We start from the raw sequence: 53,650 nt of genomic DNA, 5'->3' as shown, positions 1-53,650 counted from the left end.
ATGTTGAGAATGGCTCCACAAGAAAGAAAAGAATAGTTTATCTAATTCTTTACAATAGCTGTCATCAGGATTTGGAATTGCCATAAAAATATGATTTAATAGAGGCAAGACCAGAGTTTTGATAACAGTAATTTTTCCTATTGGTGTCAAATGTCTTTTCTCCCATTGATTTAAGATTGATTTTATTCTGCTTAGCTTTGGCTGATAATTTAGTTTTGACATGTTCTGTAATTCTACATCAAAATTAATTCCAAGTAGAGTAAACTTACAAGTCCCCCAATTCAAGTGAAAGTCTTTAGAAAGGGTATCCTGACTATATTTTTTTGATCCAATCCATACTGTATTGGTTTTTGAAAAATTAACTTTTAGTCCTGACATTTCAGAGAAGTGTCGCAATACTTTTATTGTTTCTAGAAGAGATTCCTTGCTACCATCAAGTATAATTGATGTATCATCGGCTAGTTGTGAAATTTTCTTTTCATTGTTTTTATAGTTATACCTTTAATACTTTTATTTTCTCTTATTTGTATAGCTAAAATTTCTGCGCAAAGAAGAAAAATATAAGGTGATAAAGGATCACCTTGTCTACATCCTCTTTGAATGTTCAAAGATGCCGAGAGAGTGCCACCTTGGTTAACAGTAGATATGATGTTATGATAGAATAATTTCACCCATTCATGAATATCAGGTCCAAACTTAAAATAAGTTAAGGTCTTTTGTATAAAATTCCATGAGAGGGTATCGAAGGCTTTCTCAAAGTCAATAAGTAATAAAAGACCTGGGATTTCTTCTTCTTCAGTATACTGCATAATATCATAAATTAGTCGAGTATTTTCTCCTATATACCTATTAGAAATGAAGCCAGTTTGATCAGGATTGATAAGTTTATCCAAGTAAATCTTTAATCTATTTGCAATGGTACCAGAAGCTATTTTATATATAGTGTTCAGAAGTGTAATTGGACGCCAGTTTTTAAGATAGTGTCTTGGTTTGTCTCCTTTAGGTAAAAGTGTAATAATTCCATGTCTCTATGTTATTGACAGAGTGCCATTTTCATATGCATAGTTGATAGACCTTACAACAAATGTACCAAGGTATTTCCAAAAAACCTTAAAAAACTCAGCTGAGAACCCATCAGAGCCTGGTGATTTATTTGCTTTCATTTTACTTAGTGTTGTAGAAGCCTCCTTCAATGTAATTTTACCTTCTAAAAGCATAGATTCCTCTCTGGATAACTTGGGAATATCCTCATAGTTTAATTCCGAATTTAAGTCAACTATGTTTATTTCCTGGTTAGGTATTGAATATAAATTGTCATAAAATTGCTTTGTTTCATCCAATATTTCAAAATTAAAATTAAACTTTAATAAATATACAGCACTACCAGCCGTGAGACATTTGGCCTGAATTGAATAGTTGACCTTGCCCTAATATGCTGAATAAACCCAGTAGCTATGTCGAAGCTTGGGTGACTGCCCTGTAATCCCCCATAGGCTGCTTAGCTAGCTGGATTAACAAGAGTGATACAAATTTGAATATTTATTAATCGTAATCAGAAACAGGGTGCAAATTGACATATATGGCGGAAAGGGTCGCGTGCAATTTTTTGTGGGGAACTGGGGAGGCGGCCAGTTTGACTACCAACGTAGGGGCAACACAGGGGGCCCTATGTGGACATAGGTGCCTGGACCTGAACGGGTGGTCACGTTCTAAGGGGGAAGAGATCTCTGCGCATCTCAGCTGTCTCCTGCGTGCTACCTGGTTTAAAGAGCAAGTACAGAGCAAACTGTGGACCCTCCTACAGTTTCCAACATGCACCAGCCTGTAGCATTCCCTAGGAGGTGGATGTGAGCACAGGCACCAGAACGGTGGATATATATAGCGTGTTAGATCTTATGTACCCCCCCCCCCTTCCAATGAATGAAAGATATATACATAAGTCACATATTAAATGAATTGAATGTCAAAATCTTGTTAGAGTATCAGTGACGTGTTGAACAACCTCACTGTTGTATTTAGGACCCAGGTGATCTCTGGCGGGTGTGAGCGATTGCCCCTGGAATATTTCGCCCACATGCGTTGGTACTCCAGAAGAGTAGAGGAAGCCTCTCTCTCTCTCTCTCTCTCTCTCTCTCTCTCTCTCTCTCTCTCTCGTAGAGTAAAATAAAAAATATTCGCATATGAATATCAAGATTTCTCACATATAAATCAAAATTTCCGTCCGCATATAGATATCAAGATTATCGAATACAAATCAAGATTTCCGCATATGAATAACAATATCATTAGATCAAAAGTTCAACATCTGACAAAAAAATCTAAAGTCACACGGTTTTCACGAGACCACCCCTTCAAAACTAAATATGATATATATTGAAACTAACCGATTCGCAAGTAAAACATACGAGTATAAATAACACTCTGTATACCTTTTCTACTGTTTATTCAGAAATGAAAGTGAACATTAAAACGTTAAAATGTAATATTATTTGGAAGTTTTTATCTCTCACTTCAACTCACCGTGGTTATTATTATTATTCATTTATAAAGCGCAAAACTACATATACTTTCTATGCGCTGGTTGTTGTTTTTTTTCCACTAGAGCGTGATCGATGTAGATCGATGACAGAAACGTACGGGAGTTTTTAACCCCCCCCCTCCCCCTTCCGTGTTTGGCATTAATAAAAAGTATTAAAGAGAGCAATGATTATTAAACATAGAGACTTGAACAAGTCTATATATATCCTAGAAAAAACCAAAACTGATTTTTTTTACTGTGTTCAAATTTTTCAGAGGTCATATTCATAAGAATTGCAAGCGTTATTTCATGGGATGGTTACCTGTAAAATGCGAAACGAAATCGAAAGGAAACGAAATCTACCGAAGCAAAACGAAACCTACCGAAACGGGTACCCTTATTTCATACGACATGCCTGCTGTTGTAGGCACGGTGAAATAAATACAGTACGTATACTTTGGAGTATTTCTAAGAATTCATAATTTTTATGAATGTACACTATACACGTACAAAGATTTATTTTCAATTTTTAAACATTAAATCATGCATGTGCTTTAGTTATGATATTACAACTTGGAGATAATGAATTTGTTTAAAATGTGACGTTGCTTTCGTGATTATATTTTGCCACAATTTATGACGTTATAAGTGTAACGTAAAGTGACACCAGTACCGTGCGCTTAGTGTTAGCGTTTTTAGAACCCGAGAAAAATCGGACGGGAGTTTCCCAGTTAATGAAAGTTTTATTCAGAGATTTGACGCGTTTAGTGCGGACATTTGGAAATGGCGAGTTCATAATTTTATTCCTACCCCATCATACGTGAAGATCGGACAACATTGATTAATTAAAAGCGTTGGGCAGGGATATGCTATAAAGAAATGTTTCAATGTGTCCTGCTGCAAATGTCTCTGAAAACAATTCCAGAACCCCTGGAAAAAATTGAGCAGGAGTTGCTTATACTTGAGAGAGAGAGAGAGAGAGAGAGAGAGAGAGAGAGAGAGAGAGATTTGATCATGTTTACAAATGAATGCCGGTATTGGAGAACAGTAAACTAACAATACATGTATTCTAGCAAAGTTGAACCTCACCTCAATGAGTGTTTGAAACTCGCTGTAAAATTAGCTAGACATGCAGGGCTGACTGCTTGTAAAAAATTGTTAGCCCTGCCAAAGACCTACTTGCTCTGCATATTTTAAAATTACTTTTACATGTGTTGCTACATGTATCTATCTTCTAATGAAGTACGATGGACCTAATTCGTATCTAGTACATGTACATTATATTGTATTAAAGTTTTTATCTACGGTAGGATATGCAGTAATATGTACTAAATTGACGAGGTCTGTCCATTTAGTTACAGGTACAATAATGAAGTTGATTCATCTAAATTTTATTTAGCAGAAATTTTATCACGTCCGATCGGGCGACTATACCAAGAAATTTATTCGCCCGTGGTAAATTACATGCGTCTCGGGCGGTCGGGCGCACGGTTATTTCAAACACTGAACGGGCTCAAGCCTCCAAATGTATAAAGAAGAAGAATGTGAAGTTGGTCGAAAATTAGAAAAAATAGCTGACGTTTCAAGTGAATCTGCAATACAAGTTAAAATAATTATAATTTTAAACCGCGTTCATGTTTTCGAGGGGTTATTTGGCTTGGGAAAGTGATCATTTCTATGTGTTTGTGAGGTTGTTTTTTGTTTTTTTTTTTTAGATAAATATATTGTAAAATAGAAACGATTTTAGTTGTATTTCTGGTTAGAATATTAAGACATGATTAAACTACATGTATATGAAATTGAAAAGTTAACCCTAATGGGTTTCAAAAATAAAATTACACTATTACATGTAGGCTATATTAGTTTATTCATCGTTAATGCGAGCATGCGATCGCAAAAGAAGAAAAGAATTTCAATTATTAGCCGCGCAACACAATTTAGATTAGCACAATATATGTACACATTTATATATATGAAGAAATTTTGTGATATACATTTTGTAAACAATTGATCATTTGTCCATACATATTTGATTTCCCCTTCAAAACCAGGAGTCAATAACGTTGTTTTGAGTTCTTTTTGAAGTGATGCATGAAAAGTGAATGAATAACGTTGTTGAATGACGTTGCGAATATTTGTAACGTTATTTGTTAAAAAATGTTGCTTTGATGGTTTTTATCAAACTTTGACATCTTTTTCTTTAAAAAACGAACTCGAATACCCCATAAATTTTTTTCATAAATATTTTTCAAATTATTTTTGTTTTGCTTTGATATAGATATTATCAAGATGAACAACACCAAATTATGTCTATTTTAAGTTGAATTATGCAATGAATAAAGTCAATACTATTATTTTCTATATAATTCAATGGAAAACAGTGTCGCCACCGTTAAAACAATTGTATGTTGAAGACGTAATTACCAAAAAACTGCTGTTGAATGAAAAACAATTTTCACAGAGTAGTATATACATTGTCAAGATACATCGGTCAAATTTTCAGATGGGGTTTTCGAGTGAGAAAAAAAGGTCTGTAAACCCGCGACCTACGTTAAATAGCAACATATAGATCGATAACTGTGTTATTTCTGCACCGATTTTGATGCGGTTTTTTACGCTCGACTCGGTAAAGAAAATTCTTTTTAAACACAATTAAATACGATTTCATTCATAGGCCCTTTTTTCAAAAAGTGAAATATATATATTTAAAGTGATAAACAAAAGTTTTTGTAATAAATCAGTTAAAATATGTCTTGTGTGTTAATTTTTTAGTAGTATTATAGACTACCTATGCAGATACAGTGATTTCAATCAGCGCCGGGTCGCTTTAGTGCAGACAGATCTCAGGTAGATTAAATTAATAACCCCACGTAGTTTGGGCCTTCAGAAAATCGATAATAATGCAATATGTATATAAGATGGATGTTTGACATTTAAAGATAGCATTATCGTCTCCATATCGTATACATCGAGTAGAAATCTCACGTGTTCTCATTGAACACGTGGTTGCCTATTGAGTTAACTTACGCGTATTCATTTTGAGCTTTTCACACCATATTGATTGATTGATGTTTTCCGCCACACTCAACAATTTTTCAGTTATATGGTGGCGCCCAGTTTTTATTGGTGGAAGAGAGAACCCAGATATAATGTACCTGGGAAGAGACCACCGACCTTCCGAAAGTAAACTGGGAAACTTTCCCACTTACCGGTGCGAGCGGGATTCGAACCCGCGCCGACAGAGGTGAGAGGCCGTATGATTTTGAGCGCGATGCTCTAACAACATAGATTACAGCCACCCACCCTCAGCTTCTGCATTGACATTTTTTTGTTCCTTAAAAGATTTAAATTTATATTACAAATTATGCGTATCGTTGTAAATATCAAGTTCTATATCAAGACAACGAGGCTGATATCACGTGGTCTATATACTTTAAATACGATGATGGATTTACGGAGTGGCGTAGCCACCCTTCCTCCTATTTTTTTTTTTTTTTAATTTAAGGTAACTTTTGGTCTCTTGTTTAGAAATAATCTAAACGATAAAAGAAGCAATAATTGTATACACTCTCGAAAAAGTAAACGACAAAATGTTTTGATTTATTGAATTACCTTTATTGGGATAATTTACATTTTTTCCCCGAACCCTTAAAATTTGTATCATTTTATTAATTTCACCTTGTTAAATTGACAGACATAAGCAAATATGACTATTACATCTATAACATATTTCAAGCCCTATACATGTTTTAAAATCCAGAAGGTTTCAGGGACTTTGTTCGAATCCCGGCTGCGAAAGCCCTACATTGTAAGTCGTTAAAACAGGTAGTGACAGTTCCATCGCCAAACGCTCGGCATCTGGTGTGAATGTCACCGGTCCTCGGATATGACCTTAAATACGGATGCCCTGTGTCACAGTAGGTGTGACACGCTAAACAACCCTCACTGCTCATTGGCGGTAAGCTGCGAGCAAAGACCTAAATTTGAAGTCCTTCTCTGGTCTTGGTGACTTCTCCATATCACAGGTGCTTGGGTCCAGGACCCCCCCCCCCCCCCCGAATAAGCTAGAAGAGTTATTATAACACTACTGTTATAATAATCAGTGATGGTATTTTTCTAAAAGGGCTTATTTTGAATTATTTTGGATTTATGAGTATGCATGACGTTGTTGACATGTATTAGAAATATTTTCAACCAATTAAATCAACTCATGTAGCTTATTCGGATGGGGTGGGGTGGGTCCTGAACCCAAGCACCTGTGTTCCATTCTTCATGACCACGCAGCAAGTGACAGCCTGGCGAGAATTCAGTCGTCATCGAAAGCACGGGGTTTGACTTCCCTAGTAGTCTAGTCAATCTAGCAAATCACCTCAAAGTAATTGCAACAGAAACAAACTCGACAGAATTTAATAAACAAAAGCGTGATTAACAACATACAAAAAATCGGACAAAATCGGACAATGGGAAATATTTAAAATTTAGACTTAAATATTTTAGTAAACCATCGATATTTTGTGGTGTTTACGGCACGCCGTACACGTAAAGGGGAGTAACTTAACTGTGAAAGTCATCGGAATAAAGTTATACACAACGATCTAAAGTGCATGTAATAAAAAACGCGATTAAACAGCTTAACAGTTGTATTAAAAAGGTGATTTTAAGACCTTCTATATACATACAATATTGTTCAGCATCTCATATTCTTTGCCGACTTCCATTCCCGGGGAACTTTCGCGAATAAAGCTTCAAAATATTTTGTTTGACCCTCTACTGAATTAATTTTAATTATAAAACACAATATTTACTTTAGAAGTTATGAATAATCAATTATAAATGAAATCTTAAAGAATTAGTGTCAATTTACAAGGGGGAATTACGGTTGTTAAAAAAGAAAGTATGGAAAGCCATTCGGGTTAAAAGTTTCAGTTATTTTGTATCTTCATCATTTGAGCAAGCGTTTTGTATTAAAAACTTTTATAAAACTAAGTAAGTAAAGTATTTTTGCTTTTCTTTTTCAAATTCAGGTTTGGGGAGTCATTCATGGGTAATAATAATGATAATAAAACATTGATAATATAAATAATAAAAATCAATGTAAGTAAACACTTGCGCATAGTATCATGATTTGATGTAAAATCGAGTAGTTACTCTTTTTAATTAGTCTTGGGCTCACGACCTGCGGAACCATATCTCCTAGCAGCATGCGAACAGCGCGCTAGACCGCCCGGCCATCTATTCAAGACAACACTTGTTTTCGATGACGATGGAATTCTCGCCACGTTGGCACACGATACAGTTATTTATCGTAAATTTTAGAGGATCATACAAAATGCATATTGTGTTTGAAATGTCTATATATAAAGCACAGAAATAGCAACGAACTCTGAAATAAACATAACTGCCCTAAGGGACGAAATCAATGTCGGATGAAAATTTAAATTCAGTTAGTTAGGGGGAGGGGAATAAAAACTCCCGCAAGTTTCTGTCATCCGACATCGATTACAATTTAGTGGAAAAAGGAAAAAGACAAGCGACTGTTGAATACCACATAATATTTAAAACATATTAATGAACATTTAATAGATTTAATGTACACTTAGGAGGAAAAAGCGCCCCAACATATAAGTTCCACCTACGTACAAAGTCAGTATAGATGCTAAGAACAGGGTCAGATATTTAAAACGCCGTTTTGGGATAAGTACAATCGGTATGAAACAGGTCAGACAGCATTTGACCCAATGATAGGCTATATTGGCAAACTAGATTGTTATAGCGACCATAGAATTTGCAAAATGCTGATTTTAAACGAGATTGTTAAAACCCCTGCACCATCAACTTGTTTGTCAGTAGCCTGCCTGGATTTAAAAAACTGATCATACGCAAAACAAGTTCTTAAGTATCGAATCAGTTGAGAGGTTGGCAAACACGGACACCTGGATATACCATAAGTGGGATCAGGTGCCTAGGAGGAGTAAGCATAAGAGTTTTTATGAAGTTTAGGAATCCAGAATAGGTACGGTAACTCATATTCATCCTACCCATTGACTGGGATACTAAATGTGTCGAAAACTGAAGCATGGTGTTAAGAATTTCCTCTTTTGAGAGGGCAGTTGGAGTATAAGTACGATTACCAAAAATGGAATTAATGCCAGGTTAGTTTAAAAAACAGTTGTATTACTTAGTCTAACAAACAAAGACAATGTTGTTACAACATTTGCCAGCTGGAACCAAAACATCAATTGATTGACTGATTGAATATTGCTTAACGTCCCTCTCGAGAATATATTACTCATATGGAGACGTCACCATTGCCGGTAAAGGTCTGCAAAATTTAGGCCTATTCTCGCCGCTTATGGCCATTGAGCAGGGAGAAATCTTTATCTTGTCACATCTTCTGCGACACGGGACCTCTTTTTTTCCGGTTTCATTCGAAGGACCGCCCCATTTAATCGCCATTTACGGCAAGCAAGGGGTACTGGGGATCTATTCTAACCCGGATCCCCACGGGACCAAAACATCAATAGTACCATTGGAAATCGTAAAGAAAGGTGAAGACAACGAACAGTGATCATTGGTTAATCAAATGGCATCGCGATGCTCTCTTGAGATATCTGTATCAGGCATCGGTTCATATAAGTTATGACTCAGCTTACACTAGTTCTAGATATGTTGTGAACTTCCCCGATAACTGACTACAAGCTACCAGTTGCGTGGAATCTTAATGATACTTAATCATACAACAGGTCTATGTCGTATACCTCCAACATGTTGTACAAATGGATTATTAACGACTATGAAAGTATATACTTACTGACGATAGCATTATCATTTAAGTAATCTAGAGAGTTTTTGATGTCTCTAAATACCCGTTTATAGATTTTATCAGTTCTCCGCATCAATATAATGGCTGCCGCCTTGTTAACAAACTTAAGATGATTTATGCTGTCCTAAAGTTAGGACGAATTTATAGCGAGGCCTTAGATTTAAGAAGGTTTAAAGAAACTAACTTAAGACTAAGCTGTGTCCTAAGACATAGCTATAGACAAGACATACTTAGGATATAGTATACATCACTGTAGATTGATCACTGTTCGTTATCTTCACCTTGCTTATACCCTAATCATGAACACACCTGTTAGTTGAGATTTTCATATTCGGTTTCAAATTGCATTTAAAGCCATCTTATATTGGAGTTATAAATGTTTAAGAGTTCGAAAATTTACAGTTTCAGAAATAAAGTATTCTAAATTCTTCTTTGAAGATTGAAATTATTGAAACAAAAACCCACAAAGTAAAAATGAAAAAAAAAAAGTTGTTTCAATACTCTGAATTGAATTAATGTTAAAAATTCAGCATTTCAAATGGACACGACTAACAGAATACTCATTTTTATATCGCGCCTTTCTGTTACATGCCAGACGGAATATATATGCAATTCAATAAAAAGTTCATTGTGAATATTAAACTCACAAATGGCCGACATAGGCAATCCGAGCATTCTATTAATCATGTTTGATGAGGAATTAGGACATTGGGCATGGGACATCGGAAACATCTTCTCTTTCTGGATCCCAATCCCAATTGTTATAAGAAAATAAAGCTTGAGTTACCGCTAATTAATTTTACAAAAGGTGTACCGTGATATTTGACAAAATTTTCCTCGGGATTCAATATGGCTGTGACTGCTATATTTCTGATATTCAATATTTAATTCAGGTAATTATTGACTCGTAATTTAAAGAAATGCTGAGAAATTATCTTTGCAGGAAATGAAAGGTGTCGATAAGCGGGTAGTTAATCGCTATCAACACATTCACGGTGTAAAGGCATAACGGAAACTTTCCGATGATTTTCCAAAACAAAAATGGAGTCCTCGACGAATGAGGACTCTTGCCGAAAAAGGAAGGGGTAAGCTTATTCAACTCGACTTGCACGGAATACTAGTGGTATTACCCGACAGTCGGGAGGCATTGTTTATCGTCGTGCAATTGATATTTTCGCCTATGCACATTGTCATTTGATCAAACATAAAATGAAGATATTTGACTTAAATTGGTGATATAACGATAAGATATTATCATAGATATTTTCTTGTGAATGCAAGAAAATGTGCAATTCTAATGGATTTCAAAATTGTGCAGTACAAAAACCAACCTTTGTTTCTTTCTTTAAGCAACGGCCCCTTCAGACTGTGTGGTACTGGACCTTTTCAGACTTTTTTTGCTATACATGATATTTCTTATTGAACATTGAACTTTGTAACGAACACACATACACACACTACACACACAATCATGGAAGGAGGGAGGGTTTCACCGTGCTATTTTGACAATGACAATTATTTGTTATTTTGTTATGCAAATAAAAGATTTATTAGGTGTCATGTATTGTGTATTCGACAGTCAGTCGACTGTTATCCGGATTTATATTGTTTATGTTGTTGGTTCTAAAAGTAGAATAAAGCAGTTTGAGTTCTGGTTATTATGGCGTCTGCTTGACGAACACGACATGGTGTCAGAATGTGAAAAAAATCACGTCTACGATAAGCCATCGAAAGTTATTTCGTGAATATTCTTTGACATAAACACTCAAAGAAAACAGATGGAGTCTCTTACTGGTGCTACTATCTTACAGCAGGGTAGACCCATCGCGTACGCCTCAAGAGCACTCACAGCGGCCCAAAGGAACTACGCACAAATAGAGAAGGAAGCCTTAGCAGTGGTATTTGGATGTCATAAGTTTCACCATTACATCTATGGAAGACAGATAACTGTGGAATCAGATCATAAACCATTGGAGTCAATATTTCGTAAACCGCTCTTAGCAGCTCCTATGCGTTTACAAAGACTACTTCTTGCAGTCCAGAAATATGACTTAAAGATAGAATACAAACCTGGGAAACTCATGTTTATCGCTGATGCTTTGAGTCGCCACTACCTAGATGAAACTACAGAAGAACTGGTACCCGAAGTTGATGTCAATAGCATCACGCTTAACCAACATCTACCAATGTCGAAAGACCGCTATACCGAATTTCAACAAGAAACACTACGTGATTCTACTTTGCAACAGCTTCTACACACAGTATTGTCAGGTTGGCCTGAAGCCAAGCAAAACTTGCAATCGACTCTTATTCCGTATTGGTCATTTCGTGATGAGATATCACATGTGGATGGACTACTGTTCAAAGGCAGTAAACTCTTGATTCCGAAGTCGATGCAACAGAAAATGTTGGACTTGGTGCATGAATCACATCTCGGAATAGTGAAATGCAAGAGCCGAGCGCGAGAGTGTATGTACTGGCCAGGTATGGCAGCACAGATTGAGGACAAAGTTTCAAAGTGTCATATTTGTGCAGAAGTACAGAATTCAAATCCTAAGGAACCAATGATATGTACAGAGTTGCCGGACCGTCCATGGTCCAAGATCGCGTCCGACATATTTGCATACCAGCAAAATCATTACATAATTGCGGTCGATTACTACTCTAAGTGGCCGGAGATCAAGATTCTAAAGGACTTGTCATCATGTCAAGTTGTGAACTCGCTCAAAAGCATGTATTCAAAATATGGAATCCCGGATGAACTAGTATCCGACAATGGTCCGCAGTATACAAGCAAGGAGTTCAAGGATTTCACAAAGGAATATGGATTCACCCACACCACATCAAGTCCGTTGTATCCAAAATCAAATGGACAAGCGGAGAGGATGGTACAAACCGTCAAACGGATTCTCAAGAAAAACAAAGATCCGTACATAGCACTAATGGATTACCGTAACACGGAAATTCAAGGACTAGGAAAATCACCAGCACAGATGTTTCTAGGACGTCGTCTGAAAACAAAATTACCGACAACGGCAAAACTTTTGCGTTCCATGAACAATGACACTCATGAGAAATTGAAATCTAGACAGCTAAACTTTAAAAGATTTCACGACAGGAATGCAACCAAGAATCTACCAGATCTGCAAGCAGGAGACCGTGTAATGTTGAAAGTACAAAATTCGTGGAAACATGCCAACATCGAGTCAAAACATCACCAACCGAAATCGTTTATCGTGTCATGTGAAGGAAAGCAATACCGTCGCAACCGAAGCAGTATGAAACAAACAAAATCGATTAAAGAAACATCCGAAGTCGAAGGATTTGACTTTCAGCTTCCCGACAGTGTTTCTCAACAGATTCCAGGAACTACTCGTCCGAACAGCGACAATGCTAGTGAACATCCGAACTGTGACCGCGAAACCGAACAAGCTCGATGTACCCGTCCAAAACAAACTCTATCGTTTCCAACTCCACCGCAAGAACTGAACAAAACGCGATCGGGACGTACTATCAAAGCTCCTGGCAAATACGCAGACTATGTTATGCAGACAGTTTAATGTGAATTATCATTTCTTGTGAAACGGGCATAATTGTCATGGACATTCTTAAATGTCATGTAGTTCATTTGCAGCTTTCTTGTATGTGTTAAGTGACTTATTGATTCAGAACTTTTTCATTACTTGTATTGAGTTTACTTGATTTCTTTGAATTTGAAAAGAGAGGATGTCATGTATTGTGTATTCGACAGTCAGTCGACTGTTATCCGGATTTATATTGTTTATGTTGTTGGTTCTAAAAGTAGAATAAAGCAGTTTGAGTTCCGGTTATTATGGCGTCTGCTTGACGAACACGACATTAGGTATCCCCCCCCCCCTCACTGCTAACAGTAGTAGTGAATGAAAAGAACACATAGCGAAATATGAGCATTAACAGTAAAACACTACGCTCGTCCTCAATTTATTTTGGGTTGAGTCATGCACAAGTCTACACAACACTCCAACGCCCCCGAACACCCCTACCCCGAATTAGGATTTTAAAGATCGTACAAAACTCTTCGGTTTGTGGTTGTTCTCTTCTTTGTCAAGATATTCAAATTGAAGTTGAGAAGAGATTCCATTTTTTGTGCCAATTGTCCGAAATGAAATGATGATGCGATACATTTAATACGTTTGTAGGTGTCCGTCTCTCTCTCTCTCTCTCTCTCTCTCTCTCTCTCTCTCTCTCTCCACAAAAACTCTGTAGTCCTGAGACATGTCCTGTGTAGATCAAAAATATTCATAACACCCTGATCTTTTGGGCAGTAAATAACAATGACCATAGATGAGCTCCGCCCATATCCAGTGATTCGTAGGGTATTTTGTTGTAGGGGGGCTTAAAATTGGGTCTTTAAATACCTTTATGTTCCACCCGGTGTATCGTAATTCCGGTAAGCGTGCCCAAACTTGTCTAGACAAGTAAGTACATGTTCATCTACCACACTACACGTAATATATAGCCTTGTTGTGCCTAGAATAACGTTTATGATTAACTTAACGTGCCATTTTCAAGTTGATATGCATTATTATGAACCTGGAGTATAAGCAAAGCAGACAAAGAAACCACGTGTTAATGAGAAATTTGAAATTTAAACGGTCATACGCTATATTTAGGTGATTTAATGCAATCTGTACATGTTCTTTTTCATTATTTGTGATAATTTTGTTTTTCTTTCTAATTTTGATATAGGGTGTTTTAAGTGAACAAGATTGAAATAGATATATCGCTTCTCTTTAAAAACACTGCATGACATAGTAATGACTCTTATTGCTTTTGTTGACGATAAAATTTAAATAACTTGATATTTTGGGTGTTTGTTTAAAGGCCAAGGTTTTCAACCTTGGTTTTCCTCAGGTAAGTTATGTCACCGTTGTAAGGCTCCTGATTTGATTTTCCCCTCCAGTTGTTCCATGAAGTCTCTTTCAAATTTGATCTTTTATGCAACTGTTTCCAATGATATATATATTTATCACTTATTACATGCACTGTATTACTGACAATAATCTTTATTGTCTTCATCTTACACATTGCAAAGCTGTTTAATTTCTATTGAAATCCGCCGTGCATTGTCATCATTTTCTATTTCTCTTCCTCTCCTTTCAGTGCGGTACATATCACGAAGACATTCTGCATGCGTTATCATTATGCAGGTATTTATGGTGTTGTGGCTTTATATTTAACGCTTTGGGGAGTGGAGCTTTAAGAATGACAACAGTACATACACACTGTGAACATGATATCATCCAAGGCTCACTTTTCGCAAAACGTTTCTTTTATAGAAATGAGACTTAGATTTATCTAAAAAAGAAGAAAAGTTCTCACGGTTTACAGTTGTCAAAGGATGAAGGCTGGATATGAATCGCTAAGCAGCGATATTTGATGTGTCGCTGTATTGTTTGCATCATTATTTCTACATATCTACTTTCATAAGCTACTTCTCATCCGACTTGTCAGTCTCGCTAGGCTGTAATACCATTAGACTTAGAATCTGATAATATTTGTTTATAATGCTTTTCATTTATGCTTGCTATGCATACTCGCATTTTCATAGTGTTTTTGCAAGAAGTTTGGACATAGATGTGAATATGTAAACATGAATGTATAAAGCAGCAATTTGAAAGTGTTAAATTTGAATAATCAATCATTTGATTTTGATATTGCACTAAAATAGAGTTGATGACGCTATACTTGGTTTATATGATAGTCGATATGAACGGTAACAACACCGCGTCCAGACGCTTTCATGACAAACCTTAGTACCAAAAGTCACGGTCTGTACGTGTTGTACATGTACAATGGTTTGGTAATGTCAATCGAAAGACAAACTATATGATAGGGTTATTGACCCAACTAAATGTAGTGTCAATATTCACTTTTATAAGTTAAACTATATTTCAGCTGTTTTGTGTTGATAGTTTATTCAGTTTATCGTTAAGTTAGAAGCTGAAGGAGTATTGGCACTGATTTGAATGTGTGCAATATCACAGTTACGTGCGTTTTCAACATTGAAATAAATATTACAAATGGTAAATAATGACATTTACTGATACCAGGCATATAGAATGAAGGATCTTCTCATCAGCCTTCTTTTTTTTTTTTGACATATATTATCATATAAAAAGGGTGTTACATGCAACTTCAATATTTCAACAAACATGTTAAACACTGTGTGAAAATTAATAGCAATATTGTACAATTACTTTGAAGATAAAGAGAGACTAGTACATGAAATATGCATAACTAATCCATTTAAGGAAGATACATCTTACATTGAAATCAAGATTTCTTCTGCCACAATAAATTGATTTTTTAACAAACAGTTTTCTTCTCAAAAATTGCAAAAATATATATAAAGAAGGACCACTGTGGCCTGTATCTGAATTAAACACAAACTGTATATAACATTTAGAAAGCAGTATACAGTAATTCAGACTTTCACACTTTTCTTCATAAAATCCAAATATTATGTCTTGATAAGATATATCATTTATATAAGTAATGTTTAATCTATTCCACCAAGTTTGGAAATGCTTCCAATAAGTACCAACATATTCACAAAAGTAAAACCTGTGCTCTATTGTATCTAAATTTCCACATGATATACAAGAAGGTGATGTTTTAATTTTCATTGCATACAGCAATTTGTTGTGTGCTAAAAATCTGTGAATTAATTTATATTGAAAAGATTGTAATGATGTTTCCATTGATATTGTGAAAGGTAACCTGTAAATACTCTCTAACTCTTGCTGTGTTAATTTTGAATCAAAAATATTTTCCCATTTTGGTATACATGTTGACAATTCTGCTATACTTTCCATCAAAATCCAGTAAAAATCTTTACAAGTCATGTTTGATATGGGACTCCTATTATCATTGAAACTCAATGTAAATGTATTTCTATTTATAAAAGATTATCATTTTGTCGAATATGCTTTCTCCAACTGTAGGGTATTGACTGATTTTATTCACGTGCCATGTAGCAGTGAGAATAATAAATACACCACAGGCGGATCCAGGATTTCCGAAAGGGGGCACATGTGAAAGTGAAGTATTAGCCAAAATAATTAGCCATTTGGGTGCCAAATCTGGAGTTTTCATCTATATATCTTTAATAGCATAACAAAAACACACACTGTCATGGTCGCCGCCATTACAACTGACACTTTGAGTTCTGGGAATACTTACTGCGATTCCCATTGGTCCTCAATAGGCCACGTAAGGACATGCATTTTAATGAGTTATGCGAAAATACCTGCGTTGTGTCCCACTGGAGGTAAACAGAAAGCGAGCAACCGTGGTTTTCCGACGATGTGTCGACCGTTACATGTACTCCAATATCTTTCTCTGCTTCAATATTTTCCCTTTCCCATCATAGGTCTTCATTGTGTAGGATTTCTCTGAATATACATAATGTCGGTTGTAGATTGGCAACACTTTTCATTTCTATGGAGGAAACTTAATGAGCCAATTTTAACTCCAGTTGAACAACTGATCAAGGTGTTCTTGTATGTGTTTGTAGTGGCTATTACTGACTGCGTCTTTACAGATCTTGGTAAATAGTATGAACGATACTGGCCTATTTAATGTTCCTTGTAACTCTGTGACAATTCGATCTTGCTCCATTTACTTGCACACGCTGTTTACGTTCAGTTAGACATTGCCCAATCCAAAATTACATTGTCAGTCACTTATTCCGTAAGCTTTCATACTCTGTGTGGCACTTTGTCGAACGTTTCATAAAATTCATATAGACTGTATTGGTATACACCATGATCTGATATCTCTGTCCATTTATCTAATGATGTTATTAACTGCAGTGATGTTGACCTACATGTACCTCCCAAGAATCTAAACTACCTATTTCTGAACAGGTTAAATCTTTCCATATTGTCTACAATTCTCTTGCGCTCGATCGATCACACCCGCCGCGAACCCTATATCTTGATCAGGTAAACGGAGTTATCCGTTGTCAAAATCAGTGTGTCAAGAACGGCCTAATAATCGTTATGAAATACGTCAGACAGCATTTGACCCAATGATAGATTGTATTGCCGAGCTAGATCGTTATAACAACCATAGAATTTGCGAAATGCTGACTTCAATCGAGACTGTTGAAACCCCTGTACCATCAACTTGTTTTTCAGTAGCTTACCTCTTGTAGCGTATCTAGTGACTTCTTGAAGATTGTTAAGCCGTTCTTGACACACTGATTTTGACTATGGATTGTTCCGTTTACCTGATTAAGATATAGGGCTCACGACGGGTGTGACCGGTTGACAGGAGATGCTTACTCCTCCTAGGCAACTGATCCCACCTCAGGAATCCATTCTTGCCAAATTCTCTATTTTGTATTGCTTATAGGAATTATGAGATTAATGACTGTTCGTTATATTCGCCTTTTCTGATCCTGGTGACTTAGTTGTATTAACTTAAGGCATTGAATCAACTTTCTCACTTCCTCTTATTTCATCGTCATCACATGTGTCTATTCTGGTACTTACGCTCCGTATTCCTTCAATACTATCCTCTGACCAAACGAGATGTTTGCCCAATGTCACAGTCGATGTGGCACGATAAAGATCTCTCCCTGTTTAAAGGCCGTAAGCATAGGCCTAAAACTTGCAACCCTTCACTGGCAATGGTGACGTCTCCATATGAGTGAAATATTCTCGAGTGGGACGTTAAACAATATACAATAAATCAATCTTTCACCGGGACGTTTCGGTGCGGATCCTATTATTTCATGAAAAGTTGACATGCAATAATGGCCCAGATATTGCACACTAAAATTCTCTAGAATTTATGAACATTTTATTACTAATGAATTATTAGCTATATGATGATAGAAAGCAATTTGCATTCCTTGCAATGATATTCTGTATTGTCTAAAACAGTCTCAGTGCAAAACATATTCACTCTTATGTGTGTTTTACTACTCAAATAGGTCATCGTCAAATTGAGACTCACTCTCGTGTCAGTGATATTTACCCCATAACATAAATAGATATCATTATCCAGTCTTTAAGCAGGGCTCCACTCCAATCATCATAGCATCACAACGCTTGTAACAGCTTCTGTCTATGCTCATATTACACATAAATATGCTTGTACGTGCTTATCTATTTACTTTAAACATATATTTCCAAAATACAGAGTTTCTTCAATATTTTAATATTACAAAAGATACATTCATATGGAAAAGTTGATTTTTCAGCTGTCTAGATTTTTGTTTTCTATGAATATTGTGTCAGATACATGTAATACTATAAGAGGAAATATCGCTCAGAATTATTGCTCATTAACGCCGCAGTGCAGATTTAGATAATGGAAAAGGTAGAAATAAGGAACATTTGTCAATCTCATCACTCATATAAAGAATTCGAAATTGCGATCAGGGCAAACACGGAGCCTAGAAACCCAGCAGGTGGCATTAGGTGCCTAGAAAGAGTTTGCATCCCCTTTGACCTGCCGCAACCGCCCTGATCCCTATCTCTTCAGGTAAACGGAGTAATCTGTAGATGCAAGAGCCTCACAATATGGAATATTGATTATATTGTGGCTTAGTGCGTTCAACGATATCTCGTTTTCTGCATTAACTTGAGCAACTTTTCAATATATAAGCATACGTAACCATCAGTGAATTCAGACACGTAGCATCTTTCTTTTAAAAAGTGGGTTTAGGTGGTGGCAGATGGAGAAAAAGTTGACTTCACAATTTGACAACTGTCTGAAAATTGTTGACAAACAAAAACTTAATTCTGCCCCAATCTTAAAATCGTTGAAGGAGGTGGATGTTTGTCAATCAGTACATGAAAGCAATTCAATTCAATTACGTTGTCAAAAAGAAGGTGGGGTAAGTAGCCCACTCAACCTCATCGCCTGGGGATGATACATCTATTGGTATCGGTCGGCTGTTATAGTAACTCAAGAAAATCTAACAAACTGAGTCATTATTCACAAACACTGTATGGTAAACGAAATAGCTGTTACTGTGTATTGCCCTTCCCTTGTCGTTATATAAAACAGTTTTTCTCACATCAGTTCAAATGATAAAGCGATGTGATGATTGACCTCTAATGCAAATCGATGGTAATTTTAGAAAAGATAAACGTCATCTGTCTGAACAGTCTGTCTACCAGTTGTTCACATATTGATTTTGATTATTGATTACCCCGTTTACTTCATCATGATAAGGGACTCTCGGTTTGACCGTTCGTAAGGAGATGCTTTTATCGTCACAGGTAGTTGATCCTATTTGTGCTGTTTTCAAGGGTCAGTAGTACTTTCCCTACTCTTAGTTTTGTATCCATGAGATTAATCACTGTTTTTTATCTTCACTTTTCCATCAGCCATCAATCTTGCTACAAGTTCATAACAATGAAATTCGCACATTTTGCACTAAACATCTCCCTATGTTTAAACGGATGGGTTTCAAATGGATACGAACTTTCTGAAAGTGCTTGCAAGGAATCACTGAAGACACTGAAACAGTAGACAAATGTCCATCAAACAAGACGCAATACGAAGCTGCAGAGAGAAAGAAGAACTGTTCACGATACAATCACACCACGTGTAAATCGTTTCAGTATCACTGTGCATTCAATGAAAATATGACGGGATTGGTAGAAGTTTGCACAACATCTAGATATATTTTGTGTAAGTTTCCTTCATATTGTTGTTTTACTCATTACATTAAATTTCCCGGTCATGAAGTAGCCAAGTGATCAGGGTGGTCGTTTCTCGACTGGGAGGTCTGGGATCGATCCTGGCACCATGTCAATCCCCCGACGTTTAAGATAGGTAGTAATTGTACCTTCACCAAAACCAGCATTAAAAGTAAAAATCAGAAACGGGGGTCCCGTGTCACGGTAGGCGTTGGGATGATAAAGAATCATCACTGCTACGACCATACACAATCAAAATTTATGTTACTTCACCAAATGTTGGTGACGCTTCAACATTAGTTAAAGATTTCGGAAGGGGGTGAAGCAATATACCAACAAAACATCACACAGTGTTTTGTATGATAATTGCGAATTTAAAAAGATTAATATTTTAACTTTCAATCCGACAAATATGTATTTGAACATGATCATGAATTGATAAACCATGTGTTGTCAATAGCTAATTAATTAGTAAAATTGCATAACTGATGATTAATAATATACATCCTATACAGATATATCAACCAATGAAACTATGTTATCTTGCACAACGAAGACATTTGTACTGTTTGATTTTCATGGGAAAACCCTCTCATCTCTGTGTGATGTTGAATATGTACTTTATAATGTATTCATAATACGATTGCAGTGATTTTACGTACATTATGTAGAAGTAACAACCGTCTTTATATACAACAATATACAAAACCATAAACTTGGACTTTAGATATTTCCACTGGATTAACAAACTTGTATGTATCATTAAGTGTATTTTGTATGTATTATTAAGCGTATTTTCACATTATGATATGTTTGAACTCATTTTTATATTCACCTCATTTTACCAAAATGAAAGTAGATACGATTTTACCTTTCATAATCTATAAATATAAGCACGTTATGAATTTTAGTTTAGCATATACGGAGATAAGAACAAAACGGTTTATATTTTCTGTCATCTTTCGTCAAAAACAAATGTACATAAATTTGTAGATATACATTGTGAAATTAAACTGGAAGTTTTAAATTGTGTTTTAGCTGGTAGATGTGCTGAGTTCAATACAGGATACAAAACTATACGGGACAGCTATTCAACGAACTGCACGGGCTTTGACCCTCCATGTCCTCTGTACTACAACTCAACAGAGACATACAAATGTAAGTATACATGTGTATAAATGCGCGAGAAATTTTACAGTAGTTCGTATTTCTCAAATTTAAAGCGGTCTTTGGTATTTTTGTAGATTCAGACTGCTACCGAATGTTCGAAATCGAGACCAACACGATTGGGACAGCAAAGAAGACCTTTGAGTACGTTTATTATGGTTCATATAATACACTTCAATTTCCAGCTGTATTTTGTTTTACTACTGATAATTGATCATTCATGAAATGTAAATAATCATGCACTCACGCAAAGAAAGATATTACGTGTCACTTTATTTCAGCATATCATATCCCATACAAAATATTTGGGTCACCTTTCGTCGAATTCTGACATTTGATGTAGTTATGAAAGGTGAAGATAACGAACAGCGATCAATCTCATAACTCTTATAAGTTATAAGAAATAGAGAGTTTGGCAAACAGGTGACTAAGAAGAGTAAGCATCCCCTGTCGGACGGTTACACCCGCCGTGAGCCCTATATCTTGGTCAGGTAAACGGAGTTATCCGTTGTCAAAATCAGTGTGTCTCATATTACATACAGAACATCATTGAATACTGATTAAAACAAACACCGGAACACATTTTAGCCCGATGTTTTACACTATCGTGATAGTTAAATGTTTTCTTTGAAAACATTTTAATACACCAACATTTTGTTTGGTATTTGTAATATCTAAAAAAAAAAAAATTACACAATTTCCTCAAACGACACGCTAAAAACAAATTAATTGGATTTTTCCTTCAAAATCGTACAACATATGGTGTGCGATTTCGGATAGCTTCGTGTTAGTTGATATTTAAAAGTTCAGTTGTATTGTGCTACGTCATCAAATCAATCAATACAGCGCAAAATGTGACATAATTCAATTTTTTAAACAGATATCTACTTACTTTTACTATGTTCTTCTTGAAAACATACGGGCATTTCATTTCCAATTTTCATCACACAACTTACGATTCCATTGCAGAATAAATGAAGTTGACAGTACTCTTACGACAAAGATAGTATTGACTATAAGTCCCGCAATTGTCATGATTACCATCCTCATCTTAATCGCGTGCTTCAAAGTAGTTTACAGTAAGTAAATCGTACATTGTTTAATACTCTTTATGATGGTGTTTTAAAGCATTTGTTAACTTGAAAAAGGTGAAGATAACCCACAGTGATCAATCTTATAAATCCTGTACACAATAATAAATTTAGAATAGGTTCAACACATACTCCTTAAACACCAGCGGGGGGATCAGGAGCTTGGGAGAAGTAAGCAGCCCCTGTTGACCGGTCACATTTCAAGCAATTCTTGATTTCTAAGTGATTTCTGATATAATTTATAAAACATGCGATTATATATCATTTCTTCTCACTTTACAAAATTTGTTATCATATGTATTCTTATGATTTCACAGGAGTGCCTCAAGAAAAATCCAATATAGCCAATGATGACACAGGAGTGCCTAAAGAAAACTCCAACATGTCCAATGCTGGCACAGGAATGTCTAAAGAAAAATCCAATAATGCGTGTTATTTAGATGCAGTTTGTTAAATCTGATCTTTCTGCACTCAAAATTGCTTACAATTTATTAGCATAAAATCAAAATGTCTATTGGCATCAACACAACAAAAGCAACACAAATCAATCATGACATCAAATAGATACATATTCATGTCGTGTAACAATGTAGACTTCAAAAGGTTTAATGCTAGTAGACTCGAAGTAATTAAGAGCCATTCTTTGTAACCACTTAAACATTTATATAAGGGGTCCGGCACGCACTGTTACCGATTTTTTTTTCAAATTTGGCACATCGACTTAATCTGGCATAAGTAATGTAAAACCATCATAATTTGGTTGCTATGCAACTATGTTGCCATGGTAACACGTGCATGCCATTCAGGTCACAAAAGAGTCAATTTTCACATGAAAAATGACATTTTTTATTCAACTATGCTGGATTAAGCTGTTTGAGTTCTTATTTAATCATTATAAAATGATAATATATAGCATTTTTATTATTTAGTTTGATATTTAGTTAAAGGTTTGAATAATTCTGTTATATTTTCATTCTGTCTGGAAAAGAGGGTTGTTTGATACATTCTGAAAAAACTAATTTTGAGGCAAATTTGAATGATGGATAAAAATTCCTGCATTCAGCTTGAAATCTATAAATGCTTGTACAACATACATTAGATATAGTACTATCATATAACAATGAGACATGTTTGGGAATCTACCATCTAAGCTGTGTTTCCATGGAAACAAAATGATGCATTTCCTCATGATATGACAGTAGAGATGCATTTTTCAATGTAATTCAAAATACAATTTTCTATGTATTCAAAGTATATAATCTTAATAACCGACTGCTACTGATGTTGGATTTTAAATTTTAACAAGTTTAATATGAGAATTCATGTTGGTTGCCATGGAAACGAAAATTGCTATTTCTTTTCAAATTCGAAATCCATGCAAAATAAATAAATTTTTAGACCAAAAAAAAAAAAATGCTTTTATAGACAGATTCAACTGAAGTCAATGTTAAAGTTGATAAAATATTAATACTGATAGATAATTCATATTACATTGTTGCTATGGTAACAAAATATCACAAAACAGCAAACTTGATGTTCACATTCTTTTCAAGTAAATCTCATTTTGTTATACATCATGCATGTTCTTCAATCATAAAAACTCTTAATTTGTAACAGATAATTAAATCAATGCATAGTATTTTTGTTTTAGTTTTTTTTTTTCAAATGTGCATGATTTCTGTGTATTGTACATGTATCACAAATTGCATTGTATATCTTTAGAATTCATCAAAATAACTACCATATTTAGAAAATGCATATTTGAATATTTCAGTTATTTCAAACTATCATGTACATTTTTTCACCTTGCCAATCGAATTAAGTGTGACATTGAAATTGAATCATTGATCTTAAAAAATTGTTCAAGTTAAATAAACTAAATAGGATACATAAAGATTGTAATTTATCATTGATTCATGAGGAATTACCCCCCCCCCCCCCTCTGCAGTTCAATATTAGCTCTGCTTACTATGTATGTGCAAGAAATATTATGCCAGTACCATGTATGAAATCTATTAAACTAACATTTCTTAATACATGACTTGACAATTTACATAGTTACTTACGAGGAAGTATTTTGACCTTGACTTGTGACCTTGGCATTTGATTCAAAACAATTGAGGGCCTCTATTTTCTATGGACGTTCATCAGTGTCACTCGTTTAACGTATCTTTTTAAACATAGGTATGTGAATTATATTTCAACATCATAAGAAGATCTTGCTTGTAACTGTAACATACTAATGATGGTCATATTGAAGTCATTTAGTATGCTGGGAAAGTCAATATCTTTAATATCTGACATCATTGGAACCCACGGGTTGATTCATTGATTATCATTTAACGTCCCGCCGAAGAATTTTTCACTCATATGGAGACGTCACCATTGTCAGTGAGGGTTGCAAAATTTAGGCCTATGCTCGGCGCTTAAATTACGGCCTTTGAGCAGTGGGTTCCGATGATGAATATTTCACAATCGTATCCTATTATAAATGGTATACCTTTATTTTAGAATCATATATTACAAAATAGACAAGATAAGCACACACAATCTTTTTCATTTTCTAATTTTGCACATATATAATCATCATAGCTAATCGTCTTCTCAATAGCATAGAGGCAACTAAAATATAATGTGATCTGCTTCTTTCCGGTTAAATGAACCACACCCTTTCATATCCTTTGAGGCAACATAAGCATCGACCATACACTGATGCTTCTGACTTGGCCCCCACCAAAATAACAATATGACAAGTCCTACAAAATCAATAAATAATATTAATTTTAAGAGAAATACCAAGATGAATATATGCAAGCATATCAAAATCTTATGTCCCATCTAAAATGTATTACTTGTTCTCCCCATGTCATCTGCATCTACTACTACATGTAGCTGCAATATGTATTCCTTAAATTATGTTTGAATGAAATCTTATTCAAACCCTTTTCTTACGGTAGGTAATAACTTACTTAAATATATGTATTCTTATCTAGATTTAGTTTTATCTAAACTCTAAGTTGATTATATGACCTCAATTAATCAACACATGGGTTAATTATAATATTCAAAACAGTGAGAATTGTTTTGTTGTGTTTTATCACTTGAGGACTTGTGCGACGTTTCTCAATAATATATATCAATTTTCATGAATGTGCACTCTGTCTCGTTTCTACAAAACAAATTTTGGGGTACGTCGTATTACCATGTCTGTTTTAGAGATAGCACACCAGTACTCAGTATTTTGATAGTTTCTAATTGTTGCAATCAAAAGTTATGTATTAAAGAAGGTTGTATATATAAGGACAGTACAAATTATATATTTTAGCAAAGAAGGGATCAAATCCAGGACCCCTGCATTTACAAGATAGGTTATCTAATCGCTAAGCTATCCAGGCCGGTATATAAATATAGTAATATTACTACAATATAAAATTTGAATTTATTTCCGAAATCATACAATAGCTCTTTATATCGAGAAAATGGAGAAAGAATCCAGAGAAAATGTCAGAAATGTTGCTTGTATGTCCTTAATAAATACTTTTGTTTTGTTAGTGGCATGTGTAAAATGAAAACAAAATCAAGCTGAACAAAAAAGAAAAAAATAAGAGTAAATTCCCATGCATAACATGTATAGTCTAAGGTGTATCAGTATTGGTATTTCTAAAATATTTTCCCATGCATAACATGTATAGGCTAAGGTGTATCAGTATTGGTATTTCTACAATATTTCAATTCTGTTTAATTAATTGAATTTATTCATAGAATTGATAATGTTTTTAAAGTATCATCAAAAGTAAAGAATAATTAATACATGGATAACTAATAAAACTGAATAGTGTCCCCACCTCAATTCACTTCTCAGTTGAGTATCTGTACATGTATAACCACTCCCCCCCCAACACCCCCCCCCCCCACCCCGAACTAATACAAGTAGAAAAGATTAGAGATAAAATTCAATGTTATGACCCATTACTTTATTTCACGAAGGAGAGCTTATTCAATGTTTTGGCATGTATCAATGCAAAAGCAAAAAAAAAGTATTCAATGGCTTAATCACAACAGGGCGTCTCTTTTCTTAAATTATATGTATATATTTAACGAAAGGTCATGCATTTTTCAAATGAATAAATATCTATGATTTTTTTTATGATTCTATTACTTCATTCTATTATAAAACAAATAATGATAACGATTTTGCATTTATTATCTCAATTTCACCCTAGTCATACGATCCCCTACAAAATAAAGTGTGCTGCAGTAGATCTAAGTACTGTAATGTGTGACGCCACAGTCTACATTTTGACGTCATACCAATACAACTAAAGCAGTGGCGAGTTGAAGGGTGAATATTTAGCACGCACACACATCATATACATGTGTCATGCTATATGGCAGATCTAGAGAAATTCATAATTGTACACAATGTCTATGAAAACATTTGACATCAAATGATTGTGATCAAGTTGATTAATTCTAGGCTTGTGAATGGATTTCAAAGTAAATAGAATAATTACTTGTATTACTAGAACTCTGGTACTCTGAGATATGTCTCTCACACCTTCTCCTTTCGTGTGGGTGAGTGGAGAGAATATTTTGAATGCCACATGTCTTCGTCTAAACTTCTGTCAGCATGCAGTAAGACATTATCCCGCCATATTATTTCTGTTTCTATGTAATTTTACTGCCTTATCACGTTGAAGAGTTTCAAAGGGGAATAACTCTTGGTTACAGAATGCATTTCCCCCCATAAATCATTCACTTCAAATTGTATGAAATAGGCAGATTCCCAAAAGTTTTAGTTTAGATTTATGAAGAACATAGATTAGTTGTTTTAAAAACTTGTGTCACTTTATTTGAGGTGGATGCGAATAAAAGTTATTAAGACATAAAAACCATTGAATTTAAACACAATTTTACAGATTTGTTCAATTATAAAAATCACTTAGGATTGTCCATTATTCATTTTTTTTCTTAAATGAAAAATATGGGATCTGTTTTATAATTTAATATGAAAATTAGAATTTTAAGACTATTCATAATGTTTTATATTCAACTTTTGTGCCAAAACTACCAAATTCTAGAAAATAGCCAAACTTGATAAAATTGTACCTGTTTCCATAGCAACCATGATCACTATCTAATTTTAAAATATATTTTCTTGAATATGTTATATAGATGTTTCATTCAGGTGAGTTTCGTGAAAATCGGTGACTATGCGTGCCGAATTTTTTTAAGTGGTTACAAAGAATGGCTCTTAATTACCTTTTTGCACTTAATATAGCGAAACTATAAGAGTTCAAAAGAACATATTATGAGTATTGTCATTTTTTTTTTAGATACATATAAGTTACAAAGTCTTGCCTTATAATTGAAAATGGAAATTAATAAGTGGGGATTATGGATCAAATATTTAATTTATTGACCAAAATATTAAATGTTCATACAAACGGTCGGGTGAATTAATATAGAAGTTTTTAAGAATTTGTGTTCTGTTTAGAAAACTATGTATCAACTGAATTAATGAATTTACAATATTTGAATTCATTCAAGTCTCTATATATTTATGTATACAAACTGTGGTTATATTTGACATCACTTTTTTTATTTTTAGCTCTTCTGAGCCGAAGGCTCAAAGAGCTAATGCTATGGCTATTTGTGCGGTGTGCGTAAACTTTTTAGAAAAAGGGCTATAACTCAAGAACCCCTTGGCCAATTTTTTTCAAATTTGTTACAGGGTATCATTGGCCCAAGGGCTTTCAGACATACTAAATAGAGGGATGTGACCCTTTAACAAGGGGAGATAATCAGGAAAATACAAACAAAAGTAGTGGTTGCTAAAAAATCTTCTTCTCAAGAACCACTGGGTAGATTATCACCAAACTTACACATAAGGATGAGGATATGTTGTAGATTAAAAATTATTCAAGGCATTACCCTGGGGCAAAGGGCGTGGTCTCAAGGTCACTTCAAAGTTGACCTAAATTTATATTTCCTTGAATCTTTGATATTTTAGTCATTATAAGGACTAGGATCATCAAATTTTGACAGTTGATGCATCTTAGGACCTTGTGTTAAGTTGTCTCAAAAGTAGGTCACGGTGACCTACTTTTTGAATTTTGCAGGTATTTATTTTAAAATTAATTTTGATGCATATCTTGGACACTTTGAAGCCTATGATCATCAAAGCTTGTCAGTTGGTGGATCATGGGATCTTGAAATGCGTCAACTGAAAAATAGGTCACCATGACCTACTTTCTGAATTTTATGGCTTATCATTTATAGATATACTTTAAGTTGTTATTTCAAATACCGAGAGGTTTAGAATCATCAAATCTTGTAAGTTGATGCATCTTGAGGCCGTGAAACATATTTATAAAAAAGTAAGTCACAGTGACCTACTTTTTGAATTTTGCAGATATTCAAATTTCACATTTTCAATTTTAGATGCATATTTTGGGCACTGTAAAACCTAGGATCATCAAACTTTGTCAGTTGATGCGTCTTCAGTCTTCGGTTTGAGTCAACCAAAAAGTAGGTCACCGTGACCTACTTTTGGTATTTGACAGCTAAATTACTATATTTCAGACACTATTTGACCTACAATCATCAAACTTTGTCAGTTGATGCATCTTGAGTCTTCAGAGTGTATCGACCAAAAAGTAGGTCACTGTGACCTACTTTTGGCATTTGACAGTTATATTTATATATTTCAGTCACTAATTGACCTACAATCATCAAACTTTGACAGTTGATGCATCTTGAGTCTACGGAGTGTGTCGACCAAAAAGTAGGTCACCTTGACCTACTTTTGGAATTTGACGGCTATATTTATATATTTCAGATACTATTTGACCTCCAGTCATCAAACTTTGTCAGTTGATGGGTCTTGCATGTTCGGATTTCGCTGACCAAAAAGTAGGTCGCCATGACCTACGATTGGAATTTGACAGCTATATTTCAATATTCAGATACTAATTGGCTTAAAATCATCAAACTTTGTCAGTTGATATTTCTTGGGTTCTCAAAATGTGTAAACCAAAAAGTAGGTCACATTGACCTACTTTTTTGAATTCTTAGGATTTAACTAAAGATTTAGAATACTAAGAGGCTAAGAATAGAAATGGTGGGGTTGTACAATTTATCAGAAGAGCGATTCTAGGCCCTTGGGCCTCTTGTTATTTTTTGCTCTTGACTGTTTATTTAAATTCTTTATACTGAAAGTTCAAATGAAGTTTTGTTTTACGTTTTTCACATGTGGAATTCAGACAGCAATTTCATGTTTGCACTATATTTTGCATTTATTTTGATTTTTTTTAAAAACATCTATACACTGTACGTTCAGGTGTAGTTTTGTTTTTACATTTCAGCAATATCACTTTTAGTATTATCTTTTGTATTTAGACCTACTTTCATTTTCAGTGTGTTCCAACCTTTTTTGTTACATTGAATTATAGTTCTCTAGATAACAGTATTTAATATTGATATATTCCTGCCGAATGTGTTCAAACTGACTGTAACTATCATACTAACCAGGAATGTTTTTATATTTTGACTAATCATTGACTAATCATTGTGTTCAACAAAACCTGTAATGTGTTCAACTTATATTTTGACTAATCATTGACTACAAAACCTGTAATGTGTTCAACTTATATGTTGTATTATGATCGACTGCTGCTCTCAACAAGACTGTCAGTTTCAACTGTTTGTTGTATATTGGTCAACTATTTACTCAACAGAAATGTGTTCAAAACTTTTTTGAGGTATTGTTTTACCTATGGAAGTTATAAAGATTATGTCAGTAGATTTTTACATGATTTTTTCATTTGTGTTCAGCAGAACGTATATATATGGCGAGATGATTCCAGTGTAATTCGTGTTCCACTTCTTTGTTAAAAGCCAATGTTTTTCAATTATGACATTATATATCAAGATCTCGATTTTTTTTGTCATCCATGTTACATATCAGCACATGATTACATTGAATTAGTTGATTGGTAGATATCAAGACATCACAACTCCTTGTCTTCCTCATTTAATGTTCAAGTACTCTTAAATATGATTATTGTCTTAAGTATTTAGCGATGCTATATTCCCGCCATCTAATCATAATCGATATTTCAATAGCTTCAATATATGATTCTATTGTTTTATTTTCAACTTCCTTTATGTTCATTTAATGTTTAAATTTAACTTCCTTTATGTTCATTTAATGTTTAATTTTAACTTCCTCTATGTTCATTTAATGTTTTATTTTCAATTTCCTTTATGTTCATCATTGTCTTGATTGTTGTACTAGAGTAAATAAAGGCTTTCAGTGTGCATTCTGTGCTTTAGTGGTTTTATTGTATGATCAATTAACTAGAATTTAAGATTGATTAAGCTGAATTTAAGGATAATGAACATGGATGTGATAGTACCCTGAGAGAATGGATATTGTACGTATGAAAGGCGAAGATAAAGAACATGTGCCTAGGAGGAGCAAGCATACGTATACTCATTTTAAAGGAATTCAAATTTTCTGACCTTCGACGGTTAAGCCAAGGAAATAGAAATTCTTTTTCTATTCAAACGAATAGAAATATCAGTTTAAATAGATAATTGAAATTATATATTATCCACAAAAAAAGAGAGAAAAGAACAGGCACTAAATCATGATTAGATCATGTAGTGCAAGCAATCAAATTCCGCATAATTTTAAATATACATGTACTTACCAGATCAGGATATAGGGCTCACGGCGGGTGTGACCGGTCGACAGGGGATGCTTACTCCTCCTAGGCACCTAATCCCACCTCTGGTGTGTCCAGGGGTCCGTGTTTGCCCAACTTTCTATTTTGTATTGCTTATAGGAGTTATGGGATTGATCACCACGTTACCTTCACCTTTCATGATAATTTTGTCCATAGTTTAGAGACAGAAGGATAATTTTAAAAAAGGCATGTCATTGGTAAAATGCTGTCTGACGTGTTTCATACCAATTGTTAGACCGTTCTTTACACATCGATTTTTGACTACACATTTCTCCGTTTATCTTATCAAGATACATGTATAGGGCTCACGGTGGGTGTGACCGGTCGACGTGGGATGCTTACTCTTCCTAGGAATCTGATATCACCTCTGGTATATCTAGGGATTAATATTTGCCTACTCTGAATGTTGTATTCATTATACTGCAGGAGTTATAGGCTTGATCACTGTTGGTTACCATCATATATACACTGACTCGATATGAATTTATGCATAAATTGACTTAATTGTAATTGCCTGAAAATTTCCATGCATACCAATAATACCCCGTCAAACCTATATCTTGATCAATTAACTGGAGTAATCCGTAGCCATAATCAATATCCAAAGAACGGTCGCAATTGGTATGAAGTATTACATCTTAACAGTTTTACAAATATGTCTGATCAGATTCCAAAATTAAAACACAAATGAAGATTCAAGTTTGTTTAAATTCTGGTCATTGGAATGAGGTAGATGCCAGAGGAGGTTTTTATGTGTTACATAGGCATAAATAAGAATATTTCCAAACTCTTCTTGAGAGAGCTAAAAGGACTGACTTTGTCACATTAAAACGAAAGCATTAAGAAAATGGTATATATTATATGCAAGTTTAAAACACATGACCCTAGAGACATGTTGGTGCCACAGCAAAGTTCAAACCATTACATAGACCTATGAAAATATGGAAATTACAAAAAGAGAGGTACCTGTATATGTAATGTTTTCAACTTTGCTGTGGCACCAACATGCCTCTAGGGTAATGTTGTATTTTAAGTTAAGTGCTTTTTTGCAAATCATTGTGCTTTGGATTGTATGTGGAAGCTGCTGTTGGTGAAAGTGAATATTTTACAACTTAATTCTGTCCGGTAGCATTATTTCCTGCTGCCATATGTGTCATATTGTTATTTAACAACACAAGATAATAATATTCTTATATGATACACCCATTTCTGATGAATCTGTAATATTCATGATATCAGAATATGTTCACGTACTGCATATTTGAATATGTTTTTGTACTAGAACTTTACATTTACATTATGCATTTTGATCTATTATGTTAAATTAAATCTCACACCCATGCTTTGGGGGGGGGGGGGGTTGCAGGGCCAAAAGCCGACTTGTATGACAAGACCAATCCAGACTGTGCACTCTCTTTAAATCTTGCACCAACAGAGCTACTTGGATTTGACTCTTCCATGGAGTGCTATGACAGAACGCAGGCCAGAATTACATCGACAATGCAGTTTCAGGCAGATGAGAGCCTTCTCGGCAATATTAATGTTATAGAGGAGACTGAAACAGGAGAACAACCAAATGGCACATTTCGTCTTGGAGGAGCGTTTGAGTGTGTGGGTGAAGAGGAATAAACTGAAGACCAGCGAGAGGGACTGAAGAAGGAAATGACAAACGTAGCGCTGGAACGGATGCTTTCTGTCTAGAAACGTTTGGGATGAAACATTATACTGGACTTTGCTATATCAGACTTAAGATTTTGTTCTCTTTCCTTGAACCACACATAATGTATACTTCAAGGAACACTCTTACGAAATTAAAAATTGGTCCTCACATTGATAAAACTCAGGCATAATTTAGGCATTCAAGACTTAGGATATAGATTTAAGGTGACTCCTAACTGCTCTTAGATATGAAACAAATTATGCATGTAAGAATATAATGCTTCAGAAAGAGAAGAGTTACAGATGTCAATGCCTACGGAATTCCGAAAGTACTTTGGTGGGAAACTTTCAATAATTACTCTTCTAGCAAGGACATAAACCTGGAGTAACTACGAAGACCATAACACAGTAGAATATCTTATAGGAATTACAGGGAGCTATTTCATCTCTATCCAGTGGATATGGTGGACGAGTGCCTGACAAATATGTGACAGAGAACTGTGGATTACTAAGAAAACCTTTGTCAGGGGACATTAGTTTGGCAGATAGAGTTTTTGACATTGCTGAGAGTGTAGAACTGAACTACCCTCTTTAACAAGAAGAAAGCAACAGCTGCCCCCTTTGGAATTGGAATCAACAAGGAAAATTGCCCGCGCAAGAATACATGTGGAAGAAATTATTGGATTTATGCGGAACAAATACACCATTCTACAAAGCATAATACCAATTGATTACCTACAGACAGAACATGTGTCAACCATGGACAAAATCACAGCTGCTTGTTGTGCATTGACAAATCTGTGTGCGTTTGTTGTGTCATATGACTGAGTATCAACAACAAATGTGAGGAACTGATAACAAAATATCAAAAAATATATAAACACAATAATATAGATAATAAAACACACCAAAATAAAAAGAAAACTGTCAATGTCTGCAAGGCAACCTGATGGGCTCTGACAGGGCAAAACGGTTTTTGTTTTCATAAATAAAATAGAAAGTGCATATCATATATGTTCATTTTCGTTTTCTTATTATTTTAGAAATGCCCAAATGACAATACAATTAAACCGCTATATCTCAAACATGACATCTATGGATAAATTATTGAGGGTTTGAAATATCTATAGGTTTTTATGAATGATAGATTAGAGGGGCATGATCCCACCTCTGGTATATCCAGGGATCCATGTTTGCCCAACTATTTTGTAGTTGAAGTGCATGTATTTTACAGTCTTCGGACAATGCACTTCCTCTCCTTTGTGATTGGTAGAAAATGTATGATGTGAAATTCTAATTTATTCCATTGGTCGATAATTTCGTGATGATCTAATTTACGTACAACTTAACAATTTTACAGGATTTTCAATCTTTAAAAAAAAAGAGAAAACGAAGAGAAGAAAGAGAAAATTGCAATATAACGAAACTGACATTTTAATCTTATTCATAACAATTATCAAAAACTTTTCTATAATTCAAAAAATAACAGAATTGGTCTTTTTTTTGCACGCAAACCATATAATACTTCTTGATAAAATTTTGGCAATTTTCAGCTATTTAGTAGTTTTTGTTTCTTGTTTTGTGAAAAATTAAACACGCTGAGCATCTGCTTTTCTTTCTATTTTTAGTACAAATATCATGTCTACTTCAAGGTCATACAAGAAGAATTATTGTACAGTAGTTTCTAATAGGTGTTTTGTTTTAAACTTGATTTTATATAAAATGTACCATTCATATCAGTTTGCTGTATAAGGTTGTTCTTAAAGACGGCAAGCTTTGTTAAAAAGCTATATTTGTATTACTTATACGAGTTATGTGATTGGTCACTATTAGTTATATTCACCTTACATTTCAATTACATCTATGTAGCGATGTGCAAACAGAAAATACCTGAATAATCTGAATTTAGATATTTGTCAAAATGTTTGACCTACTCGACTTTGAGATTTGAAATTGAATTAACAAAATACCATCAGTAATAACCGACACGGTATAAGAAATAGTTTGGATTTTAATGAATTATTGTAATTACAATATTACTTGAAGCTGAGTGTAAGCAATTCAAAAAGAATATCAGACAGAATTGAATGACAAATGAATGTTCATTGCATATAATTCATAATTTTTACTGTTTCGGTCTGTAAAAGCTCATCAGGCCGCCTTGCAGACGACAGTGTTTTCCCCTTTTGGTATAAAAAGAAACTTATTTACATTATGTACATGGGTCCACACTTTAAAGTTGCCTAATCTTTGCACTCTTTACAGAACTATTGGGCTGTGGTAACTCTTCTGATTCCAGCGCATTTGAAATGTAGCAATACATATAGACAATTTTCACTGTCACATCCAACATTGTCTCTGTCTTTGTTGTATGGAGCTCTGCGGTGCAAATGATCTTTCTGAGAAACGCAATTTTCCTGCTGACTTGTAGATGGAGTTGATGAAGCAGCTTCCTACAATGGTCTTAAATATATCTTTCTTACAAGCTCAGGAAAAATGACCTTTTTGATTGATTGATTGATTGATGTGTTCCGCCACACTCAACAATTTTTTCAGTTATTTGGTGGCGCCCAGTTTTTGTTGGTGGAAGAGAAAACCCAGATACAATGTACCTGGGAAGAGACCATCGACCTTCTGGAAGTAAACTGGGATACTTAATTCTCACTTACCGGAGCGAGCGGGATTCGAACCTGCGCCGACAGAGGTGAGAGGCCGTGTGATGATGAGCGCGATGCTCTAACCACTCTGCCACGGAGGCCCAGACCTTTTTGAAGAACTGCAATCTAATTAAAATCAGACTTCTTAGATCCGCGCCGTATACTCTGCGTAAGTATTATAGCGATTGTTAGCGTATCTTAGGATCTGATTTTAATTAAATTGTGAAGAACTGTTCACATTTTTTTTAGCATTTCCTCACAGAAAGTATCATCACACACAATTATATCAACAAAAAAATCTCCTAATATCCATACAGCAAAGCCACAATAATTCAAACTGCACATCAGTAGCTGGCACTGAACTTGATAATAGTAGACATGCTTCTTATTCAAATGCATTACTGCTCGATTGTCTTTGGTAGTAATGGTATTTGATCTCCACCAAAAATTTACCATCACAACATTGACACCCTCTCTCCCTCTGGACGAGTTCCCATGAGTGGATACTTTGGGTTGATCACAAATCCACTGTCATGCCATTGTAAACCGGTGTACTTTGATGGCATTATCTTCATGTATTGATTCTTTGCATCCTTCTCATGATCACATCCCCACTGGATTTGTTAAGAGTTGGACTTCCAGATGAATTTAGATACTACATGCTCTCTGACGTGTTTCATACCGATTGTTAAGCCGTTCTGGGCACACTAATTTTGACTGCGGATAACTCCGTTTACCTGATCAGGATATAGGGCTCACGGCGGGTGTGACCGGTCAACAGGGGATGCTTACTCCTCCTAGTCACCTGATCCCACCTCTGGTGTGTCCAGGGGTCCGTGTTTGCCCAACTATCTATTTTGTATTGCTTATAGGAGTTATGAGATTGATCACTGTTCGTTATCTTCACTTTGCATGAATATGCTTACATTAAAAAATAAAGAAAACTATAATCATTAAAATTGTGGATCCCTCAGGGATGTGATCCACCGTCCACATTTGCAATTTTGTATATGTACAATTTGTTTTTAACTTTCAAAGACTTGAAAGAATTTTGGACCGAAATGAAAAGCTGCAATATTTGTTTCATGACATGCACCTCTATTATTAACCAATGTGACAAATATAGTCAATATCTAAACTCATAATGCACACACAGTCACACACACAGACACATACACACATATACATATTATAAAGTAAACAATATCTCTCATTTTTCTAATATACATTTTTTAGGATATTAAATTTTCAATATTCTGAGATGTTTCACTGCTTAGGCAGAATCGCTCATGTCTTTTGAAAATTATGTATGGAACATTTAGAACTTCATATGAGTCATTATCAAATTCAATAGACTCTTAACCTTCAAAAAACATTTTTTACCTGTCCAAAATCTTAATTTTTAAGTTGAGTGACTTAAAGAACACACCAAAAATGCACATTAAAAACGTACAACTCGATCTAGAAACAGGATAATCTTGGAATATGTTGATTTAAGAAATACACCACCCATCAAGATAAGCCCTTCCTGTACTGTCCGTAATTGTCGTGCTCTAGACACTCATAAGAGGAACACGTCTGTCCAATTCAACTCTTTAATTCTAAACTACATAACTAAGCAATTTCACAAACCGCGTGGCTGAGGCTGTCAACATCAATTACTGACTTAATACTAAATATATAGCTTTCGCTGATAGAGCACATTCCTAAGTGTGGGAAAACATTTAATCTGAATGAACTATTTAAGATATAGACATTACATCCCTCTTCACCTTAGACAAAAGCAAATTTTTAAAATTTTAGAAATGACAGCCTGTTGATTTAAATTTTAAAATGCTAACAAACTCATTTTTATAACATCAAAACAAAATTATTATAATCTAATAACTAATCTAAGAAGTCAGAAAATTATAATCTAATAATAATAAGTCAGGTCCCTTTTTTCTTCAAGTGGTCACATAGTCTCTTAGATACGCAGGTGGCTTGTGTTCCCGGGATGGTCTTACGGTATCTGTGACAGAACGGTCTTTATCAGATTCATCTCCGGATTCTTCTGCGCTAATTTCCGGTTCACGCGATTCTGTTTCATTTTCGCGGTTCGATATGAATTTCTTTACAGCTGTGCAGTTTCGCTTTACTGATGATCCATTTTCATCTTCGAGTGTCACTGCATTCCTGCATTTTTCCCTCACGACAAACTTTTCAGGCGCGAACTCGGTTGACAGCTTATCGCGCTTAGGCTGACGTTGTACAACTGTGTCGCCAATTTCAACTTTGGACTCTACGGCGCCACGCCTCTCGTCCGCCCTTCTTTTGAATTTGAATTTCTGTCTCGCATCTGTTTCTCGTAATTCTTGGTGATCGATCCTTTTACTCATCTCTGGTAACTTGGTATGGATTTTCCGGTTATACAACAACTCTGCAGGGCTTTTTCCAGTTGTAGAATGCGGGGTCGTGCGATACGCAAGTAAGAACTTTGGTAATTCTCGTCTCCAATCCTTACGTTCCGCGTTTGCCGCCTTTATAGCTTTTAGTAATGTTCGGTTTTGCCTTTCTACTTCCCCATTCCCTTGCGGCCAGTATGGTGTGGTCCGAATGTGTTTGATACCATTTAAATCCAGGTATCCCTTAAACTCCTCCGACACAAACTGTGGTCCATTATCACTCCGCATGCTGTAAGGTAAGCCGTGCCTTGCGAACATACTTTCAAGTTGGAAGATGATCCTCTCGCTAGTTATCTTCTTCATTATGGCTACTTCCTGGAATCGGGAGAAATAGTCTATAACGACTAATAGGTATTCCCCAGAGGGAAACGGTCCCATAAGGTCTATAGCCAGATCCTGCCATGGCCCGTCAGGTAAAACAGTTGTTCGAACTGGTTCGGGTCTATTGCTGTTTGTTAAAAGTTGGCATTGATGACACGCTCTGACAAATCGCTCGGCTTCTATATCGATACCTGGCCACCATACCTTCTCTCTTAGTCTCTGTTTCGTCCGGACAATACCCTGGTGTCCTTCGTGGGCCAGGGATACTGTTTGCCTCCTGAGGCACTTGGGCAATATGATGCGCGATCCACGTAATACTATTCCGTCAACGACTGAAAGCTCCGCCTCCACGGTACGAAATTTTGGACTCAGACGGCCGTTCCCCGTCTTGACCTTCCTCATAATCTCCGCGAGTTCTGGGTCCTCCGATGTTTTCTGACGAACTTCTTGGATGGTCAGTGCTTTTGGTACAGCATTTTCTGCGATGAAATACGCGTACTCCTCTGCAATGTGGCGTATTCGGCCAACCCGATTTCGGCTCAATCTCGATAGAGCATCAGCAGCATTCTTTGGTCCAGGTATGTAGACGATCTTATACTTATAAGGCTGTAGTCGCAAAATCCATCGCTCGATCCTGGCTGGTGGTTTTGACTTTGGAGAGTAAATGTAGGTCAGTGGCTTATGATCAGTCCAGATTTCGAACTCTAGTCCGTATATGTACATGTGGAACTTTTCACAACCGAACACTACACCCAGCGCTTCGCGCTCAGTCTGTGAGTATCTCTGCTCTACATCGGTTAGAGATCGACTTGAATATGCAATTGGTTTAAACAATCCGTCTGGTTGTTTCTGTGCTAGTATGGCTCCCAGTCCTACGGGACTTGCATCCACTATTATCCTCGTCTCGGCTTTTGGGTTGTAGTATGCTAGTGCTTCAGCACTTGCAAGGGCTTTTTTAAGCATGTCAAACGCATCCTGGTGTTTTTGCGTCCACCTCCAGTGCGTGCTCTTCCTTGTTAGCTCGCGTAGTGGGGCTGCAATCGTCGAAAAATTCGGTATGAAACGCCCGCAGTAATTAGCTAGTCCAAGAAAACTCCTTATTTCAGAACTATTCGTCGGCGTCCTGGTCTCTGATACTGCTTGGACTTTTTCTTGGTCAGGCCGGATTCCTTCTGACGAAATCACGTGTCCGAGGAATACAATTTTCGACAGACCGAATTTGCACTTTTCTCTATTTAGAGTCAGTCCCTTCTCTGCCAATCTGTCAAGCACTTTTGTAAGCTTCCTGTTATGGTCCACCTCGTCTGTTCCGTAAACAATTATATCATCAGACAAATTTCGGACTCCTTCAATTCCTTGAATGACTTGCCCTATCACCCTTTGGTAGATTTCGGATGCTGAGGAAATTCCAAACATGAGGCGCTTATAGCGATAGAGGCCCTCGTGTGTCACAAACGTAGTTATCTCCCTTGATTCCTCGTCCAGCTCTATCTGGTGGTATCCCCAACGTAAATCAAGCTTGGAGAACACCTTGCTGCCATTCATGTCTTCCAGCATTTCGTCCACCGTCGGGATCGGGTATCGTTCACGTTGAACTGCAGTATTGGCCCGTCTCATATCGACACAAATTCGAATTTCCCCGTTTTTCTTTGGCACAACGACAAGTGGTGATACCCAAGCCGTGGGGTTGTTTACCTTCTCAATTATGTCCATCTTCTCCAGCTCCTCAAGCTTCTTGTTCACGCTTTTTCTTACATTAAATGGTAAGCGTCGTAGCGGTTGTGCTACTGGAGTCACGGTTTTGTCGACATGAATTCTAAGCTGAAAATTTTTAAGCTTCCCTACTCCATCGAAAACAGTATTCCTTGAGGCAACGATCTTATCTATTTCGCTTATAACAGAACAAAAGTCTGACCCCTCGACTCCAATACGTAGAACTCCTAGCTCGACTGCTGTATCCTTCCCTAGTAAGGAAATATAATCACCTTTAACGACAGCAAATTCTGCAGATGTTTCACGTAACCCATACTTTGCAACTGTCTGAAAAGTTCCTAGTATTTGTAGTGGTTCCTTTGATCCGTAAGAAAACAATCTTTTGGTATTTCTCGATAGGGACATACTCTCGTTGTTAGCGCGGATGGCGCTCCATATATCGGAGTTTACGATGTTGCAGGTAGCGCCAGAGTCGATTAGCATTTGCACTGTAGCTCCGCCCACATTAATGTCTATCATGCCATTTGTATACTTGTCGTGCACGGCAAACGCGAACTGGTCCTCCGAAGATTCGCTCTGTACTAAATGAACATGTTTTGTACTGCGGTCCCTACCTGGTTTTGTGCGCGGGGAATCCGATTTCGTTTTACACACTTTTGCGAAATGTCCCTTTTTTCCGCACTTATTACAATTTTTGTCCTTAGTGATTGTACAATTCCTTGCAATGTGGCCCTTGCGCCCGCAACGGAAACACGTGACATCCCTCTCTGAACTTTTCTCACTCCCGTACCTTTTTGGGTGATTCACCGACGGTCTGACAGTATTAACATCAGAGTTTGAAAACGTTTCACTGCCCTTAAATCTGTCTGCTTGCTCGTCTACAATTTCGCCAGCTCGGGCTATATCCATCGCGTTTTTCAAAGTTAGTTCCTTTTCCTTTAGGAGCCTTTTCCTTAATTTTGACGATTTGCACTTTTCAACGATTTGGTCGCGAATATTGTCATCTGGCTTTTCAAACTCGCAGGTCACGGCCAACTTGCGCAGCCTAGTCACAAAACTGTCGATTTTCTCTGTTTCACCTTGTGCCGCATTTCTGAACAAATGGCGCTCGAACGCTATGTTCCGTTTTGGTTGAAAATACTCATCCAATTTCGTTTTAGCGCCCTCCAAGTCGTCTCCCGTATCACCGAGGGTATCGAATATTTCCTGAACTTCACTTCCCGCTGAATGCAGAAACAGAGCCCTTTTTTGCGCTTTATCTGTAATGCCGGACGCTGTTAGGTAGAATTCAAAAGTTTTCTTCCATTTATCCCACCTTTGTGAGACACTGGTTTGGTCACCATTTACATCAAACGGACTTATTGCAGGTAGCTGCAATGCCTTTGCCATTGTGCAATTTTTTTTTTTTATCCTCGTCGCCAATGTACTGTCCGTAATTGTCGTGCTCTAGACACTCATAAGAGGAACACGTCTGTCCAATTCAACTCTTTAATTCTAAACTACATAACTAAGCAATTTCACAAACCGCGTGGCTGAGGCTGTCAACATCAATTACTGACTTAATACTAAATATATAGCTTTCGCTGATAGAGCACATTCCTAAGTGTGGGAAAACATTTAATCTGAATGAACTATTTAAGATATAGACATTACACTTCCTGTTGCAAACATTAAAATGCTGATAAAAATTAAAGTCATAATGAAAACTTAAATTACAAACTGCATTGACATGATGGTGGAAATGTATACTATAAAAATAATTTAGAAAACACCTTTGTGCCTTTGAATACTACTTAATATGGTGACTTGATGTCTATGCAGCAAGGTGATTTGTAGATTATTAGAATGATTAACTTATTCATCCGTTTAAGAAAAGTAAAAACGAAAACTGTTTATAATGGGTAGTAACAACTTGGAAATATTAACAAGCTACTTGGAGCGCAAATTAATTGGTGATTGAGGGGGTGGGGTGGAGGGGGGGGGGGGCATACACATATAGCATTATTTTCAATAAACAGGAAAGATTCAAGCATGTCTACTTCCACAACATATTGTCTACTATGGACCCCCCCCCTTTTATTCATGTGGTATGCAGCAGGGAATAGTGGAAACAACATTTAAACCGGGAAAGTTTTGGAATATCATTTGGATCATGCTTCATATTTCTATTTGTATCTTTTTTGTTTGCATAGACACAAATCTGAGGGACACACTTTGCAGATAATTTCCAGAACAAGATGTGTAAAATTATCAACTAACACAATTCCGGAAATTGATACATAAATACAGTAAATCGGATGCTATTTAGGAGGCCGACAAAACACTTAACACAGAATCACGGAAATTATATACAAAACACGGACAATCACGGAAATTACATACAAAACACGGACAATCACGGAAATGACATACAAAACACGGATAATCACAAAAATTACACACAAAACACCGACAATCGCGGAAATGACATACTAAACACATATAATCACGGAAACTACATACAAAACACGGACAATCACGGAAATTACATACAAAACACGGACAATCACGGAAATTACATACAAAACACGGATAATTACGGCAATTACATACAAAGCACGGCCAATCACGGAAATTACATACAAAACACGGATAATCACGGAAATTACATACAAAGCACGGCCAATCACGGAAATTACATACAAAACACGGATAATCACGGAAATTACATACAAAACACAGACAATCACGGAAATTACATACAAAACACGGATAATCAAGGAAATTACATACAAAACACGGAGAATCACGGAGAATCACGGAAATGACATACGAGACACGAATAATCACGGAAATTGCGTACAAAACACGGACAATCACGATAATTACATACAAAAGACGGAAAATCACGGAAATTGCATACAAAACACGGATAATTACGGCAATTACATACAAAAAACGGCCAATCACGGAAATTATATAGAAAACACGGAAAATCACGGAAATTACATACAAAACACGGATAATCACGGAAATTACATACAAAACACAGACAATCACGGAAATTACATACAAAACACGGATAACCAAGGAAATTACATACAAAACACGGAGAATCACGGAGAATCACGGAAATGACATACGAGACACGGATAATCACGGAAATTGCGTACAAAACACGGATAATTACGGCAATTACATACAAAACACGGATAATCACGGAAATTACATACAAAACACGGATAATCACGGAAATTACATACAAAACACGGATAATCACGGAAATTACATACAAAACACGGATAATGAAGGAAATTACATACAAAACACGGACAATCACGGAAATTACATACAAAACGCCGATAATCAAGGAAATTACATACAAAACACGGAGAATCACGGAAATTACATACAAAACACGGACAATCACGGAAATTAAATGCAAAACACGGACAATCACGGAAATTAAATGCAAAACACGGATAATTACGGCAATTACATACAAAACACGGATAATCACGGAAATTACATAAAAAACACGGATAATTACGGCAATTACATACAAAACACAGAATATCACGGAAATTACATACAAAACACGGATAATCAAGGAAATTACATACAAAACACAGACAATCACGGAAATTACATACAAAACACGGATAATCAAGGAAATTACATACAAAACACGGAGAATCACGGAAATTACATACAAAACACGGATAATCACGGAAATTACATACAAAACACGGATAATGAAGGAAATTATATAGAAAACACGGATAATCACGGAAATTACATACAAAACACGGATAATGAAGGAAATTACATACAAAACACGGATAATCAAGGAAATTACATACAAAACACGGATAATCAAGGAAATGACATACAAAACACGGACAATCACGGAAATTACATACAAAATGCCGATAATCAAGGAAATTACATACAAAACACGGACAATCACGGAAATTACATACAAAACGCCGATAATCAAGGAAATTACATACAAAACACGGAGAATCACGGAAATTACATACAAAACACGGATAATCAAGGAAATTAGATACAAAACACGGATAATCACGGAAATTAAATGCAAAACACGGATAATTACGACAATTACATACAAAACACGGATAATCACGGAAATTACATACAAAACACGGATAATTACGGCAATTACATACAAAACACGAAGAATCAAGGAAATTTCATGAAAAACACGGACAATCACGGAAATTACATACGAAACACGGATAATCACGGAAATGACATACAAAACACGGATAATCACTGTAATGACATACGAGACACGGATAATGAAGGAAATTACATACAAAACACGGATAATCACGGAAATGACATACAAAACACGGATAATCACGGAAATGACATACAAAACACGGATAATCACGGAAATTATATACAAAACACGGATAATCACGGAAATTACATACGAAATTCGGATAATCACGGAAATTACATACAAAACACGGATAATCAAGGAAATTACATACAAAACACGGAGAATCACGGATAATCACGGAAATGACATACGAAACACTGATAATCACGGAAATTATATACAAAACACGGAAAATCAAGGAAATTACATATAAAACACGGATAATCACGGAAATTACATACAAAACACGGATAATCAAGGAAATTACATACAAAACACAGACAATCACGGAAATTACATACAAAACACGTAAGATGAAGATATAAAATGAAATATGCACCATAAAATGCATTATGACACTCTAAGTAGTCTATAGATCTCATGACTGGACACATCAAAATACTAATGTACTTGCAAATGTCAGCCTATGTTATTGTTTCTGAGGGACATGTTTTTCTCTACTTAGTCTTAAAACTCATTGTCTATAGTACATTAGATTAACTCATGGTGATAATACATTAATTTACTAATTTCATGTGAAAGTTTAGGAAATTTTGCTATTCAAGATTTATGTGCTAGGGACATGGATTTTGACAGATTTTGATAAGAACTCGTATGCATATATTTTAAAATTATAAATAAATTTTCTGATCTCTTGAAAAATTTGGCTGGATCCGCTCCTGTTCGTGCTGTACTGATCAGTTGATCGATCTTCCCTAAATAACGGCTACATTGGACTTGTATATGAAATCATTTCCTAAGAAAACACGTCTGTTGTTGATGGGTCTATGTCCTATGTCCACTAAAAATAATTGTCCAGTTGTAGGCCTATAAAGATTCGATGGCATTTAAGCTAACTCCATACTCACAGTTTTATCTGATAAAAGTATAAAAAGTGTATATATTTCTATTTGATAGAGTTAAAACCAATAAATCATAAAATAGAATCTATAGGTCATCACACTTTTTAAGATTTGAAAAATACATAAACAGATCATTTATCAACGTCAGAAAATTGCAATTTTTCATTAAACAGCATTATCAAAATTCCATAAAAACTGGTTATGACGATATGTGTGTGTATGTTTGTTTAGCTGTTTTCCGCCACACTCAACAATTTTTCAGTTATCTGGTGGCTCCCAGTTTTTATTGGTGGAAGAGATAACCCAGATACAATGTACCTGGGAAGAGACCATCGACCCTACGAAAGTAAACTGGGAAACTTTCTCACTTACTGGCGCGAGCGGGATTCGAACCCGCGCCGACAAGAGGTGAGAGGCCGTGCGATTTTGAGCGCGATGCTCTAACCACTCGGCCACGGAGGCACATTTTCATGTAACTGTTTCTTAACAAAAATATACAAAATGTCTATGAAAAATGGAGGAAATATAACGCAAAATAGACTTGATAAAGAAATCAATAAGAACGGAGTTATTGCCCTTGGATTCAATAGTTTGAAACATCATTGATTATTCGTGTATAACTTAAACTTTTGAAATAGTTTATGTTTTCAAATAGAGGGATGAAACATTTTATTCTAAAGTTGGACTTTACAAATTGATAAACTGCGGAAATGATTATATTACATTGACATTCTTAAAAATATTGAAAGATAAATTTTGGATAGATGTATTCAAAGCATGGCTTATATTATGTAACCTCAGTAAGAATTATGATGTTGCTGCTGATGCACCGTTATTTTATAAACCAAATATTCATATTGGCGGAAAACCATTTTATAATTTAAGAAATCATAAATAAAAAAGAATGACCTGATAACACGTGTTGTAGCCTGCTTTATTACGTTACGTTTGATCTGAATGTTATGTAAAAGAACTAGTTAGATCACAGTTACATATATGTATCATTTATTAAAGTATCATATATAAACTGTTTACGGTGGTTGGTATATGCGTTAACTTATTTAAGTTCAGCAATTTACAGGAGCTAGTGGCTTCAAATGATATTCCAAAAATAAATTGTTATATTAAAATTAATTTGTTTGTATATCGCGGTATTTTAGCCTTGAAGGCGTCAACGGCCCTCAATCAATTATTTTGCTTGGGTTGCTGGACTATCAGGATGGGTTTCTTTTTTCACGACTATCAAGTGCTCAAAATTATAATTATTTAAAGCCATTGAATGCAGATTCTAAATGGTTCTAATTTGGAAATTCATGTATAAAAATAGTTAAATTGTTTTATCATTGTAAAATATATATGAATAAAGAAATAATAACACTACAAATATAATATATTACACATAACGTTTTCTGTACATCAAAGAATGTCTGTAAATATATAAGCTCAACGTATAAATTGGGCGGTGTGTCAAGGGAAATTCGTTAATAGAAAAATAATACAACCTGAATTTGACATAGATAGTGTTGTTCTACAACTAATACTAGTACAGAATTCTTCTAAACAATCTAAAGAACACAGAGTACATATTCTGTCTTCTAATGCTTCTCCCTTGTATTTCCCCGTTTCTATTATATATTAAGTATACCACATCTTTTATAATTGTGCATGTAGATATCTTCTGATCTTTTGGAAATTCCGAAACAAATGTCTCCTTTCACCCAATGACTTACATTGTACAGCCATTATATTAATATTAATAATGAACAAATCTATCATTTAATTTTCATTTATCCATATATAATACTCATATCAGTTTTCATCAGGTCATTCCGATATCAGGACATTTCACCTTTGATGTAGTATAAGTTTAAAATAACAAATAACCATATTATTGATTAATGATTTTTAAAAATATCATTTGACAAATGTATGTTTGTGAAAGAATTCAATATGAAAACAGATATCATCAAAAGAAGCTTTGTGACAATAACGCTCTACCGTGTCATCAGGTCATTCCGATATCAGGACATTACACTCTTGGTTTATTTAAAACCTAAAATAATGAAAAATATCCAACAAATATTAAAAATAATAGTTGAATATCCTAAGATATATACCAACTCATAAACATAATTAATTTGGATGCATAAAACATCGTAAAAATGTATCATTTTTGTAGAAATGTCTCATGAGGACATTACACTAAATATCAGGACATTACACCCCTCGGGTTTGAAAATGATGAATTATTATGCATTAAAATGCATATACATGTATATTTTTTAAAAATTAGTATTTTATGAAAGAAAAACGTATATTTAATTAGATCAAATTTTAAAATATCATATTTTTAGCTTGAATGTAGATAGAATTATTGCCCATCAGGTCAATCAGGACATTGCACTTATCAGGTCATTACACCGACCCACGTTTAACAAGATTTTTCACAATTACTATCGGAAAAGACTCCAACAAAATTCATGTTCCTATCATGCATAAATCTAAATAAATCATTGATTTTGTAAAATCTGATTACATCACAGGAGGGTGGAATTACAATAACTCAGCCAGCGTGTAAGCACCCTGAATCTAAACAAGATAATTTACAATGTCAGGACAAGTTTTATCTGGCCATGATGACATGTCAGTGCACCACTCAGACTTCCCCATTTTGTACGAGTCTTTGCCGTCGATAGCCTTCATTTTATCCACACATCGCGCTTTTGTGATGCCATCTACATGAAATCCGTTTCGATAACGCACTACCAATCTCAAGCCGAGTTTTGACATAATGATTAAGAATAGATTCGACCTAGATCTAACTTTGTTTACTGTCGCTTAACGTCGTCTTCCCTACAAGATAGCGGAGCGCTAAGACTTTTGGGTACGGACGTTCATCTGATAAAGTAGCATTGTGTACGGTTTGAACACTTAGAACGCCAAGTAGATCAATTTACATTGTAAAAATGCTGTCATTTCTTAAACATTTAAAGGTAAGAGAAAATATATCTTGAATTTAGTATCACATCGTATATACCTATCGAAATGTAGGACTAAAGCAAAAGATGTCCACTTTCGGTTTCGATGTCTGTATTCCCCTTCTCTCTTTCTATCTCTCTCTGGGTTTTTCACAAGAGAATTGTACATATCGTCTCTCTCTCTCTCTCTCTCTCTCTCTCTCTCTCTCTCTCTCTCTCTCTCTCTCTCTCCCGTATACAACAAATAAACAACAAATCTGTAATTAAAATAAAATCAAACGAAATGAAAATCATCTTTCTTGCGGAAATATGAAAAGTGAAATTGTGATTGCGCTTCAGTTATGACTGGCATTGTCGAATCGTGCCCAACAAGCCTGACAGAAGTCATTGCGTCATCAGCAAGACTAAGCTGTGGTGAAGACGAGTATGGAAATAATCAGTATCTGTGCATTCCTAACACCGAGAAGACTGGACTTGTGGAATTCTGTCATAAAGGAGGCATTCCGTTGACAACAAAAGGTGAGATATTAAGGTTGAATGACGCAGCGGGTAATTTTGTCTGTACCAATTCCTCATATATTTCGAGAAACATATACAATAACTCCAGATCACAATTATTTGTCATCTATTTTCCCCAATTTTTCATTCATTGCATACTCTAGGACTCCTCATTTTGTCTTTTGAGATATTCCTGTTTAGGCCAAATAGAATAATATGTGTTGTTCCGGTTACGCTCCCTTGAAATGTAGGGTAGATAGGTAGAACTTTTATTTTTTAAATGATAGATTCTAGATTGAAACACAATTTTCTCTTGCTACCTTTCACTTCTGTGCATGTGCCATTTATATATGGTGTGACATTCAGCTATCAAAATTGGTAGGGATCACTTTAGTTTTGACAATTCATAAAAATGCATCAAAATTAGTACCGTATAAGTTTTACATATAGTTCTTTTAAATAGAATAATAGATACCGAAATGTATTTTTACTATTAAACGATTAAAAGGCAGGTTTTTGGCTGAATATTATACATACTGATATTTATTACGCAACCCTCATTATGGCTCTAAAAAGTGAGGGAAACGCAGTTCTTATGCAGTTAAATTTTGACCAAGTGGTAATCTTGACGTTAATTTCACTAAATATATTTGCAAAAATAACGTAACAAAGCACAGGAATTTGTATACAGCACGGCAAAATGTTTGAGAAAACGGTATCAAATTGTTATCAATTTTAGTTAGCCCGTGCCTAGACAATGTGTAAAAATGTTTTTAATGGCTGCATGCGCATACAAGAAGGTGAATATTCATTACAGGGAATTTCAATTAGCTGTATCATAATGATTTGATTATTTATAGATTAGAAGCATCCTATTTTCTACAATTTTTCGTTTCTGTAGTAATTTTCTAGATATCGAATTTTGCGAGAAGAATAATGTGCGCGAAAAAGCCTCCGGTATCTATGTACTGGCTATGATATTGAGTATGAATGAACTTACAGCCAAGCTTCACCTGAAGGAAAATGGATCAGAAACCTATATATAGTGGTATATAATACGTACCCCCCTAAAATCTTGAAGAATGTGTGCATTATATTCGTCGAAATGCGGTGATTGATTTTGGAAATACATTTAGTATTGTAACGTGTTTGGGTCCGTGAATGTGGATAGATCAAGACAATGATAAATAAATGATTGTATATATAGAAAAATGGCAATCAGCAATAATTACGAAAAATGATGTGAACAAGAACGAGTCAATATATACAGATAAGTCTTAGGATTATCTATCCCTAATATAAGAGCAAACAAATCGAATTAGGCATATGGTCTGTGTTCGGGCAGGTATGTATCCTCGGGACAGGTATGCATCCTATACAAGTACGGGTCTCGGATGTATCTCCAGATCTGTCTTATACCCAGACAGAACTTAACTACAATTATATCGAAATATAACAGTTTTAATTCACTGTATAACACCCTAAAACCAGTATACTAGTCACCGTATACTAAAAAATAACCAGGGTTGAATTTATTCTCGCCTTACCGCTTCTGCTACTTTCTTACTCCTTTGAGCTCCGACAGTGAACTGGCGAAATATCGCTCATCACCGCCTTATATACGGTGATGACTAGATGGTATCCCTGAAAAGCAGGTGACCCACGAGTTACTTGCCCCTGATCATAGATAGAAAGATAAGTCGTACGTCGAATAATATTTCGTAAAGAAATGTGTTTACGATGAAGAAGGCAAAGAAAATTGTTGGGATTTTTTTACTAATTAAGATTACTAATTAGACCCTAATTAGCTCAACTATTAAAAATGTAAGAAATGAATAATGCAATGAACGCAATATGGAGAGAAATGAGATTTGATAGAAAGTGTACAGAGTATTATTTAATTAACATAATTAATCAAACCCTAATTCTCTCACATGTTAAAAACAGTAAGAAATTTGATATCAAAACTGTAAGGGGCGAGATCAAAAGATTGATTTCGGATAAAAATCTAAATTCAAATATTTAGGGGGTGGGTTAAAACTTCTGTAAGTTTCTCTCATCCGACATCGATTACACATTAGTCGAAAAAGGAGAAAGACAAGTGACTGTTAAAAACCCCATGACGATATTACATTTTAATGAACATTTGATAGTTTTAATCTACACTTTCATTTGTGAATAAACAGAAGATAGGGTATACAGAGTTTTTATACTCGTTTGTTCTTACTTGTTAATCGATTATAGTTTAAACACTCATCATATCTAGTTTAGGGGGTCGTTGCGGGGGGGGGGGGGGGGGGGGGGGGCGTAAAAACTATGTGAATTTAGTTTTTTTGTCAGACATTGAACTTTTGATCTCGCCCCTAGGAAGTAGTTAAAACAACGAATGCAACATGGAAAAAAAAATTAATAAGTCTTATTAAAAGCAATACTGATGATATGCACATGTATATTAATAAAAGGTGAAGATAACAATCGGTATGAAACACATCAGACCTGTTTCTCTAGTAAAGAAATACACCTGCATATGCTATCAAATAAGGAATTTTAGGGAGTGGAGTGTTGTTGAATTAACTATTAATTCTTCTGGATCTGAATTACTTTTTTCAAACCAAAGTATGAAATACTGAAGTAGTTACCAGTCATACAAGCAACGCTCTCTAACCTAACAATAACAACAAATGAAGATACTTTTGAATTTAAGCAGATTAAGTAAATTCTGACAAATATGATAATCTTCAAGATACAAGGAGTTACTATAATATTTATTTTGACAACTACTATAATATTTAATATGATAAATATGTTACCCAACTATCTATTTTGTATTGCTTGTAGGAGTTATGAGATTGATCGCTGTTCGTTATCTTCGCCTTGCTTATAAACCCTATATCAAACACATATACATGACATAACTTCGTATTTTTGAGAGGATTGGTGAGATTGATCACTGTTCGTTATCTTTATTTTTTTGTAAAAGGTTTTTGTTTGAAGACAAAATGGCGCCAGTTGTACTATAGCAAATGTCAACACTTTATCAATGGTTGTCCGAGTAAGCCGTACCATGCCAATGAGATATATAAATGTAAGAAACTGTTTCTTATTATATACTTAACAGTGATGATTGAATAAAATGTATTTTTCAATATGAGTTTGACATGTTCTGTGTATGTAGATCCTGCCTGTCTGAATATCAACACAGAGAGTCAGTGTTTTCTTGCTGATCCGACATGTCCCAATATGTAAGTTACTACTTAATAGTAATATATTTTTTTTTTCTTTTTATATTGGTAATACAAATAATTCTCTTCTCAAAACATCACGAATATAATCATAGGACATCAAGATTCACTACCAACGACATGATGGAAACACCCTCCACCTACTTTGACTTCTCTGACACAACTGTCAATCCTCTCTACAACACAACGGACTCCTTAGATGACGTATCCACTGATATAGAGGCAGTTGTGGGAGGCGTGTTAGGAGGAGTGTTTCTTATTACAGTCCTGCTGATTCTAGTGTTCGTCGTCTTGAGAAGGAGGAAGAAACGGAAATGTACAAATAGGAAAGGTAAAAAGAAACTCGAATACATCTGAATTCCTGATTATGTAAAACTTATACGGTACCAATTCTGATGCACCAAATGCGCATTTCGACAAATAATGTCTCTTCAGTGATGCTCAAGCCGATATATTGGAAATCCGAAATAACAATAAACTTGTAAAAACTAAAAAAAAAAAAAAACCAACAACAGAGTGTTAAAGACTGGAGTCAAATTCATCTAAGGATCAGAGCTATGCATGAGGGAAAACATCCTTTATTTTGAAATGAATCTCTAAATTTTATCACAGCAATTAAATATACATCCGTATTTTCAAGCTAGTAACGAAGTACTTAGCTACAGGACTGTAGAGACCCTCGGGGACTAACAGTCCACCAGCAGAGGCCTCGACCCAGGGGTCATAATGTAAAACTTATACGGTACCAATTTTAATTATTGCTACAATTACTACTACTACTACTACTACTACTAAAGACAACGACTATGGACATAACGCCAATGTCATTCATATGTCGATTCGATAGATCTTTGAAATCGAGATAAAAGACACCACAGAGTTCTTGACATCTTCTTGCACTTGGATATTTTATTGAAAATAAATATTACCGGCAAACTAACAACTCAGCTTTAGAACAAACGGGATGATTTTAGCTTCTCCACAATAAACGTCTCATATTTATGTAGCAATATCCCATTATCACCTGCAATTGATTCGATACACAAGAGCTTGCTATGCGTATTATCACTTTTAAATCGAGACAGGCTACTGACAAACAAGTTGATGTTACAGAGGTTTCAACAGTCTCTAAATTCTATGATTGCTACAATGTATAGTGATTTGCCAATATAACCTATCACTGGGTCAACTACTGTGTGGCTTGTTTCATACCGATTGTTAGGTCGTTCTTGGGACACTAATTTTGATTGCGGATTACTCCATTTACATGTATTCCGTTAACTTGTTCAAAACATAGGGTTCATGGCGGATGTGACCTGTCGACACGGGGTGCTTACTCCTTTTAGGAACCTGATTCCACCTTTGGTATGTCCAGGGGTCCGTGTTTGCCCTATTCGTGATTTAGTATTCATTATCAAAGGTGAAGATATCGAACGGTGATCTTTCCCATAACCCCTATAAGCAATACAAAATAGAGAGATAGGGATTAAGAAATTGATCACTTCGTTATCTTCACCTTTCATAAAGACAGAGCTGGGAAACACTGGCATGAATTAACAGTGGATTTCACTGAAACAGTTAAATGTTTAAATTTTACTATACAATATTAATTTGTTAAAACGTTTTAAAACAAATAATAATAATGTGCGGCATTTATATAGCGCATTATATAATTTGTAATTACTCTAAGCGCTTTAACAATGTAAAATGTAAAACATGATAAGATTAATCAGAGCATAAAATATAACATCCAAATAAAATAAAACAATTTAAACATTACGAGTTCATGCGACAAACCAGCCTATACTTTAAAAAAGAATATATTACAAA

The 53,650-nt window shown here is 35.2% G+C and overlaps 4 protein-coding genes across 4 annotated transcripts in view; 3 read left to right on the top strand and 1 right to left on the bottom strand.

Moving 5' to 3' along the window:
- Positions 1-11,119: 11,119 nt before the first annotated feature.
- LOC130047588 (uncharacterized protein K02A2.6-like) lies at positions 11,120-12,901 on the top strand. The gene has a single exon (XM_056142916.1). The coding sequence runs from the start codon at positions 11,120-11,122 to the stop codon at positions 12,899-12,901; it is 1,782 nt and encodes a 593-aa protein (XP_055998891.1).
- Positions 12,902-17,754: 4,853 nt separating this feature from the next.
- Positions 17,755-24,196, top strand: LOC130046379 (uncharacterized). Its single transcript, XM_056143089.1, has 5 exons — positions 17,755-20,036; positions 21,083-21,202; positions 21,289-21,355; positions 22,181-22,290; positions 22,620-24,196. The coding sequence occupies exons 1-5, from the start codon at positions 19,991-19,993 to the stop codon at positions 22,754-22,756; spliced, it is 480 nt and encodes a 159-aa protein (XP_055999064.1). The 5' UTR covers positions 17,755-19,990; the 3' UTR covers positions 22,757-24,196.
- Positions 24,197-37,317: 13,121 nt separating this feature from the next.
- Positions 37,318-41,238, bottom strand: LOC125679309 (uncharacterized protein K02A2.6-like). Its single transcript, XM_048918438.2, has one exon. It carries the CDS (start codon positions 41,236-41,238, stop codon positions 37,318-37,320), a length of 3,921 nt encoding a protein of 1,306 aa, XP_048774395.2.
- Positions 41,239-47,946: 6,708 nt separating this feature from the next.
- The window catches only part of LOC125656990 (uncharacterized), a 42,721-nt gene continuing 37,017 nt past the window's right edge, over positions 47,947-53,650 (top strand). The window contains exons 1-5 of the mRNA XM_056143066.1: positions 47,947-48,095; positions 48,420-48,599; positions 51,559-51,663; positions 51,754-51,820; positions 51,916-52,151. Coding sequence (XP_055999041.1) covers positions 48,422-48,599; positions 51,559-51,663; positions 51,754-51,820; positions 51,916-52,151 — 586 coding nt within the window. The 5' untranslated portion in view covers positions 47,947-48,095; positions 48,420-48,421. The remainder of the gene's footprint in view (positions 48,096-48,419; positions 48,600-51,558; positions 51,664-51,753; positions 51,821-51,915; positions 52,152-53,650) is intronic.

Source organism: Ostrea edulis, chromosome 7 (genome assembly GCF_947568905.1).
Source record: "Ostrea edulis chromosome 7, xbOstEdul1.1, whole genome shotgun sequence".
NCBI lineage: Eukaryota > Metazoa > Mollusca > Bivalvia > Ostreida > Ostreidae > Ostrea > Ostrea edulis.
Note: the sequence above shows the minus strand (reverse complement) of the source record. Positions and strands in the feature narration are given on the sequence as shown.

Bases quoted from the DNA above. Each gene is read 5' to 3' on its own strand.
- LOC130047588 (XM_056142916.1), top strand. From the start codon at position 11,120: ATGGAGTCTCTTACTGGTGCTACTATCTTACAGCAGGGTAGACCCATC.
- LOC130046379 (XM_056143089.1), top strand. From the start codon at position 19,991: ATGACGGGATTGGTAGAAGTTTGCACAACATCTAGATATATTTTGT. The intron at 21,203-21,288 runs GTAAGTATACAT...GTATTTTTGTAG, and splicing joins CTCAACAGAGACATACAAAT to ATTCAGACTGCTACCGAATG. The intron at 22,291-22,619 runs GTAAGTAAATCG...ATGATTTCACAG, and splicing joins GTGCTTCAAAGTAGTTTACA to GAGTGCCTCAAGAAAAATCC.
- LOC125679309 (XM_048918438.2), bottom strand. From the start codon at position 41,238: ATGGCAAAGGCATTGCAGCTACCTGCAATAAGTCCGTTTGATGTAAAT.